Source organism: Tachypleus tridentatus, chromosome 13 (assembly GCF_004210375.1).
Source record: "Tachypleus tridentatus isolate NWPU-2018 chromosome 13, ASM421037v1, whole genome shotgun sequence".
NCBI classification, from domain to species: domain Eukaryota; kingdom Metazoa; phylum Arthropoda; class Merostomata; order Xiphosura; family Limulidae; genus Tachypleus; species Tachypleus tridentatus.
Window position 1 is genome coordinate 266275300 of NC_134837.1, and position 72089 is coordinate 266347388.

The 72089-nt window shown below is 33.4% G+C and overlaps 1 protein-coding gene across 1 annotated transcript; it reads left to right on the forward strand.

Moving 5' to 3' along the window:
• The first annotated feature begins 25752 nt into the window (after positions 1–25752).
• LOC143239661 (FMRFamide-activated amiloride-sensitive sodium channel-like) lies at positions 25753–48458 on the forward strand. Its single transcript, XM_076480992.1, has 7 exons — positions 25753–26141; positions 32951–33098; positions 33252–33439; positions 36213–36322; positions 36877–37040; positions 45321–45404; positions 48238–48458. The coding sequence occupies exons 1-7, from the start codon at positions 25912–25914 to the stop codon at positions 48394–48396; spliced, it is 1083 nt and encodes a 360-aa protein (XP_076337107.1). The 5' UTR covers positions 25753–25911; the 3' UTR covers positions 48397–48458.
• The last annotated feature ends 23631 nt before the right edge of the window (positions 48459–72089 follow it).

Below are 72089 nucleotides of genomic sequence, written 5' to 3' on the forward strand. Positions count from 1 at the left end.
GCATCAGGCTATTATTTTACCTTTCTCTAAGCCTGGGAAGGATCCCAAGATTCCTTCATACTACCGTCCAATTGCTTTGACGAGCTGTCTCTATAAGACCTTAGAGAGGATGGTTAATGCTCATCTTGTTTGGTTCCTTGAATCAAACAACCTCCTCTCGCCCACCCAGTGTGGGTTCCGATGACAGCGCTCCACCTTGGACCACCTGATTGATTCGACTTAACGTCAGTCAGAGAAGCCTTTTTCAAACAACATCTTGTATGAATATTCTTTGACATTGAGAAGGCTTATGACATGACATGGAGGTATGGCATTTTGTGAGACCTCCATATATATATATATATATATAGGTTGCGTGACCATTTGCCCATTTTTATTAAAAAAAATAATGCACAGGAGATTCCAAGTTTGTGTGGGATCGACACTTTCCTGTTCTTTTCTACAGGAACTTGGAATCCTTCAGGGCTGTGTTTTGAGTGTCACACTTTTCAGTATAAAGATTAATACCATCACTGAACAACTTGCTCTCACTGTTGCAAATGGACTCCATGTTGACAACTTTCACATCTCATGTCAGTTGTCGAACATGAGATATATTGCATGGCAGCTACAAACTGCCCTTAATCATGTACTGAAGTACACCATAGGCAAATGGCTTTAATTTCTCTCTCTAAAATCCTTTGCCACCAACAGGGTATTCACCCTGATCCTGAACTCCGTATTGATGAAGTTGAGTTGCCTGTGGTCCCTGAGAACAAGTTCTTGGGGCTTGTCTTTGACCATAAGCTGACCTTTATACCACACATTAAGCAGCTATAGGTCAAATATACAAGAGCACTGAACATCCTCTATGTTCTCTCTACCACCACTTGGGGAGCAGATTGATGTTCTGTGCTAAAGGTATATCGTGCTCTTATTCGATCGAAACTCAACAATGGATTACTGGTCTATGGCTTTGCAGACCCTCGGCCTTAAAGATGCTGGACCCCATTCAACATCAAGGATTTTGGCTCTGCACTGGGGCTTTCCGCACCTTCCCAGTTGAAAGCTTATACATAGTCTCATGAACCTTCTTTGTACCTTTGCAGTTTGCAGCTGTTTTTACTATATGCTTCAATACTTCGTTCCTTATCAAAGCATTCCACCTGGAGTTGTGTTTTCTTCCTCAGTGGGCTATACTTTTTCAGAACAGATGATCTGCCATTGCTCCTTTTGGCTTTTGTATCCAGGTACAGTTGAATGAATTGGGTCTGTCCTTGGATAACATTGCAGTATCCACTGGTCAGCCCATCCCACCATGGTAGATTACAGCCCCCAAATGTGACCTTTCTCTAAGTCATCTGAGAAGAGCAGATATTCCCAATTGGAAGTACCATCTTTTATTTACTGAACATCTTTCAAACAATCTTTCCATTCCTATTTATATGGATGGTTGAAAATCAGGTGACACTGTGGGCTCTGCTACGATTTGGTAGTTGCTCACAGAATCCCCTCTACAGCTTCTGTGTTCACTGCTGAACTGTATGCCATTTATCTTGCCCTAGATCACATAGAAGTTAAGCAGTACTCCAACTGCACTATTTATACTGATTCGTTTAGTTCTATACTGGCCTTGGAATCGCTACACGTTGGTTCACACCCTGTTCTCGCTGATATTCAAAACCGACTGGCCCATTTCTCATTAACTGCTACTTCTCTCCAGTTTTTCTGGATACCAGGCCATATTGGTATTCGTGGGAACGAGCTTGCAGACATGGCAGCTAAATCTATCTGCTCTGGCACTATCACCACTGTGCCTATTCCGTAAATGGACTATGGTCTTGTATTCAAGGCTCGGCTTCGTGCCAGCTCCACTTGGAGTGAGCAACGAGACAACAAGCTTTTTCAGATAAAACCCTATATTGGGCTTTGGCCGTCTAGCTTCCGTAAAGTTCGGAAGGAGGAAGTTGTTCTAACTAGACTACACATTGGTCACAGTTTTTTAACTCATCGTTTTCTTTTATCTGGAACTGATGCACCAGTGTGTAGTTTGTGTAACACTCAAATCACTATCAGCAACATTTTACTTTCTTGTCATCGTTACGATTCTCAACGACGGCAATATTTTAAACATGTTTTTCCCCAGGGTTTATCTGTAACATTGGACAGTGTTATTGGTGATAGTGACACTGTCCACCTTGATAAAGTTTTTAGTTTTTTAATGGCCATTAATCTTTTTAATATCATTTAAGTGTTTGATATTTATTCATTACACCTTTTTAATTGTGACTCCCTTTTCACTGAATGTTTGGCACAGATAACCCAGCTGCTTTGTGGTATAAAACACTAAATCAACCAACTAACTAAACCAATTTATTTTATCAAATAGTGCACCCTAGAAAAATCTGTGTTTGCTCTCATAATTATTTGATGAATTGAGGTTTTAGTTGTGATTTGTGTAAAGGATGTGTATTTCAATTTTGCTTTGTGTCTTGAGTGTTTTATTTTGATTTTAGTTTATATAAATACATTTATCAGATTTATCCAACTTGAATTATTTTTGTTTACTGTCCTGAGAGTGATGGCTTCTGCAGTTTTTTTTTATATGAAGCATGTGTTGATGATGTGAATGCTTACATATTCTTTATGCATAATTATTTAATTTCCCTGGAAAATTTATAAATTTTTGCTGATGCACTATATCAGTAAAGAAGATTAAATAGTATATGTGGATTAAAAATCCAAGATTTTCAGTGATGAGTTTAAAGAGTTAACTCTACATAAACAGTCTTTACTTAAATGTATGTTATTTAGATCTCGCTGCTTTATAGATATGTGCATCAAAAGTCAACTTGTAATAATCAATAAAGTGAAAACTGAGACTTGAGACATTCAATAGATCCAATGAACTAAGTACCTGACCACAACTGATTACTGAGTTTTTGTGCAGCCAGTGGAAGTCTTGCTCCATGTTGTTCCAACAATAAGACAAGTGTATGAAATAGTTTCAAACTTCGTAACACTTTCATAAATGCACATAATTTAAGAGACATAAAGGTTGTCACATTTGATAAGTTTAGTTTTTCTCGCATTCTGATCTTTAATATCTTTGAAAACACCATTAGGAAATGGTATTTATAAGTTATGATTATGATATTTATTTTTGTTCCAGATGTGATCTTTAATTTTTATGTTTTAGTATATTATTTTAAAACCTCTAAATGTTTTATCATCCATAAAATACAAATTTTTGCCAGTTTGTTCTTTCTTTTAATAATCATACTCCATGTAGTTCCAAGTAATGTGCAAAACTTAAAATCATATTTCTAAGTAAACCTAAACAATAAAGGAGTATTTTTATTTTTATCTTTGATTTCATACTTATATATGTACATAAAAGACAGTTTTGTTTTATAACTGTTTTTGTTTCAAGTTTATTCTTCATTGCAACTGTATATTTGTTTATAGTGAGAAAAAACAAATTAGGCTAGCAGCATGAAATTTGTACATTTGCTGTAAATTGTCATACCTGTTGGGGATCACTATTGTTCATTCCATACCAGGCACATTTGAACATTACTGTAGATATGTTCATTCCATACCAGGCACATTTGAACATTACTGTAGATATGATAGTAAGAAAGCTTTTGAGTACTTGAATATCATTTCTTTGAACTTTCAAACAAGTTCATTTCAATACATGTCCTGATATGTTGTTTCTCTATACAGACAAAACTATTTACCACAATTAGTGAATGTATGTAAAAGTTTACCATACAGGTGGTTTGAATAACACTGCATGACCCAAGTTATATATCCTGTTAGAAGATATTACCAAAGGATACAGACATCATAAATTACAAAGAAAACAACTTCACCATATCACGTGATATTTCACAGACAAGGCCACTGTTGGATAGGCTGTTTACATTAGGTCTTATCAGTTTAAGTAACTGTATGAATAAGTGAAGGAAATTACCAAAACGAACCATCAAATATTATATGTAAATTGATGAAAAAAATGTTTTAAAAGTTATTGCCTATATTAAGTGAAGCCTTTTAACACTAAAATAAAGTTAATTTGCACATAGTTTTAATAGAGTAAAATTTCTATCTTGCAACAGTGTGCGAGATGAGTTTTGAATTGATACAAAAAACATATTTCATTTACATTTGGTCTTTGTTTCTGGCTTATCTCTCTCTAATGATGAAATGGCACTTTTTGTGTTTGCTATGCTCATGAATCAGTTATGTGATATTCTGTCATTTTTTAACTATATATTATAAATTCTCTTTGGTCATTCTACCTCTCCCTGTTCTAACTCTGTACTGTCCCACATCTGTATTGTCATACTCATCTTTTTGACACAAAATGGCTGAAGCCATTTTATATTTCATGCAACATTTTTTTTTTTTCTGCTTAGGGTCTCCTCTTTCTCTGTCTATTCTTTCCCACTATTTGTTAATTTTTCTCTGTCTTTTCTCTCTCCTTACTGATGTTTGTCATCTTGACTCCAATACTTTTGATGAAGACCTCTATTCTTCTTTGTTTGTTACTTTAGTTTTAATTTTTCCCTTCTGTCTTTGTTCTGATTTTTTTATTTTTGGTATTTCCTTAGTTTTGTGTTCATATCCCTTCATCTTATGTCTTGGTGCTTTGTCTTGCTACTTCTTGTCTGTAGTATTTTATTATTATTTCCAGGTTTTTCCAAATCGCTGGTTAGTAGGTATTTGTGTCTGACATCCATACTCAGAAGTGACATTAAGTTACAATTTTTTGTTCTTATTCACTTGCTTATGTTCGTTGTTTCCCTCTTGCAAGGCTAGTTGTCACAGTTTTCAGAAGTTATTCTTCTTCAGAACCAGTTCTAGGCTATGGTCCTGTCAGTGTCTACCTCTCTCACTTCATCTCCCAGTCTTCTTTCTTTTCTAGCAATCCTGGGGCTTTGTATGACCTATCTCATCATTCATTTTCCTTTTTACATACGTTACCTTTTCTATTGTTCTCTTTTCTATCCACTTCTTACTGATCCTCTGTATCTTCATTATTAACAGGGAGAATTATAGAATCTGTCTCCCACTCTACTCTGGATTTTTATTCTAGTCTTTTTGTTGTCAATATAAAGTTGGGGGTTTCTTTCATTTCTTTATCATCTCTGAATCACTTTTTTCATTATTCCTCAGTTCTATGTGTTGAGCTTTCTTGGTCTGCATTGTACCCTCTCTTGGTTTAACCAAGCTACATATTTCAGTTGTCTTTCCCCACATTACTATTATTCTGTAGTTGTATGGCTTTTTATGGAACCTGTCTTGACAGGAACTGGCATGTGCTACCTTTATTGTTCTTTTGGAACTTTCTTGTTAACTGATATAATATTTCAAATATATTTTTTTGTTTATCTGGGTATTTAACTCAACTACAGCACATGTTGGGCTCAATCCTCTCCCTTGTGTATATGTGCTATAGAAATGTTTCTATACAATTCACATATATTTTTGTATTTGGGTACTCTTGCTTCTCTGGAATTCCTGATTCCTAGTCATTTACACAAGCATCCCCTTTAATAGACTCTAGAGGACCACTGGAACATGCCCTGCGTTCTCTTATCTACACCATATTCCTGAATATACTGATCCCTCTTTGGGGTGACTTTTATCTTTCCACTGATGCTTCTATTTTTGTATGGAAGGGGGGGTAGTGTATGTCTTCATATTCTCATCCTTTCATTTGGTTGTGGTTGCTTGGGGATCTTATGATGATCTACTCTAACAATTATATGGTCATTACTCCAACCAATCACCACACAAGCATCTGATTCTGGCACCTGTGGTTTATAACTCTGAATTTCCTTTCTTGGGCCTACAATTATTATATTCACCTCACATGTTTTGTTCTTGACATTTGTATCTGGTGATCATTCACTTTTCTTGTTTTGACAGGATCCATCCCACAGAATAACATGGCCAGGTAGTTAGGGGTGCTTGACTCATGGTCTGAGGGTTTGAATTTCTATTCCATCAAATGTGTTTGCCTTTTCAGCCATGAAGACATCATAAACTGATAGTCAATCTCACTATTCATTGGTAAAAGAGTAACCCAAGAGTTGGCAGTAGGTAGTTACGATTAGCTACATTCCCTCTATTCTTTTACTGCTAAATTAGGGAAGGCTAACACAGATAGCTCTCCTATAGCTTTATGCAAATTTCAAAATAAACCTTTGGAGTAGTCCTTACATCCTTTAATTATCTGTTGGATTTTTTAAATTTTGGACCCCTCTTCAATACTTTTGCAACAACACCCAATTTTATGGTTTCTCTCAGTTGACCTCAATCATCCATTTTCATTACAGGGTGTTGCACCTTCATATGGTAATACTTGTCTGGTTCCTTGTCTGACATATGAGATTGACCTGGTTTTCATCCAAGACCTGTCTGTTCTGCCCGATTCAGGTTATCATGGAGTATTGTTCATAAACTTCTGCTTCTTTTCAGGCAGTAATCCCTTTCTTTTCACCAACTCCTTGTGTATCCCCTGTCCCCTACAAGAACATTCTTTGTATGGTTGTTTGGTTATTATATGTCACTATGTGAGCTGTCACTCTCCTTTTATTTGTATTATTTGACTCTCAAGACATAATTTCTTGTTTATGGTCATCATTGTTCAGACATTTATACCTAAGATGTCTCCCTACTCTTTATCATAAGGACTTGTTGATGTTTCCAGTCCACATTTTTCTGTCATATTTAGCTCTTCAAGAGAAAGATCAGATGTTCTCTTCTTTCTCTCCACTTCTATTTCATTTTCATCACTGTACAAACATTTTAGTGTATTATATTTTGCATTCTGTACGGTGTCCATTGCTACCCAATTTTGTGGAAACTTCTGTTATCTATGTTTATTTTTACAGAATCTCCACCACTCTAGATTTCTCCTTTTCTACTTTAACTGTTTAGGATCACCAACTGATCCATCTTGCATATTCTTCTTTGGGTAAGTCTGACCATAGGAATTTTTGCATCTCCTGCCAGTTTCAACAAAGCACAGCCTCTTTCATCTTTTTGTTGTTTGTCTTTGGAGATCTCACAGACTGGTATGTGAAGTAACACATTTGTCTACCATAACTTATATCATTATGCAGTTTCCTTTTCCTCTGGTTTTTGCCTCCTACCAATATCTCAACTTGCAATGATGAAGTTACGATGCCAACCAATGTTCTCATTCTGACATTTACATCACCACATCTACCTGCCACTATCAAGGCAGAGTATGGCCAAACATTCCAAACCCTCTCCCATGTTCCCAGAGTTAGCAGTTTGGTCACTCAAAGATGTCAAGTTGTGGTTACTTGATGTGTGCTTGTTGCAGTGGCAAGGACCATGATACCTATGAAATGGACCCACATTGTGTTAATTGCAATGGCTCTCACCCATCCTACTTTCATTCTTGTCCTATTTAGGGAAGAAAACGAGGTGCAGCATTTGAAAAGGTTTCATAGCATTACTTATCCTGAGGCTCTAAAATTGCTGTCTACCACTTCATCTCGGACATATGCTGTGGCACATTGTTACACAACTACAATGGGAGTGCAGACAGATATCTATGTGCCTGCAAAAGAATCTTTCTCCAAACAAATGAAAAGTATTTTGACCTCCATGGTTAAAATAGTTGATGAATTAACTTCAACACCCATCTCTATCCCTAACTTGCATTTCAGCAAATCCCAAGATCCACTTCTTCTGGTCCAAGGTAGGTGGATTTCCTCTAACTTAGAGTTATACAATCAGCATCTGCATTAAGTAAAAATGAAGTAAATCACAAAACTGAACATGTGCTATAATCTTAATGCATTCCATGTGTATTTGTGAATAAATTTGACAATTTCTTTAGTGGAACAAGGACAACACAGTCGTAAAAATATATTTACACTGTGCTGTAAGATTTAACATAATTATAATGAATATAATATCTTAAAATTAATGCATGTGCATTCCAGATAGTGAAGAGCAAACAAAATGTTAGAAAGTAGTATTGCCAAAATTCACTGGTGTTTCTGTACATATATTAGAAGTTGTTAATCTGATTTATACCAATAATTATTCTGTGAATAGGCCACCTTTATTACTAATGGTTTTTAAATAATATCATGGTATATCCTTACTTGTTACTAATTTCCTCACTAATTCAAAACCAAACACTTCTTTCCTAAGCTTTTATATTATGGATCTATCTTGGGATATATAATATTCTGTACTTAAAGATGTGATTTATGAATTATGTCATGACACGATATAGAATGGGTAGTTTACTACTTGTAAGTATCTGTCAATCACAGTTTCAAATTTTCAACTAATATCATTAAAATACCCCTTTACTTTCATAAGTGTACAGACAAGTTCCTACTACATTTCTAATACTTGGTTGTTGATAATGTTCACTTCATTTATCCATATAATATGTACGAGATGGGCATTGATCAGTTTTCCTACATTTTATCTTGCCTTGACATAGGTGTCATGCAGCACCACTTTACCAGGTAAAATTATAAATCACTTGTATTCTGTTAACATAGTTCCAGTGAAAAGATCACTATTCAATAATTATTTTTAATTGTTTTCATTAATTATGAACTAACTAATTGAACTTGTAATGTAACTCTACTAATCTGTGTCTGTGAAATCCAATGGTGTGTGTGAAATTCTGTCATTTTGATTATTTTCAAATTTATCAACCCCCCCCCCTAATTTTAGGTTTATGGCTCATATTCCAGTTGTACTTTAAAAATTAATCACTACAACCAGAAAACCTAAAGATTTATCAAGCTTACTAATTTGATTTTTTTTTTAAATTGTGATTTTAACTGGATAACTTAAAGCAATTGTAATTTTTCTAATTTCAACATAACAAACATTTATAATTATGTCTAAAACAACTCGGACCACTCCAGAATAAAAATATCACACAAACTCTGGTGACACATAATGCACATCAAGCACGTATATATGTGAACCTATCTTATTCTTTTCAATTACCTAATATGAACAGATAAATGAAAACTCATTCAACTGAAATACGTTTGTTTATGTCAAAAACTGAGAAATCCATGATGTTGTTGATACTGTATAAATAATTTGTTGTTTCTAACAAATTATGCACAGTGTTAAATTCCAATATTATTACTCTGAAAATTAGATGAAAACAGCTTAATATTTTAAAGAAAAACATTTAGTCATCAAAAACTAACAAGAAAAATTATAGGATATAAAATTAGAATGTATTAATTCATATGATTATGTAAAGCCTTGTATCTTTCATAAAGACAAGTCTGTTTTGATATATCAGGTTGTAATTGAGCAAATCATTTCGTATAATTAAATAACATATTTATATTTAGAAAATTAACAACATCACATTAACATTATAAGAAAGGTTTAACAAAAATAACAGTAGTGACAAAACAAACCACTGTTTCTATAAATCATTTACCTGAACCTTTTTATATGAAGTGTTTACATTCTCATCATCAAATAACAAATATCCACATAGCAAGGCAAACAGCAGAACTCCCAGGCTCCAGCCTGTAAAATTTGAAGGTATTTGTTAATTGAAATTTCTAATTAACTAATTACTGTTTAAACTACAGTTATTTAAATTTTCAAATCATACTCTTATAACTCCTGTCTTCTTGATACTTTCTTAAACATGGTCCATTATTCACATTTTATTAAACATCAGTTTCTTATAATTAGTTTTCTCATGTCATAACTAATTTAACTTTTAACTTACTAATTTTCTCACTTTCTTAAGCAATAATTCCTTTATCACAAGTGATTCAGTAAATCTTTTTCTATAATGATATAAACTCATTAATCAGGATTCCTTATTTTCACAACCTCTACAACGTATAAGTCAACATGATTTATTTAAAAAGTTTTCTAAGCACTGATGACAAGAACAATTAAAATATTTTAATAAAGCTAAACAAAGACTGCATTATTTCAAATGTACAACAAATTAAAAGATGAGAAGAATGTCATTTTAATTTTTCATTAAAACAAATTCATTCTAGTATTCTTTGGTAAAAGAGTAGCTGAAGAGTTGGTGGGTGGTGATAACTAGCTGCCTTCTCTTAAATCTTACATTGCTAAATTAAGAACGGCTAACGCAAATAGCCCTCGTGTAGCTTTGCGCAAAATTTAAAAAAAAAATCACGTCAAGTTAATGTTTTTTGTTAAACCTGCTTCCATAACTTCCTAATGAGTCAGAATAATGTAATAGACCAATAAATCCTACAGCACTGCCATTGTAGTTGCTGAATATCTTCAGATGCACCACCATGTATAACAAATAATTTGTCCAAGTTTCCATCAATGTCTGTGCTTTTTTTAATTAATTAGTAAATAACTTGGATTGAAAAATATTTAAGTTGCTCTTAAATTTTTGGACAAATCATCAAACATATAGTTCAGGTTTCTTGTAATTAGGCGACTTACTGATATGTGCGTTAAGGTATCTGCTTACATTAGTTGGCATAAAGTTGGCAGGACGATATTTCATGAACCTCTCAGAAGCTAACGTTGACTTTACTCCTTTATTACAGGAACAACACTGAAACCCTATGAGTGAATTACTTCTTTATAAGGGTGGCTATTTGGTGATGTTGATCATTCTGCCTGTCATACTTCTTAGAAGTTCCCGGATGCCCTAAGCGTTGGTATTGGACAAGAATTTAGTTTATAAATGTTTGAAACTAGAGTCTGAAAGGGTGATTTATTAAATGTTTACTTTTGGTGGACACTTACACATGAACTGCTACACCAAAACTCTCAGCCTGGTATAGCCAAGTGGTTAGGGCGCTCGGTTCGCTGCTTTGAATCTTTGTTCCACCACACATGTTCGCCTATTCACCGTGAGGGAGCTATAATGTCACGGTCAATCCCACTAGTTGTCAGTAAAAGAGAAGCCCAAGAGTTGAAGGTGTACGGTGATGACTAGCTGCCTTCTCTAGTATTTCACTGAAGGTGTACGGTGATGACCAGCTGCCTTCTCTAGTATTTCACTGAAGGTGTACGGTGATGACCAGCTGCCTTCTCTAGTATTTCACTGAAGGTGTACGGTGATGACCAGCTGCCTTCTCTAGTATTTCTCTGAAGGTGTACGGTGATGACCAGCTGCCTTCTCTAGTATTTCACTGAAGGTGTACGGTGATGACCAGCTGCCTTCTCTAGTATTTCACTGAAGGTGTACGGTGATGACTAGCTGCCTTCTCTAGTATTTCACTGAAGGTGTACGGTGATGACCAGCTGCCTTCTCTAGTATTTCACTGAAGGTGTACGGTGATGACTAGCTGCCTTCTCTAGTATTTCACTGAAGGTGTACGGTGATGACCAGCTGCCTTCTCTAGTATTTCACTGAAGGTGTACGGTGATGACCAGCTGCCTTCTCTAGTATTTCACTGAAGGTGTACGGTGATGACCAGCTGCCTTCTCTAGTATTTCACAGCTAAATCAGGAACGGCTAGCCCTGATACCCCTGTGTTGCTTTTCGTGAAATTCAAACAAAACTATGTATTAATGGTGAATTTTTCCTGTAATAGAAAATTTCCATGCAAAATATTTTGTAGGACGGAATAAAATTTATCTTGACCCAGTTATTCCTGAACAGAACAATTCTATAATTTCCATTCAGTCGATCACATTCTACCCTTATTCTTGAGCCGCAGTGCAACATCTCTGTGTAACGATCGTGGGTTCTAATTTGTCATTTTGTTATCAGTGGACTTATGTTTAAAATTTGTTTTTATATTGTCTTCCTTAAGTAATACTTTACTTTAATCATATTATATGATTTCTTCGTTAAAACGATAATCTACTGCTGCTGTTGCATCCTTAAAAGCCACATTAAGCTACTATTTATGGATGTCAACGGCAAATAACAATATATCTCAACCTGATGAAAATAGACAGAAATGGAACCAAACGTCGTTCAAAGTACTAGTCTCCAGGAAGGTAAACCATTTCTATAACTTTCTACTTACTGTAATTATCTCTACATGTTTCGTGAAAAAATATGAATTTTTATTTCATTAATATTTTAAGCGATTCTGAATACCAGTGTTTTCTTATAATCCATAGATGTACGGGTGAAGTCCGTATTGGCTTCTTAAAGTAATATATCCACCAACGTACTTCTGAATCCATAACTTCGCTGATTATAGGATCCTTAATAACACACAAGTCACAAGAAGTAATATATATATGTAAGTGTTGAAACTAAACCCACTCATTATTACTTCAAGTTTCCAAGTATTTGACACTAGACAATCAGTCATTTTATCCTACATTTGGGCCTGGCATGGCCTAGCGCGTTAAGACGTGCGCTTCGTAATCTGAGGGTCGCGGGTTCGCGCCCGAGTCGCGCCAAACATGCTCGCCCTCCCAGCCGTGGGGGCGTTATAATGTGACGGTCAATCCTACTTTTCGTTGGTAAAAGAGTAGCCCAAGAGTTGGCGGTGGGTGGTGATGACTAGCTGCCTTCTCTCTAGTCTTACACTGCTAAATTAGGGACGGCTAGCACACAAAGCTACTCGAGGGCTATCTCGAGTATGGTGTAACAGACAAAAACAGGAAAAATTTAATGTGTTGAAATATATAGGTCTCCATATAATAACCTTGATTGTTCTTCCTGGACGATGCGTTGTCTGTGAAGTAACCATTGGGTAGTGAGATTTTCAGTTGATTTATTGCGCCACTCAGAAGATCACGTGACGGTGTATCCTAGTTTTGACACAGATTGAAACAGAATGCAAGTATATATTGTCTTTACACACTTACAATACTTTTTGAAATACATGGACACCTTCCATCCAAGATTTTTAAATTGTTTTAAATACTCTTTCATTATTGTTACGTAATACATTGTTTTATCAATAAACGACAACAGCCAATAATACTAAAGCATTTACAAATATTATTGTCGAGTGAAACAAGAACTATCATTGAATAACTTTTCCTTCCACGTTTCTTCATTTCGTGACCAATCAGCAAAAACTTGACAGTGACGTACGATGACTTGAGGGGTGAGTTGGAACCTTCATCTTCTATTTATATAAACGTCACTATATGTGTGCATCTGTTAATTAAACGTGTCCACATTTTTTGACAAATGAACACCAAACTTGACATAGTGATTCAGTAAGATTTGTTAGACCTCCGACATGAAGTAAGAACATCATAATTCATGGTTTAATTACAAGTTCTAAACTAACAAAATTCAAATCATAAAACTATAGAAAAATGACCCTGTAAATATTATAAGCAATATATGTTGGGTTTGGAAGGGATATTATTCCACAAATTGTTTTTGATGAATCTAAGATTAACTAATTATTTGTGAGACACTATTATCAGTGCTATACAGTTAAACTACTTTGCTTGAAACTTAAAGCTATTAGGTTACCAAACAATTCTACAACATTAAATGGGTGTTATGATGAAAGATTTTGTTACTTGACTTTGCACAATTCCCTTTTATAAGTTTGGAACTTCTGAGTCAAGAGTATGAAACTACTATTTTGATAAAGTATTCAATTAATTGTATTTGTATCTATCACACTTCACAGCACGTCAAATCAGCATATCACTGTATTACTATTAATATTACGTATTAACGTTATTCATTTACTTAAATTATTGTTAATATAGTATCAATATCACTGGGATTCTTCACCAACCTAATTCATTATCATTACCTAATTCTAATTATCTTAAGTCTTACTCTTACTTGGTGGCCTGGCATGGCCAGGTCGGTTAAGGCGTTCGACTCGTAATCTGAGGGTCGCGGTATCGAATCCCCGTTGCACCACACATGCTCGCCCTGTCAGCCGTGGGGCGTAATAAGGTGACGGTCAATCTCACTATTCGTAACATAAAGTAACTCAAAACCAGGACTGGAAAGGCCAACTTCAGGTGACAAACGCTGCTGTTTGAACTATCCGTTAGCCATCTTGATGAGTTATTAAATTTTTGCTACAAGTCTTTTAAAACGTTGATTACTTTCCTTTTTGAAAATGGCCATAACGTCAAATAATTCAGAACCGGGACTGGAAAGGCTAACTTCAGGTGACTAACGGTGGTTTTTATACTGACCTGTTAGTCTTCCTAGTGAGTTATAATAATTACAGGTATGCTACAGAAAGTCCTTTACAACTTCAATTACTGTAGTTTTTCTCTTAACGTTGTGGACTAGATGTAAACTTTGGTTTTATGCTATTTATGTGTGTTTTTTTAACTTGGTTTTGTTTTACCTTAATTTACTTTCATGAATTTTACTAAATTTACTTTTAACTTTTTATTGGATGTTTGGCATAGATAGCCTAGCTGCTTTGTGCTATAAAACACTAACTCAACCAACCAATCTGTCACAAGTACTGACAAAACTCCCTTGCTACTTCTGATAGATTGTCTGTATCAACAAACATATTACCACTGTGGATATTTTCTTGTGTAATATTTCTTTCCTTTGGTATGGTACTTTCAAAAGTATACAAACGTCCAGATTTTCTCTTAGAAGCACCTTGCACCATGGAATCGTGCTTAGATGTTAGCCTCAAAACTGGTACTTACACTATGAGTATCATTAGCCTGTGACTACCAAGTGATTCTCTTGTACTGTTATTAAGCTTATTAGTCTTGGTTTCACTCAACTGCTTGTTTCCTGTGAAACTATTGCCATGAAAGTTCCTGGTCTCTGATTAGTGATGACCATGCTTTATGTCCATCTTAAAATATTCAGGAATTACAATGGTAATAAACATTTAGACTACATCAATTAGTAAAAGTACTTTCTTTGTTTAACACATAGAATTTAACACTCATGATTGACTCATCAATGAAAGGTTATTGGTACAGTTCATTCAAAGGAAGTAGCAATAAGAAAATCTGTATTTTGATAATAAGGAGGAATTACAGACAAACTGGGTAAAGGTATTACCAAAAAATGATAAAAACAATTGTGGATTACACTTCCATGGAAATGGAATGTAAATTGGGCATTTAAATAGAAAATCTTTTAGTTTTCATACATTTTAAGGGTTTATAGTTTCTGTAACTTTTTTATTAGACATTGAAAATATATTTCTATGCAGTGGACAGACATCCATATTCACAAATAATGTTATCCTACTAATAAAATGTGTGAAAATTTGATGAAATATATAGAGTTGACATTTCAAGTCACAGCCTTAAACTTATAACATTTGAATTCATGTTTGGATACATGTTTGCAAAACTTCCTCGTAAACAAAATTCTTAACATTTGTGTATAGTAACAGAGATACAATATTAACTTGGTGTATAACTACCACTTGTATAGAGCTTTATAAAGCTCACTGTGATAGAAAACTGGCTAAACTGAGTGCAAACCTAACTGACAGCTGTCTGTTTTTTTTCAAATTATGTTATTGTAAGGTTTATAGTGTTGTAACATTTAATAAATAACTGTATTCTCCCAGTATTGTACATACTTATTGTTAGTTTTCTTTATTGTAGTGCTCAGTAACATCCTTTGTTCTGTGTTGTTCAGTTAGGCTCCACAAATGTTTATTTTCACTTTACCTGTGGTTCTGTTTATACTTTACTCAACAATAAGGCTAAATAGGTTTTCTGCAACACATACATATAACTGTTTCACTTTACAATTTCTTTACTTTACATTCTGTTGACGATTTCAATTTCATCTGTCTTTGTAACAATATGTAATTTTACTGTTGATTTTGTTTAATTTATAATTTATATTTCTTTACCATTAATTTTGTTTGTGAGGGATTATGGGTAATGGTATCATATTACCTGCTCTCAGTATTGCTCACCTTCCTTCTGTAGTGCTCCTTGGTGTGGATTCCTGTACGTGGTGAGGGGACCTCCCAGAGAACATTTTGTTCTTTCAGTTTACCTCTGGGATCTAAACATCCACCCACGTGTTTGCCGAGCGTGGCGACCCATGAAGGGGAGGAGAGAATCCTGGTGGTTGAGAGGTCCAACCCTAACACACCGCGTTGGCCTTGAATTCCTGTAGACGGGCAGCCTTGGGGTGACTCCCTTTGGTCAATCATCTGGTCCACTTGGGCTAGGGTCAACCAAGTTCTAGTGTTGGAAGTTCTCAACAGGTGTTGTGGACATTGTATCTGATGCTGGTGTTTGGGTATTGTGCTCACAAGAAACTGGTGTTGCTACAGTGTCCTTGATTGACATTGTAGTGCATCCACTCATTCAGCTCCATTGTGTGTGGGGTCAGTGGCCACTGAAATTTTCTTTTTTCTTTTGGATCCTCTAAATAAAATAGTGAAAAAACAGTCAATAGATAAACAACCTCGTCTTGAAGTTTCTGATCAGCAATTTTAAACATCTGTAGCACTAGTTGTTCCTCATTTTCTCATCCTACACTATTTTTCAGAGAAACTTTTAGAGCAAATATTCCCCTTTCTTATTCAGAAGGGACTGGAGGGACTTGTTGACTCTCCAAAGTGAGTGAAGAAGCTTCGATCTGGAGACATATTGGTGGAAAGATCCACATCTCAACACAGTGAACTTCTCTTGAATTCAAAGGTAATTGGGGATATACCTATTGAGGTTACACCTCATGCTACTTTGAATTCGTCACGAGGAGGTATTATTGAGAGGAATTTGAAGAACACCCCTGAGTCAGAGATTCTCGCTGGTTTCTCCACTCAAGGAGGCTCCTGCAGTGAGGCGCATCTCCACTTGCAAAGATGGAGTTACACTGCCGATAGATATCCTCGTTTTGACATTTACATCACCATGTGCACCTGCCACCATCAAGGCAGGTAATATTAATTGCAGTGTACGGCCGTATATTCCAAACCCTCTCCGATGTTTCCAATGTCACACGTTCGGTCACTCAAAGGCATCATGTCGTGGTTCCCTGACATGTGCTCCTTGTGGTGGCAAGGACCACGATGCTTATGGGTGTGAAACGGACCCATACTTGTAAACTTGAGAGAAAATATTAAGTGACTTACTTTTTCACCATAATTCTCACATTTAAGCTCTTATTCGACCAATACAACAACGCCACAGTTGAGGTAGTGGTTATTCCAACACTGAAAATTCTCTTTACATATTCTGTTTTCCGTGGACCATTAATTAACAGTTTCTCGTTTCTACGTCACTATTTCTGGTTGGAAATTTAAATAAATGTGTATGAACAAAAACCTATGAGGCGTGAAATAAAAACAATTCAACTGGTGCAACATTAAGTGATTTAACAAAAACCTATGAGGCGTGAAATAAAAACAATTCAACTAGTGCAACATTAAGTGATTTAAAAGTTTTTCTTATGTACATCATGATAAAAGAATGTACATTACAATCAAATGTTCAGATGTTTCCTAATGTTCTATCTAAGATTGAAGAATTTGTAACTTAGGAAGGACACTGAGTTTTCGGATAGGGTTCAGAGGATGGACATGAAAATGAATGGGTTTTCGTACAAAGATAAGGTAAAGAAGAGCTTACGGGGTCTGACTGATGGGTTTAAGAATGTTAACGGGATTCATATTGTTGATGTGTCATACTTAATGGTGAGAATGGTAAGATAAAAATCTTAGTATTTAGTTTGATTTAGGCCCATCTGATCTATCAGGTATCGTATCATATTTTATTTTTTTATCATAGCATTGTTATGAATAACAGTTATACAAGCCAATGATTTCACAGAAGACAACCTTCTGCAGTGTGAAAAGCCTAATACTGTATTCTCCAGTAACGTATATATAACGCTAAAAATTCTTTGTATGTTGTAATATGATAGGTTAGATCCAATTATGATCATGTGTTACATTCAGTGAACTGTCTGTTCCAGGAATATCTAGTTGTTGTTTTTCTTTTTCTCGTTAACGGGATGTGAACCATGAACCTACAGTTCAACAAGTTAACTACTGGCTAACTACTCTATCTCTCCTTTAAAAGTAAAATTAGGTGAATCAAAGAAGTTGTAATATTCATACTTTATATTATATTCCTATATTATATTATATACTATATTCTATAATTTATATATTATATTCATGTCTGGTAGTTTCTGATTTAAGATCCCCATTCGGTCTTTCTCATTTATCACTTTATAAATTACACATCTAAACTTGAACTTACTACAGAGTTGCTACAAAGTCTCATGTATGATAAAATACTTTTGTTCTTCATGTTTAATGAGATACTGACTCATCTGCAAAACTTGCATTCCCTTCAGAGTCATCATTCTGCCAGATTTGATAGTTGTCATCTTGTTCATCAAGAAAACGATATCGGTGCACGTGGTGTCTTCCATAAACCTGATTCAGTAAAGAATAGTGATTTAATTGTAAGGTCATGAAACATCTGTAGTATGAAATACACACTATCTGTACTACGAAATATACTTATCAAGGTCATGAAACATCTGTAGTATGAAATACACACTATCTGTACTATGAAATATACTTATCACGGTCATGAAACATCTGTAGTATGAAATACACACTATCTGTACTATGAAATATACTTATCACGGTCATGAAACATCTGTAGTATGAAATACACACTATCTGTACAACGAAATATACTTATCAACACGTTCGCTCTGTGTATACATAAATAACACATCGATAACTCTAACAACCTTATCAACACGTTCACTCTGTGTATACATAAAGAACACATCAACAACTCTGACAACTTATAACACGTTCACTCTGTGTATACATAAAGAACACATCAACAACTCTGACAACCTTATCAACAGGTTCACTCTGTGTATACATAAAGAACACATCAACAACTCTAACAACCTTATCAACAGGTTTTCTCTGTGTATATATAAAGAACACTAATAATGAGTTTTCTAATTCTCTAATTTTATTCAATGTACTACTTAAGCCAAACCACACTTATTTTGATTCTGAGAAAACATGATGTTTTCCAGGTATCTTTACAGAGACTAGATCAACTTGGTGATTGCTACAGGTCTGCAGCTCTGGAGCTGATGATGGAGGTATCAGTGAATGTTTCTCAGACCTTATTGTTAAAATAAGACCAAAAGTCTTTGTGTTGCATATTGTTTTATAATCAAGGTGTAGTGTATGTGTGAAGATGTACCCTTGTTGTAAAAAACGTATTTCTTGTTTTCGAAAATAATTATTATTCCAGTGAAAATTTTGTGTGAGTACATGTGGTACAACAAGTGTATGAGATTTTGTCAACAAAATAAGACCCATATTCATTTGTCTAACTTTTGTGTGTGAAAGGCTTACTATATAGGGTAATTATACATTTGTACCTAACTGAATATATCTCATAGTCCTAGGTAGATAAAAGTTTTAAAAATAATTCATAAATCCTTAAACCCAAACTTTGGTGCACATTCTGCCACAATTATTTTTATAATGTCCTAAAAATTATCACCATATCTTATAAGATTTTCAGTCTATATATAGAATATGGATAATAATATAGTGTGGATTAGTTTTCAGCCAAAGAGACACAAATGTTATTGGTTGCTGTTAACATCTAATGAGTAATTTGGAATTTTTAGCTAGATGCTGGTTGTGTAAGCTTGGGTTTAATGAGTTAATTTATAGAACAAAAATGTATTTTCTTGAGTCAACTGAGTTTAACTGTAAAGATAGGTATTATGTGTGGATAGAAAAGCATATTAATTTAAGTATGTTAAAACTGTGGGATAGTTACCTTGACTTGAGTCCAGCTCCATCAGTGACATCATCTTTAACTAATAACTTCAGTGGAGTACTGACAGAATCTTCTCGAATGCTAACAACTACGTCAACAAGTACATCAACTTCTCGAGCTCCACCAAAGCAAACATGTCCTCCAACATCTTCCTCTTCATCCAAAAAGAGGGTTAGGCCAGATAAGGATTCATCAAGTTCAAAGAAAGTACCAGTAGCTTTGTCATCATCATCACTGGAACAAACCTCAACCATGAAGAAAGCTGGGAACCCACTTACTTTAAGTGGACCTGAACTGAAGACATCAAACAGTTTGGCAGGAACATTTACTTCTGTGAAAAACGCAAGGTTTGATTGTTTAGATTTTTTTACAATTTTAAAATCAGAGTGCATGAAATTTTTGCTGTTTAATGTCTTCCAATATGCTGAGTAATAATAGAATTTCCAGTTCTGGTTCCCAGTCAGATGGATTTATGTTTGATGTGAAACCTAGGATTAATTATGAATAAAATTATTATTAACAACAGTGCAAATAAAGAAAATATATTAGCACGTTGGTAGACATGTTTAGTTGCTGAGAGACGGTGCAAATGAAAAATTATATAAAAGATGAACATTACTCATATTTAATGAGTACCTACTTTTTACAGACCTCTTGATCTGGTGAACCAGTTTGTGCTGTGTCTATTTACTCAGTGTCAACTTTTATAGACCCCTTGATCTGGTGAACCAGTTGGTGTTGTGTCTGTTTACACAATACCTACTTTTACAGACCCCTTGATCGAGTGAACCAGTTTGTGCTGAATCTGTTGACACAGTACCTACTTTTACAGACCCTTTGATCTGGTGAACCAGTTGGTGCTGAATCTGTTGACAGAGTACCTACTTTTACAGACCCCTTGATCTGGAGAACCAGTTGGTGCTGAATCTGTTGACACAGTACCTACTTTTACAGACCCCTTGATCTGGTGAACCAGTTGGTGTTGTGTCTGTTGACACAGTACCTACTTTTACAGACCCTGTGATCTGGTGAATCAGTTGGTGTTGTGTCTGTCGAAACAGTACCTACTTTTACAGACCCCTTGATCTGGTGAACCAGTTGGTGCTGAATCTATTGACACAGTACCTACTTTTACAGACTCTGTGATCTGGTGAACCAGTTTATGCTGTGTCTATTTACTCAGTAGCAACTTTTACAGACCCCTTAATTTAGTGAACCAGTTTGTGCTGTCTGCTCACACACTAAAATATTACATGAGACATGTGGTGCTTTTTCCTCTCATAAGTATACTAATAAAATACAACTGATACACTTTGTGGTGTTTACATATGCTACATTAAGCACAAACAGGAGAATTTTCTAGGTAGTTAGTACTGTGTTTGTTTATAATGCTAGTACTATCAAAACTGTTTTCATTGGGCATGTATTTTTAGTATTATGTAATCTAATACAATGTTTGTTAATAATTGTACTCTGTTTTTTTTACACATACTATTACAACCAAAATAATGTTCATGGCATAGTTGGTGCTTAGACGTTTATGGACACATGCATGTATGACTGACATAAGACACTTTTAAAGTGTTCATTTGTCAGCCTAATACAAACAAATAATTAATATTAGACTTAATATTAGTTTTATTTTCTTTTGGTTTTAATTTTATGTGAAATCTACAGTTGTTAATAGAAAGTTTATCTTGGTGAAATGACTGAATACATCTGATCTTGGTATAGTTTTAATACATTTTTAGGAATATACATCTGGACTAAAGTTTGATGTTGTTTATTTTAATATGTAGGAAGTAGTGAGTTCTCCTGAGTCTATTAGATGTGTGAGTCATCTTGGGTGTTGACATTGCTGTAGAAAACCACGACTACACTTCAGAACACAAAGTTCTTTAAGTTTATTATTGTTCTTACGTGATGTTTAGAAAATACCTGACTTTTACTTTTATAAAGTCTTATCTGTACAGCTATTTTTATGTAACAAGTGTCGTAGTGTGTACATGTATATTGATTTCTGTGTCAGATTTCTATTTTTTAAGTTCTCTGTTGATGCAAATTTATGAAAAGAAAGTATCTTCATACTATAAAATAGACATTTTTTACTTGAATGTTTTGAATTACAAAAACAAGATGTGTGGAAATTCATAAATTATAGATAAATAATCATTTTTGTTTGAAGGAAAAATCTCATTTTTTAACTTATTTAAAATGTGAGAAGTATTAGATGTACTAATAATGTATTAGACATTTATAATGTTCAACTTAGAACATGTTTCAATGTTTTGAGACCCAAACAAAGAATCATGTGTATGTATATATATTTTTAAGAATAAAAGTTTCAAAATGTTGGTTTAGAATTAGTTAACTTTTCCATTATCAGCTTATAAAGTGAGTTTTTTGTAACTAGAAGTTTTTGGTTTTATATCCAGTGAATTAGAAAACAAAATATGTTCTTTAATTAACATTAGTTGTTAGTAGTCAAAGGTGAGGTTCGAAATGATGCAAATAACCCATGTGTAACAGATGAAACACGAACAGGTATTGTTGGTCTTGTATTTTAGAAATAAATCGAGTTCAGTGTTACTACAATAATCATTGTGGTACTAACCTGATGTATAATATCCTGTAGGTAATTGGTTTTGTGTTAAAACATACCTTGTTTGGGAGTCTTATATAAAGATAATTAAAATACTCAGTGTGCTGTTATCACTTGGCCAAGAGACCTGTTTCATTGTGTAGTGTTACTGTTTGTCTGAGAGGCATGTTTCATTGTGTAGTGTTACTGTTTGTCTGAGAGACATGTTTCATTGTGTAGTGTTACTGTTTGTCTGAGAGACATGTTTTATTGTGTAGTGTTACTGTTTGTCTGAGAGACCTGTTTCATTGTGTAGTGTTACTGTTTGTCTGAGAGACATGTTTTATTGTGTAGTGTTACTGTTTGTCTGAGAGACATGTTTCATTGTGTAGTGTTACTGTTTGTCTGAGAGACATGTTTTATTGTGTAGTGTTACGAAGAGTGACATACTGACTGAATTACATACTGAATGCCTTTAAGTTTCATCAGGCTGACTAAAATGGAAATGTTTATAACAAATGAACTGTATATTGTTGATCCATGTAATTAAAAAGAAGGAACAATGTCTTGGTTGAAAAGTAAGTTGCTTTATGTTTGTCAACAAGTGGTCACTACATATTTCATTAGGCTAGTGAATACATACTCATAGATGAACACGTACTCACAACGGATGTGATAAACCCTAGCCTCCTTGTTTTTAACATTATTTCGAGAAGCTAGTTTCAGAGATTAAGTTTTATATACTGCAGTGTTTGTGAATATCAAAATATGAAGTTAATGGTATTTTTATGAAACTTAGCTGAAAAACTTACAATCTTACATTATTACATTAATTATTACATTACATTAATGGATAATAAGTGTACTTAGGCAAATTATATTTCTGAGGTAACTGTGAAAAAAAAAATTGTTTGCTCTCGTTCTGGTACCAACTGCATGCTTCTCACTGCAGTGACAACAGTGTGACGTAATCTAATGTTACGTCAACAAAAAAAGTTTTTGGATACTATTGGTCAAATACTAGTTCCAAAGTAACGGAAGAGATCCCTGCGGTTCTATCAGAGCTGACGTTTGTAGATACGTGCAAGTATGCAAATATAGAATTGATTTATGTGTATTAACTTATTATTTTCATCTCTTGAAGAAGTAGACTGTTTGATGAAGTTAATTACTATATAAATATTCTGTTTGCAAACATGTAATCATTTCTAAGAGAAAGAACGTTTAAAGTCGATAAATGTATACGTTCCTGAATTTAAAGATAGAAAGTGTTCAACGTTTTGTTTGTTTTGGAATTTCGCACAAAGCTGCTCGCGGGCTATCTGTGCTAGCCGTCCCTAATTTAGCAGTGTAAGACTAGAGGGAAGGCAGCTAGTCATCACCGTCCACCGCCAACTCTTGGGCTACTCTTTTACCAACGAATAGTGGGATTGACCGTCACATTATAACGCCCCCACGGCTGGGAGGGCGAGCATGTTTAGCGCGACGCGGGCGCGAACCCGCGACACTCGGATTACGAGTCGCACGCCTTACGCGCTAGGCTATGCCGGGCCAGAAAGTTTTCAAATGGTCACTAAATTACAGCATGTGAGACTCGAAGAATTTCAGAAAATGTGATAAAATTTGTTTTTACTTTTATTTCGGATTTCCTATTACAAATAGGCCTGGCATGGCCAACTCGTAATCCGAGAGTCGCGGTTTCGTGCCCGCGTCGCGCTAAACAGAGTGCGAAGGTAGAAGCAAAGCATGGCCAAGTTGTTAGAGCGCTTGACTCGTAACCTTCGGGCTGCGGGTTTGAACCCTTGTCCTACTAAACATGCTCGTCCTTTCAGCCGTGGAGATGTCATAATGTTATAGTCAGTCCAATTATTTGTTATTAAAGGAGGAGTCTAAATCTTCTCGTTGAGGGGTGATCACTAGTTTCCTTCACTGATAAATTAGGGACTGCTAACACAGGTAGTTCTCGTGTGGCTTTAGACGAAATTCAAACTAAACCAAGTGAATGTGATGTGGAATGTTTAATATTTTTTGTAGATTGCGAAAGAGGTTTTCTATCACCTTTTAAAATGAGAAATTTCAATAGCGCTAATAATTCATTTATTACATCACGGTGATTGGTTGTTAGTGTCAATCTAACATGACACGATGAATGGTTCTAAATATTAGCGTCAATTTCACACAACACGATGATTGGTGGTAAATATCACAGTTGATGTGTCAGTTGGCTTGATTGGGTGTGAATGTTAGTTCTTCCGGCTGAAGATCATGAGAAGCCGTGTGTATTTTTGGACTGGCTGGACTCTTTGATGATGAGTATGTTGGTAGATTCCCAGTTGGACTCGGATATATTAAGTTGAGTTGAATTATCTCATCGTCTCCTCTTCTGCAGAAGATCTCACTTTTATAAGTGTTCGTTTTCAAGTTTTATGTTTCTGTTTCAATGATTATTTTATTATACAGCTAGTGAATATCAAACAATGGTTCATCTTTGGTGTGTTTGAAAAACTACTCCATGGTTACCTGAGCAAGCTATCCCTAATTTAGACGTAATATACTATTACTAATTTATATGCAACAGACTAGAGCATTGGTTCCCAAACGACAAGTCGCAGACAGGTACTGGTCGTTGAATTAATTTACACCAGTTCGCAGCGTGTCTTGGCTCTTGATTGTTTGTATTGAATTTCGCGCAAAGCTACACGAGGGCTATCCGAACTAGCCATCCCTACTTTAACAGTGAAAGAGTAGAAAGTAAGCACAGTCAACTCTTGGGCTACGTTACGAATAGTGGTATTGATTGTACATTATAACCTCCAAACGGATGAAGAGACAATCATATTGAGGGCATTCGCAGTTTGGTTGGGAACTCGGGACTCCTCTGTTTCCGGTAGCACGACGAAGATTTTTTTATCAGTATATTATGTGAAATTTAAAAAACCGAATCACTTTTAGTCTATCTCCTTATTACTTTAATTACTTTTGAACCCTAGAATAACCACTGGTATTTAGGTTTAACGAAAGCTGTGGGGTATTTCGTGCTGTTATTATTGTAATCTTTATTATGTTAAATTAAAAAATAAAAACTGAATCACTTTTTGCCTATATCCTTATTACTTTAATTATTTTTTGAACCAGTAGAATCACCATAGTATTTAGGCTTAGCGAAGCTGTCGTTTATTTCGTTCTTTTATCAATGTGATCTTTATTATGTTAAACAAATCGAAACATTTAAATATAAGTGAATAGTCAGTGTCTTTGTCATAATTCCAATTTACATTTATTGTGTAACAGTGAAGTGTGTGGAACGAAAAGTACCCTGACACAGCTATTCCCATGAAATTTGCAAATAAGATTTCTGTATACAGTCATTTAAAAAGATATATAAACGTTGAACATCAGTATTTACATAATAATAGTATGAGTTTCTGTTTGTCCATTTAATAACTCGAAAAACTTCTCAACTTTTAGTTCAGCCTCATTACGGCTTCGTGCAAAGCATCATGGGAAGTCCAGAACGAGGCTTGTCATACCGTGGAATTGAAGCTTATATATAACAGTGTTTAGAGATCGTTTGTAAAGAAGTGTTCTTAGTTTCAGATCAAGAAGTTATCATGGTTGAGAAGAACCAGACTACAAAAGAGGACAAACACTTTGATAGTCATGGGCTCTTTGCTCAACGATTACTTTTGGTAGTAATGAGTCTGGCTTCTTTGTCGTGCTGTGTTTACTACTATGGAGCTTTCCTACAGGAGTACTTTTCTTATCCTGTGGTCCTGAATGTTAAGGTAAACGACAGTGGAATTATGTTGTTTCCAGGGGTAACGATATGTAACAGACATAGGTAAGTTTGGTTTATTTATTGTGTGTATGTGACAGAGGATTAATAACGGGGTTTCTCATACACTTGCCTGCTACAGGTTATTTCTGAGACGATTTTTTGTTTTATACAAGTTACGATTAAGCAGTGTTTATTCTAACAGCTATTGTTTATTGAAAATGACATTTATAGTTGGCACTATTTACTTCTTATGGAAGCAGATCAGGTTTAAATATTAACACTGTAATGAATACACACTTCTTGGTCTAAATGAACACATTAATTTAATAGTTCGATCAAGATTATTATTCGAGGTGTTTTCAGACGTAATCCCGTTAATATCTCAGATGGCTCAGACGGCTTAGGAGATTTATGTTAGTCCTAACTCCATATATGCATGAATAAATATATATTAACCTAATAACGCAAAATAATATGATAAATTACTGTAATAAATATAATAAATGTATGTATATATATATATATATATACTAAATTTCATAAGCAATACTGTTAATAAAAGTAATAGTAGGAAAATAATATTGTGTACTTTACATTCCTGAAAATATAAAACTAGATGCTAGCTTCATTAAATTCCTATTTCACACTTTTACTAATTAACTTTTTAGTACTGGCCATATTGACTCATAACCCGGAACCAGGACTGGAAAGACCAACTTCAGGTGACTGACGGTGGTTTTTATACTTACCTGTTAGTCTTCCTGGCGGGTTACGATCATTACCATTCTGCTACAGGTAGTTCTTTACAACCTTGTTGACTGGATGTCAACATTGGTTTTTTACGCCATTTTCTGTCTTAATTGCCGTTTTGCTTCTATCTTCAATTACTTCTACAAATTTTACTCCATTTACTTGACTTTATCCTTTTACTGGACATTTGGCTACTCATTATTACGATTTTGCGGAGTGTCTTTTAAAACTTTTACTTTCTTTTACATTTTGATAATAGCTGCTATGACACATAACCCAGAACCAGGACTGGAAAGGCCAACTTCAGGTGATTGACGGTGGTTCTTGAACTTACCTGTTAATCTTCCTGGCGGGTTATGATCATTACCTTTTTGCTAGAGTAAATACCTTACAACTTCTTATACTCTACCTTTTATCTTAACATTGTAGACTAGGTGTCAACATTGGTTTTATACTTTTTTGTTTTACCTTCAGTTCCATTTATATCTATTACTACATTTATTTATTTATTTATTTTTTTTACATTTTTACCGAATGTCTGGCGCAGATAGCCTCGCTGCTTTGTGCCATAAAACACTAAATCAATCAATCAATCAATCATTAAATTCCAACACAACCAAAACTGTACACAATCCTGCTTAACCTCCAGTGACTAATGAAGCAATTACAGCTACGTGGCTTTAGAGCAGGGGTGTGCAACATTTTTTCGTCGGTGGGCCATATAACCAACTTCATCAATCAAGCGGGGCCACTTAAAAAACAAGCTTATTCGTGTACATGCACAATAAATTAAAAAAAATTCTCAAAATGCAAGCAATAATATTTTATATTTTTGCATGAGTGATCATTTTAGTGCGACACTTGAAATTTAGAGTCCTTGCAGAGCTTGTCAATATCAGCTTTGACAGAAGTGGTTGCCACTCTTAACTGACTGGTCAAATGTTCATCAGTCAGCTGACTTCTACATTTGATTTTGATGAGCTTCATTTTGGAGAAAAATTGCTCACAGCAGTAGGTGCTACCAAAAAGGGAGGCAATTCTTTGTGCATGACGGGACAAATTGGGAAACTTTTCACGTACACAGAGTTTGTAAAAGCCTAGTAAACTGTTTTCAGAGAATTTCCTTTTAGTGTCCATGTCAGCCTGCAGTTCAATGAGTTCCATTTGGCAATCATCAGGACTGTCTTCCACTGCCAAATCAAAAGGTTGAGCGAACAATTTCAATCTAATTTCAGTTTGTCTGAAATCTGGAAATCTGTTTGCAAACTCATCACGCAGCTTTTGTACACTGGTTCCATATTTGGTGCAATCCAGATTAGGAAATTCCAGTTTCCTGGTTGCAAGACATGTAAAATGGGTAAATATGGCTCTTCTCAACTGAACCTGGAAAAGTTCCAATTTCTTCTCAAAAGCACAAATATGCTCAAACAACTTATTCACAAGTTGACTTTTCCCTTGTAGTTTTAAGTTTAAATCAGACAGATGCTGTGTAATGTCTGTGAGGAATGCTAAGTCATTCAGCCAGTTCTCATTTCTCAAGAAGTCCACATTCTGACGTTTGCTCTCCATGAAGAACTTAATCTCCTCTCGCAGATTCCAGAATCTCTTCAAAGTAGCAGCTCTACTAAGCCAACGTACAGCAGAGAAGTACAAAACATCTGAATACTCACTGTCCAGCTCATCTACAAAAAGTTTTAAATTGTCGATGATTTAATCCTCGTGTTCGAATATAATTTACGCATTGGACGACATTTTTCATGACTTCTGCAAAATCCAGAACTTTGGTGCACAAGCTCTCTTGGTGAATAATGCAATGGCTTACAACTACGTCTTGTGCTCCAATTGCAGTTAGAAATTTCTTGATGAATCCATTTGTCCTACCTGTCATGGAAGGAGCACCATCTGTTGTAACACCACATAATTTATAAGGATTCAGTTCAAATTTTTCTACAACCTTAAGCACTTGTTCACAAATATCCTGTCCTGTGGTTGTGGAGGAAAGGCTTGCCATATCTAAAACTCTTCGAAAACATCAAAGCCTGCAGTAACAGCTCTGATGAAAATGACAAGTTGGGATGTGTCATTGATATCAGTGCTTTCATCCAAAGCCAGACTGAAAGCTTCACACGAATTCAATCTCTCTTTCAAAGTTTCTTTGATGTCCTCTGAAAGATCTTTTGTCCTGCGTGAGACAGTAAAGCGGGAAAGGCTAGTTTGCTCCACCAAATATTTTTTCTCTGGACATGCATGTTCTGTGAATATTGTTAAACAATTTTAATAAATTCTCCATCACTGAAAGGCTTTCCCTTTTCTGCCATACATTCACAAAGCTTAAAACTCAGTTTTGTCACCAGTTCTGAATTTTTCTTGAAAGTGGTAAAAACACCTTGTTGCTTTTCAATAGATGTTTTTAAATGTTCAATTTTGTCCTTTCGTGCCTGACCAACAATTTCATCAAGCTGGGAGGAGTGCTTAGTTGCGTAATGTCGCTTAATATTGTACTCTTTCATGACTGCAATTGTAGTTTGACAGACGAGGCAGACAACACCTTGATTATGTGGGACAACAAAATATTTTGTGCACCATTCACTGTTGAATAACCTTCCCTCATCATCAATTTTCGTTTCTTAACTGCTGACATTTTACTAGCCCTGAAATCAAAACAAAAATTATTCTCACGAAAATAGCAAAGTAGAAAAAACATAGAATTTATTTACACATGGAACCTCTTATGGACAGAAACACATGTTTCTAAATTGGCATCCCGATCATAGCCTTCCGGTACTTAAATTAATTGAGAATAGCAAAATACAGTGTGACCTCGCCTATTCGCGGTTCGCCATTCGCGGCCCCGCATATTCGCGGGTTATGCGCGAACTGCGTTTTTGTAGGTCACAGAGACTGAAAGGGCTTTTCGAGGAGATTTCTGTTGTATTTACTCAATCAAGCCGTTTTTATCAATTGTCGTCTTCACCAAACAAGATTGGACTGCTATTGGCTGACTGCCTCAGCTTCCCCAACAACGCAAACGGCAAAGCACAGCCCGGTAACGCACGGTACAATTTAGTGAAATACATAACAGTATGCAATATTGCTACATTATTACTGCATCAATGAGTATAAGTATCATTAGTGTTTGGGAAGCATTTCATATAGTATATAATCGCATACATATACGTTTTAAAACTGCATTCAATATTCGCGGTTTTTCGCTATTCGCGGGAAGGTAAAGAACGTAACCCCCGCGAATAACGAGGTCACACTGTACATAGAATCAGATGCATCTGAAAGCAAAAAATTTAATAAATTCAGTAAAGTCACAACAATATGCTAAATAATAATCAATTTACCTTCAATCTCTTGTAGTAACTGTAAAAGGTAATAAAATTTTCACCAATAATGAATGACGGACAGCAGAGGTTAGGGAAAATTGTCGCCAGCGGGCGAAGGCGAGGTTCAGGACATGACGTTGAGTCGTAGACAATAGTGCTAGTGCACGTCACCTATTCATGCCCTAAGGAGGCCGACCAATCGAATTCGGCCTGCTCCTCTCTAGCAAAGATAATTTTAGAAGTTTGTCGAGTCGAAGCCTGGGAATCCCGTAGGATCGATGCTTTTAAAAATATTCCATTTGCGTTGGATTACAGATCAGGCCACATGGTTAGATTACAACAACTAGGGCCACACTAAATGGCTTGGCGGGCCGGGTTGTGGCCCGCGGGCCGCCTGTTGCACACCCCTGCTTTAGAGTATCTAAATATATGAGATAAATTAGTGCAGGTCTGGCATGGCCAGGTCTTTATGGGCGCCTGACTCGCAGTATTAGAGTCACAGGTTCGAATCCTTATCACACCAAACATAATCGCCTTTTCAGCCATGAGAGTGTTATAATGTACGGTCAATCCCACTATTCGTTGGTAAAAGAGTAACCCAAAAGTTGGCGGTAGTTGGTGATGTCTAACTGCTATATTAGGAAAGGTTAACGCAGATAGCCCTCGTGTAGCTTTGCGCGAAATTCAAAATAAACAAAGAAATTGGTGCCAGACGTGTTGCTAGCAGGGTGGTTTACAAAGTTCCAGTGAAGAAGTCAATGTTTGTAAAGTAATGATAAATAACAAATTATATGAAGTAAATACCAAATCGTAAAATAAATAGCAAATCATATTAACAGTGTAATTAGAATAATCAAGTAAGAAGTAAAAAATTAAACTTACTCTAGGGTATGTATAACGTAACAGTTGTATCTTTGTCAATCCCATGATCATGTACAGAGCAGTTAGCTGGAAGTAATCGGTGAAGTTAAACCTTAAAAAAAGATGAAATATCGATAAACTAAATTAATAAAGTCACGTGGGTAAAACTAATGGTGACTAAAGCGGCCGATTATCAATATAAAATAGTGTGTAAATACAACAGTTTGGAAGATGTAGTGATAGTTTTGTACGCCCGCCATCCTTTAATCTGGACATTAGGAAATTACATATCGCCATCACTTGGACTACAAGTTACCAACAAAAAAGTAGAATTGACTGACACCTTTTAACACAAAGGAAGAATATGTTCAGTGAAGAGATTCGAAACCGTGAAAAATATATTGAGAATCGATTGTCATAACTACTAGGTCATGTTAGGCCTAAATTTCGAAGAAGAAACTTCATTTATGACGAACGGGAGTGAGTTTGAGCTCTGCATTACATCATGCAATTTCAGATAAATATTTAATATAATAACAAATAATCAGTAACCAATAAATAACGTAAGATGAATGATTTAGAACAGAACTGTTTAAATGGGAAGTTCATAATTTCAAAATAAAAGTGCTTTTTTTAACGTTTTGTACTTTAACGGTTTTGTTTTTAGAATTTCGCGCAAAGCTACAAGAGGGCTATCTGCGCTAGATATTCATAATTTAGCAGTGTAAGACTAGAGAGAAGGCAGCTAGTCATCGCCACCCATCGCCAATTCTTGGGCTACTCTGTACCAACGAATAATGGGATTGATCGTTACATTAACACGTTTCCACGGCTGAAAGGGCGAGCACGTTTGATGTGACGAGGATTTGAATCCGCAACCCTCGGATTACAAGTCGAGCGTCCTAACCAACTGGCCATGCTGGGCTTGTTTGTAGAGATAAATGAGTTTGTTTTATTTCTTGTTTACCAGAATGAAACCTGATTGTTAAGTAACCAAAGTTTCGTGTAAAAACCTTTAACAATTTGGAACAATAATAACTACCATTTCATCCACCACCGGATTAATGTTTCTAAGATTTTTGAATAAAAATGAGCGGATTCTAATAAATATTAATTTACAACCCAATGTTTACCGAATTATATGAATGTGTGGTCAAGTAAATATATATAACTTTTTTGGGAAACAGTTACATCATCTTAGAAACCCGTGTTTTTACTGACACAAAGCACTAATTTCTGAGAATGAACAAAAAATCTCAAATTGCTGATGAAAGAGTCGCTTTTTTCTTTTAATTTTATTACTACGTGGTCTGGTTTTGTTTCTTTGAACTTAAGCACAAACTGCACAACGGGCTATCTCTTCTCTGCCCACCACGAGAATCTAAATCCGGATTTTAGTGTTAGAAGCATTCAGACTCTGTGAAGCATATGAAAAGCGAATATGCTGACGTCTGTATATTCCGACAGCAGATTTGAATATGTTGTTAATATGTTATACCTTTTACTAGATAACATAAAAATATGAAAGACTGTATGTTTTAGAACGCACTCGACAAGATCTGTTCAAATATGATCTCAAATCATAATTTTAACACCTGAACACTTCTTGATTTTAGGTAGATTTTATCATGAAATGTGTGGTGCACCTGCTGTAGTTTCTGATGTCTTCTTATTACAATTAGCCAACAGAATGATCAAACAAGTTTATCTGTAATAATTTAAAGTAAAAGTGAAACTCGTGATAATATAAACCACTTGGTTTTGTCCATCTTTTATATACACATATGTATATATAACACAGTATTCTTATTAGGGTTGTTTGTTATTCTAACTATAACATACGTTATTTTAATATATATATATATATATATATATATATAGTATAGTAAAAGATGTTCATACAGAGATTGTTTCTTGTTTTTGGGTTAGAATAAACAAACACAAATTACGAAATCTGTGCTACTCTGAAGGTGCTGCAAGAGATAAGTCACTGTTGAGAGCCTGTGATACCATACTGGATGATTTTGACTTGAACAACTTGCACTACACTAACTCAGATTATCAAGGATTTGTTTCGGTAAGCTACACATTTTTGATTGGGATTATTGAATTAAACAGATTAAAATTGTACAATTACGACGAAAGGCACAACCAAGTTTCTGTCATATTATAGATAGAGTGGCGAATATTGAACATTATAGACAATGTATATATGTGGTTGTTTGGTCAGCCCCGCTCCTTGTTCATCACGTGCCCCCGAAACAACGACGACAATACAACAGTCCAGAAGAACCAGGACATTGTTAACAAGGTAGATGCTTACCTATCACTGACCGAGAACCAACGAATGGAAATCAGCACAAATCTTCAAGAAATTCTTGCGAAATGTTCATACGAAGTCTCTAACTGTTATAGCACGTAAGTAGAATTTTATTACCCAAGTTTGGTTTCTTGTATTTACCTTAACCTCACTGAAAAGTTTACTTTCTAGATTTTTTCAGCTCTTTGGAGTCGTAAGTGTAATAAATTATTAATCGTTAGCCGGGGCCCGGCCCGGCTCGGCATCGCGAGGTGATTAAGGCACTCGATTCGTAATCCGAGGGTCGCAGGTTCGAATCCCCGTCACTCTAAACATGCTAGCCCTTTCAACCGTGATGGCGTTATAAGTGATGGTCAATACCACTAGTCTTTAATAAAAGAGTAGTCCAAGAGTTAGCGGTGGGTGGTGATGACTAGTTGCCTTCCCTCTGGTCTTACACTACTAAATTAGGGACAGTTAGCGCAGATAGCCGTTGTGTGGCTTTACACGAAATTTAAAACAAACAAATAAACAAACTAGCTGTCTTCTCTCTATTTTTTAGAAGCCCAAGAGTTGACGATAGCTATTGTTGACTAGATGTATACTCTGTAGTTTCTAAGTAGACCAATAGTTGAAGATGACTGTTGTTGACTTGCTATATTCTCTCTAGTTTCTAAGTAGAGCAAGAGTTGACGGTGACTGTTTCTGACCAGTTGCCTTTTCTCTAGTTTCTAAGTAGCCCAAGAGTAGACGATGGTTGTTGTTAACTAGTTTTTTCAGCTCAATACTAGTGACAACTATACTTAGGTGACCTTTCTATACTTTTATGCAAAACTTCTGAAGGAAATAAAGATGGTACCCTGACATATTTGTGAAGTAGTCTTTGTCCAGGTCTACTGCTGAGAGGTAGAATTCGACAAAACATTTCTAACTAATGAGATAAAAGGTTAATCGAATGTAAAGTTATGTTGTATAATATTAAATCAACTACATCAACACCTGACTTAGTTCTTTACGTTTCATTATTTCTACTGCTGGTTGAATGTTCTTTGATCTGTAGAGGCTATCACAGTTCTTTCTGTTTCAATGTTTGCACTGCTGGTTGAGTGTTCTATGGTCTATACAGGCTGTCAGAGTTCTTTGTGTTTCATTATTTCCACTGCTGGTTGAATGTTCTATTATCTGTACAGGTTGTCACAGATCTTTGTGTTTTATTGTTTTCACTGCTGGTTGAATGTTCTATGATCTGTTGAGGCAGTCACAGATCTTTGGGTTTAAATGTTTCCACTAATGGTTCAATGTTCTATAATCTGTTGAGGTAGTTACAGATCTTCGTGTTTCATTGTTTCCACTGATGGTTCAATGTTCTATGATCTGTATAGGCTGTCACATTGTCACAGGTCTTTATTTTATTAATGACGACAACGCAGTGTAGAAATAGCAAGTTTATCAAATTTGCCAGTTTGCTATTTTTGGTTTTACTCTACAGTTTAGTAGCACCAACTCTTTCTTAGTCGTTCACTTACTTTGTAATTAATGAAAGAAAATATTATTTTCATTGTAGATCAATTTAGTATTTTAATATCTCTATCACTAATTTAAATCGTTGTTTGAGATTTTACTTGGTTTATTTCGTGATGACCTGACGATGACCGAAGAAGGTCGAAACGTTGTTCGCTCTTCTACATAGAATTTTCTCTGTCCATGCCATCCATTTTTACACATACACTTGGTTTATTTGTTTGTCTTTATCACTTTAGTCCCTACCCTGGAATATTCGTATCTTTTACATGCGCAATGTGTTACGTAATTAACAGGTAGTTGGGTAAGTGCTCTTCGATAATTGAATAATATAAGTATCCTGTATAAATTATACGACACTTTTATACTGAGAAAACAAATAAGTTAAAAAATTTTGACAAAGTGGAAGTGACCGTTTATTACCAACTGTATGGACCTCTTTGGGACTACCGAAGCCCTCTACTGTATGATGTACTATATAAAAACAGCAATAATTCATTTATATTAGGCCTGACATGGTCAGGTGGTGAGGGTGCTCGACTCGTAATGTGAGGTTCCGGGTTCAAATCCCCTTCACATGTTTGATCTTTCTGCTGTGGGGTGTGTTATTATGTGACGGTGAATCCCAATATTAGTTTTTAAAAGAGTAGCCCAAGAATTGACGGTGGGTGGCGATGACTCGCTACCTTCCATTTAGTCTTACACTGCTAAATTAGGGACGACTAGCCCAGATAGCCCTTTTGTAGCTTTGCGCGAAAATTCAAAACAAAGAAACAATCAAATATATCCTGTGAAATTCTTATTAGTTGGCTTCTTATAATGGCCGTTAGATGGTGTTAAAAACATCAATAACTATAGTATTAGAATATTTTTTTGGTTTGCTTTTTGTTTTGAATTTCACGCAAAGCTATACGAGAACTACCTGCGCTAGTCGTTCCTAATTTAGCAGTGTAAGACTAGAGAGAAGGGAGCTAGTCATCACCACCCACCGCCAACTGTTGGGCTACTCTTTTGCCAAATAATAGTGGGATTGACCGTTACTTTACAAAGCCCCCACGGCTGAAAGAGCGAGCGAGTTTTGTGTGCGGAATTAGATCTCGTTACCCTCGGATTACGGGTCGAGTGCCTTAACCACCTGGCCATGTCAAGCCTAGAATATTTCGAACTCATTCACTGCCTTCATTTCAAGTTTGATACTGTTTAATCACTTTGTTTGTCCCAGATATTTGGTAACTGTGACTTTTCTGTTGTGTAGTTCATTTATTTATCAGTAATTCTTATTATGTAATTCAAGATATATTTATATATACTGATGTAAAATAATACGTTTTCTAACTATATATATATGTGTGTGTATATTATAAATGGCAGAAGTTTCACAACGTTTTGGAGTTTTCTGTACGGAAACTGTTTTACCTTTAACCCTAAACGTGGAATGAAAGGTCGTGATACTCTGATACAAACTACAGGAGCTATGGCTGGTGGGTAGAAGTTTTCTACTTATTTATTTTGGCTGCTATGTTCTAATACATGTTTTTTTCTTTATCTGGTAAACAGGTGTCAACTTTTGACATTAAAGTAGAAATATGAATTATTGTCAAAAATCAAAAATATTCACAGATACGTTGATGATTATAAGTTTAATACTAACTTCTGAAAAAAATGTTTAATAATTTATTACTATTTTTGTTTTTCTATAACTTCAACGAATCAGCAAGTCTCTAAACCAAACCTAACAATTATTGAAAGTAAGACCGAAACTGTTCAAGCATTTAAATTCAGCCCCATATAAGTCGAAATTTAAACATGGTTTTCTCTGGTTTTTTTATTTCATTTCTTCGTATTGTGCAGCTAATGAAGTAATTCATATCAAGGTATTTACAATGAAAAATGATGGAACATTATACACATGAACTCAGTTTTGGTAACACTAAAAACCGTAACGTTTATCAGGTTAAAACTTCAAATCATAAGTTGTGCTTTTACAATAACTCACGGAAATATAATAAAGCAAAGTGTGATTGTGTTATTATAGGTCTAGCTCTTACGTTCGCTGTACAAACTATAGAGGTAAGTACAATGGATGGAGAAGACTTACGATTGAGGCTTGTAATACACTCTCCGCATGCCATGCCTGATATTGAGAATGATGGTATAGACATCGCACTAGGCACATCACTTTCTGTGGGGATTGAACAGGTAATCTCTCATGTAGTACTTTCATGTTACTTTATAGAAACAAATTTTTTAGTCTCGTACTTTAAATTTAACAATTAAGTGATTATTTTTTAATTTCGCGCAAAGCTACACAAAGGCTATTTACGCTAGCTGTCTCTAATTTAGCAGTGTATGACAAGAGAGAGGGCAGCTAGTCATCACCACCCACCGCCAACTCTTAAGCTACTCCTTTACTAACGAATAGTGATATTGATCGTCACATTATAACACCCCTACGACTGAGAGGGCGAACATGTTTGGTGTGACGGGGATTCGAACCCGTGACCCTCTGATTACGAGTCGAGTAACCGATCATGCCGAGCCATTAAGTGATTTAGATAATCGCCGGTCTTATGTTCGTCAGAATTAACGTTGAACTAGTTAGGCCTGAGAATAAGCGAACTGGAACAAGCCTTTGTACTGGGAGTCAATTTGAAAAACAAAACAAAACAGTATCAGATGTGGCAGTTAACAACTTTACGTAGAACTAATAAAACTAATTGTTTGAAATGTCACGGCCGTCTTAGTTATTTGGCCCAAGAGTAAAGGCCCTCATAACAAAGTAATAACTTAGTTTAGGGTAGTCGCTGTTGTCGAGACCTGCAGCGTCCCTCTGCTGAGCGTCTCACGTCCAGTGTTCGATAATAACAGCACTAGATGATCTAAACGTATAGTCACCAGAGCTTTTGTCCAAACATTTCAAACTTCACGCCTAATAAAACTGATAAAATCTTCAATGGTGAGCAGACATATTTTTTGTCTAACACTCTCCTCGCGCCAACCACTTTGCAACCTGCGAGTTGTGAGTTCGAATACAATCACTTTTTAGCTCGCCCTTTCAGCAGTGAGGGCGTTATAACGTGATAGTCAGTCACACTATTTGATTAAAGTAGCCCACGTAGCAGGAGGTGTAATGTTGACTGGCCCTCCTCCCTCTAGTGTAGGCCAAAAAACTTTTCCGTTTAATTATTACCCATGCTTATCGACTCTTGTTTACCATAACCTTCTTAGCTGACCATGGCTACGTAGTTAAGACACTCGACTCGTAATCATTACTAGTAAGTAGTACGAAAACTTCTATTTAGCACAAAGCTACACAACAGACGATCTACATTCTGTCCGGGCCCGGAGCTTGACTCGTAATATGAGGGTCGCAAGTTCAAATCTCCGTCACACCAAACATACTCTCCCTTTCAGCTGTGGGGGCGTCTTAAGGGGAATACAAAAGGCGGAAGACTTTCGAAACATCGTCCTCTACACTTGTGTCTCCACAACATGTATTTGCTGTGCATTCTACGAAGTTTCATCATGAATACGCTGCCTAAACAAACTATAAAAAACAGTATGTGAACCTGACGATGACCGAAGAAGGTCGAAACGTTGTTCGCTCTTCTATGTAAAATATTTTCTCAACCCAAACGAGCCGTTTTTGCATATAAATTTCTCAACAAGTGGGTTTCTCGACATCACTGATTAGTATTAATAAGTTATGTTGTTGTAATAATAGTATTAAAAGGTAAAGTTATTGTAACAATAGTATTAAAAGGTAAAGTTATTGTAACAATAGGATTAAAAGGTAAAGTTATAGTAACAATAGTATTTATAGGTAGTCTTATTGTAACAACAGTATTAAAATGTAGACTATTGTAACAATAATGTGAATAGGTAGTTATATTTTAACAACAGTGTGAGTTGGTAGTTTTATTGTAATAACTGCACCAACAAGTAGTATCGTTGTAACCAAGGGCGTAGATTTTTTACACCCGATGAGGGGATGATTTTTGTAACCACTTATGTGGACTGTTCAATTTGCAAATTGGTAATCTCTGATTACGTGAACCTGAAAGCTGCAAACATGCAGTCACAGAGTAATCTTGTTGCCACGATACTTCAAGGTTTCCATGTAGGTTTGTATAAGTGAGGTGTTGTGAACAGTTTTCAAAATGTTAATATGATAAAACAAATGTGTCATAAATTAACTGTCACATGAATTTGTTCCTGCACACTGCACAGTATAAAAGATGGCCATTATATTTGACAAGGTTACTGATAACTTTCATTGCATGAATTACGTTTTCAAATATTAATAAAATTAGTAATAACCCTTGATAAGTTTATATCTACTGAAAAACTGTTCATGTTGTTTGATAAAAATAATTAAAATGTCTTTGCGAATTCTTAAATTACACATCAATACAATGTAGCAAATAATTATTCATACTTTTCATTGAAGTAAGATTCATTTAGTTTTCTAGTCTACATATTCCTAAACGTAGACCTCCTTTGTGATGATCTGTTTATGAATTCTTTCATAAGCTTTTCTATATTTATCTTGTCGACCTTTGTGAGTGTGACAAACTGCCACATGGTTGAGGCGGCACTGAGACATAGTTGACCTTAACCACGTCTTCAACCGTCTCAATGCAGAAAAGCTGCTTTCACATTCGCAGCTGGTTACTGGACATACAAGCAAAATTTTCATGAGAAGAAACACTTCACTAAACATCTGCTGGCTTGTTTCATGCCTTTTACAGTAAGCATCCTTCGCACCTTTCAGAGATACTGCTTTTGTTGTTCCTTTGAACATGGGCAACTGAAACTTGAACCGTTGTGCAGATATTTCTGGATATAAGTTTATAACCGAGCTGTAAATCTTGCCAGATGTGATCATGTTCTCAAGTGCTAGACATTGCCTCAAGTAATTGTTGTCTGCATTAAATCTAGTGGTCAGATGTTCTATGACGGTGTCCACAAATTCAAAATATTGTCTTCTGTAGTAATCTCTAGCTTTTGCAGAATGGTGTGCTGAGCCATCACCTGTGATCCTGCTGGGGGGGAGGGGTCTGCGGATGCGTGGTAGTTCAATAGGTACCAGATCTAGAGAAGTTACCTTATTGTCAGCTTCATCAAATATCTTGTTGTAATTTTCCTCTGTTCACAATACCCGCAACTGCTCAACTGTCATTGCAGATGCTTCAATCTTGCCAGATACTGTCACTGATTTTGCTTGGAATGCACGGTTTAGTTCCTCTCATGCAGCTAATGGATGCTGAGCCATCAACAATCCTAAAAATGTCTTTCCTTTGCCAAATCTGTCCGGCATACCTCGTGCTTTCAATGCTACATCTGATTTTTCATTTGCTAATTCAGACAAAGAATAAAAAATGTCACTGTAGATCATTAGCACATGTAATTGGAGATAGGCGGCACAACCAGCGTGTTGGACACAGTGGGCGGATGTATTTAACTGGACCATTGTGCCTGTCTGACGATACAATATTTTCAAATATTGTCTTGTATTTGCTTTACCTCTGAAGCAAGACACCAAGTTCATGTTCCCGCTGGATAGAATCTCGAACACATTCACAAGCTTCAACTGCATGTTGCATTATTAAATTAGCTTTGTGTGCTCCGCAGTGAAAAAACAAAGCTGACGGTTGCTTCTCTTTTATTTTTGCCTGACATCCACTGTACGCACCACTCATGTTAGTGGCTCCATCATAAGTTTGTACTCTGAATCCTGACAGTGGTAAATTGAGTCAAGTCAGTAGATCAATTATAGTCGAGGATATTGTTTCACGAGTTGTTTTGGAAACACTGTATAAACCAAGAAATGTCTCATGGACGTCAAGGTTCTCATCTACGTATCATACACATATTGTTTCCTGTTTGGCACCTGTAACATCTTGAGTTCCATCAACCACTAATGCAAAGATTTTACTTTGCTGCACTTCGTGTGCTATGTTCCTTTCCTCAGTATTTGATGACTGAACATCTCCATTATTTCATTCAGACCTGATGTGATGTGAATGTGGTTTTCTTTTATAAGTAGGCCGTCAACTCAGGATCTTCCTCTTCCAGGAGCTTCATTAACTGCAGGAAGTTCCTCTCCGTATCGGTATGTCCACGTAATGCTGAACCTTGACGCAGTAAGAAACGTAAACTTTTGAATATTTTAGCTAGACTTTTTTTGCATTCTTCCTGCTGCTTCTTTTTTCCATCATGTAGCTGGACAGTCACTGGAGTTACATCAAGTGAACCTTCTGGAGATATAGCGAATCTGTGCTGAGAGGAGGATTGGTGTTCGTTGAATTTCTGTTTTGCCTTTCTCCAGTTGCAAAAACCGGTGGATATGAAGGTATACTCCACTGGCCTCTCCAATTTCCTGTAAAAAGGCCTCTATTTTCTGCCTTGGCACAATGAAAGAATATGACTTTTTGAGTCTGATTGTCGAAGTGTAGCCATGGGAACTCATCAACCCACTTGCCCTGGAAGTTGATATTTTGAGATTTTGCTTTCTGTCCTTGTATTAGTTGTGCATCTGGATGATATGGCTTTCCACACTGTATCTGTGGTGTGTCAGATTTTTCATTACTGCACAAACTTGTTTCACAACTATCTGGTGGTTCATGATGTGCAATAGTTGCACAAGTATTTTCAGACTCGTCCTCTGATGAACATGGTATTTCCTCTGTATGGCAAGTTTCTATTCCTTTGCTTGAGGTTGTTGGATTATCTGCATCTACATTGTCACTTGTAGTAATAGTAACTGACTTGCAGAACTGTCTAATATCGGAAAGTTCCAGACGTTGCTTGTCATAATTGGAGTCTGTTTCCCAGATGACTCAACAGGCTAAAATACATTCTTTATTGAAAAACTCTAACGTACAACGAACGAAGATAGAACAGAATGGAAGTAGGACTGAACTGTACAATGTATTTAAGTCGAACGCGCGAACCTCACAGTGACTACCGAGCCGACTGACCGCCTGGGCATCGCTGGGACAATAATGTGTGCTAGTTACAACACAAGTAATTGTAAGTTTATCATAAATACTTAAACAATCACAAATATATTATATTCCTGTTAAAGTTCATCAAACACGTTGTGATATAATATCTATAAGCATGTCTATTAAATAAAAACACCTAAACAATAACTAGCAATACAATTAGAGTAGAGACTTCAGGCTGTGGAAATCGCTCCATTTGTGTTCTAATTATACAAGAAAATGCAATATTTTAACTATCTATGATAAGAGAATATATTGTTCTTTTACCATAAAGCACCAGCACTTTATTAGAGGGCGGTGATAATGTGAAATTTCATGGATTAATGAGGGCCACAAACACAGGTCTAATGAGCACTGTTGTAAAATCGAGGCTCAGACTAAAGGGAGCGATGGGGAGTGATGTAGGGCACGTCTGGATCCGAGCGGCCCGAACCTGTCGTTAACTGTACACTAAACGTACACTACGGTCAGCGACTTCGGCAGCTAAAGAGAGTAAGGCGTTCGACAATAAAACCGGCTAGACATGCATAAGAACAAATGGCGTAGGAAAGCCGCACAATATACACATAAGATTGATGCAGCCACAAGCTACAAATGACCTTCCAGATCTAGATCACAGGAGTTTACGCTTGGAAGTAATATTTTCCAATTTCATGCTCTGTTCAATCTGTTGTGATGAAAAGTTTACTTAATCTTACACTACGTACAAGACGTAGGTAGATTCTGTGATAGTGCTTGCAAGCCTTGCATGTATACTTAGGTCTACTGACTGATACTTACGAACTATCGCTTCAATCGAAAAGCTTAGAAGCACGCCTATGTTAAAGATGTACATTTCGGCTACTGAAAAAGCCAACATCTTGGCCTAATTATGTAATTCGATTGGTAAGAACACGAGAATCACAAGAACAAACACACAATTTGCAGGCCTGTGATGCAATAAAAACATTCAACAGACTAAACTGTAGGGGGGATGATTGTATGCACCATAATCCCTACCTAAAATGAAGGGGGAATGTATACCCTCTATCCCCCCAGGATCTACGCTCCGGGTTGTAACAATAGTATTAAAAAGTAGAGTTATTGTAACAATAGTATCAATATTTAATCTTATTTTAACAATAGTGTTAGTAGGTAGTCTTATTGTAACAACAGTATCAAAAAGTAATATTGTTGTAACAACAGTGTCAGTTGGCAGTCTTATTGTAACAATAGTGTCAATAGGTAGTTGTATTGTAGGAATAGTATTAAAAGGTAGACTTACTGTAAAAACAGTATCAGTAGGTAGCATTGTTGTAACAATAGTATTAAAAGGTAGGTTTATTGTAACAATAGTGTCGATAGGTTGTCTTATTTTAACACCAGTGTCAGAAGGTACTCTTATTTTAACAACAGTGTTAGTAGGTAGTGTTATTGTAACAAAAGTGTTTGTGAGTAATATTGTTGTAACAATAGTAATAAAAGTAGACTTATTGTAAGAATAGAGCCAATAGGTAGTCTTATTTTAACAACAGTGCCAGTAGGTAGTCTTGTTGTGACAAAAAGTGTTAATTTGAAAATTTATTGAATGGGCGATAACTGCCTGTTGGGAGACACGAGTGTAGTGGACGAAAAGAGTTACGCCTTTTGTATTCCGCTGAAGACAAAAGGCGGAAGACTTTCGAAACATCGTCCTCTACACTTGTGTCTCCACAACATGTATTTGCTGTACATTCTACGAAGTGTCATCATGAATACGCTGCCTAAACAAACTATAAAAAACAGTATTAATAATTTATGTTGTTGTAATAATAGTATTAAAATGAAGAGTTATTGTAACAATGGTATTAATAGGTAGTTTTATTGTGACAACAGTGTAAGTAGGTAGTCTTATTTTAACCACAATGTCAGTAGGTAGTGTTATTGTAACAAGTGTCAATAAAGATATTGTTGTGACAATAGGATTAAAAGGTAGACTTATTATAAGAATAGTGTCAATATGTAGTCTTACTTGAACAATAGTGTCAGTAGGTAGACTTATTGTAAGAACAGTGTCAAAAAGTAGTATTCTTACAACAATAGTGTTAAAAGTTACAAGAATAATTCCTGTAGGTTGTCTTATTTTAACACCAGTGTTAGTAGGTAGTCTTATTATGAGAACAGTGTTAGTAGGTTGGCATACTGTAGCAATAGTGTCAATAAGTAGTATTGTTGTAACAATAGTTTTAAAAGGTAGACTTATTGTAACAATAGTGTGAATAGGTAGTCCTACTGTAACAATAGCATTAATAAGTAGTCTTAATGTAACAACAGTGTTAATAAGTAGTATTCTTGTAGCAATAGTATTAAAAGTTAGGTTTATTGTCACATTGGTGTCAATAGGTAATCTTATTATAACAATAGTGTGAATAGGTAGTCTAATTGTAACAATAGTATTGATAGGTAGTCTTCCTGTAATAATAATGTCAATAGATAACCTTATTGCAAGAAGAGTCTTAATAGGTTATCTTATTTTAACAACAGTGTTAATAGGTTGTCTTATTTTAACAACAGTGTTAATAGGTTGTCTTATTTTAACAACTGTTAATAGGTTGTCTTATTTTAACAACAGTGTTAATAGGTGATCTTATTTTAACAACAGTGTTAATAGGTTGTCTTATTTTAACAACAGTGTTAATAGGTGGTCTTATTTTAACAACTGTTAATAGGTTGTCTTCTTTTAACAACAGTGTTAATAGGTGGTCTTATTTTAACAACAGTGTTAATAGGTGGTCTTATTTTAACAACAGTGTTAATAGGTTGTCTTATTTTAACAACAGTGTTAATAGGTTGTCTTATTGTAGTAAGAGATGTAACAGATATTCTTATTGTAAAAATAGTGTTAACAGTTATTGTAAAAATAATGTTAATAGCTAACCTAAATGTAACAATTTTGTTAATATTGTTTTTCCTTTTAATAGTTGGTACTGTTGTAACAAGAATATTAACAGCTGGTACTATTGTAATAACAAGAATGTTTATAGCTGGCATTATTTGAAGAAAGATGTTAATAGCTGGTATTATTGCAATAAGAATAGTGTTGGGAGCTGGTACTATTGTAACAAGTGTTAATAGCATGTACTACTGTAATAACCAGAATGGTAATAGCTGGCATTATTGTAACAAGAGTGTTGATATCTGGTACCATTGTAACAAGAATGTTAATACCTGTAATTATTGTAATAAGAATGTTAATAATATATAGATGGCGTTATTGTAATAATAATAGTATTGATAGCTGCTACTATTCTTAGAAGAATGTTAATAGTTGGTACTATTGTAATTACAAGAACGTTAATAGCTGGTATTATTCTAACAAGAATGCTAATAGTTGATACTACAGTAACAACAATAGTGTTTATAGCTGGTACTGTTGTAACAATAGTGCTAATAGCTGTTTTCGTTCTTACAACAATTGTGTTAATAGCTTCTCTTTTTCTTATTGAATTAGGTGGACTATCATCGTTTACCAGAGCCATACAGTGATGGATGTTACAAAGATGACAAAAACGAATCAGATGCTTACAACAAGAAGGTTAGTGACGTAACGGAATAGTGCGTCACAAGGAAGATATGACACGTGATAAAGACACGTGGTTTTAATAATAGGAGTTTTTGTTTTGTTCAATTGTCAATCAGAACTTAATGTGTTTTAATTCAACCTTAACCTTTGCATTTTAACATGTTTCATTTCAACCTTGACCTTCGTATATTAACATGTTTTAATTCAACCTTTACCTGTGTATTTGTAGTCTTAATTCAATCTTAACCTCTGTATTTGTAGTCTTAATTCAATCTTAACCTCTGTATTTGTAGTCTTAATTCAACCTTAACCTGTGTATTTATAGTCTTAATTCAATCTTAACCTGTGTATTTATAGTCTTAATTCAATCTTAACCTCTGTATTTTAACATGTTTTAATTCAACCTTATCCAATGTATTTTGACTGATTATATATTACTGTTCCTAGATGCATTGTTGTAAACCTATACAACATAGACACCACAGGCATAGCTTTGTACTTAACTACAAACACACTCACACACACGATCATTTTCCTAAATATTTTAAATAAAATAATTATAAATATCTATCCTGTTTATTTTTCCATCATTAGCGATGATAGTAAATGAATTCCATTTGAAAAGACTGAAAAAAAAAATGTTAACACTGAGAAGTTTCTAACCTGGAATATCCAGTGTTGAAGAGTTTCGTTTGTTTGTTTGACCCTCGGGCTACCTTGTCATTATTAATACTGAGTCAATCGATTAATAGTGTTGTTTTTGAATTTTGTACAAAGCTACACGAGTGCTATCTGCGCTAGCAGTCCCTACTTTAGCACTGTATTACTAGAGGGAAGGCAGCTAGGCATTATCACCAACCACCAACCCTTGGGTTACTCTTTTACTAACGAATAGTGGGATTGATCATCACATTATAAGGCTCCCACGGCTGAACGGGCGAGCATGTTTAGTGTGACGGGGGATTCGAACCCGCGACCCTTGGATTACGACTCGAACGCCTTAACCCACCTGGTCATGCCAGACCTGATAGGTTAAAGGGAAGGCAGTTAGTGAGTAGAATCAACTGCCAATTTTTTGGCTACACCAATTTAAACGTGGGATTTAAATTTTACTTCTAAACATAACCTAATTCAGAAAATTTAAAGCTCAATTTTGCATGAGCAGGGCCCAAGTGTTTGGTTTTCGGATCAACACTATACTAGTCACTTAGGCGTATTGTTAATGTCCTGATACAGTATTGATTAATGTATCTATTATATGCATTTTTAGTGAATTATGTAAATTAAAGTTTCTTAAGATTATTTATATATTATATACAACTTGATTTCTGTCATAATTACAAGTTACTGATTTAATAACTTTCATCCATTAAAGTATTTCGACACAAATTTTATTGTGACAAATCTGAAATTTCTGTGTTCCTTAAATAATTTAATGTACTTTCCTTAATTTGTTATTAGTGATAGTCATCTGTTTCTTATACTTACTTATTTACAGGTTAGGGGAGTTTAATAGTCGTGGAGCCTTTTTGTATACCATATATCATCTATTACCTCTAATGGTGCAGTGCTGCATCTATATACAGACCGACCTCTAACCACTTTCATTTATAGCCAAGAAATTTGACCTTAGCACCTGATCTCATCCCAACAATAATCTACTCAAGGTACTTCGTGGTACCTGAACTCCTCCAAACAATAATCTACTCAAGGTACTTCGTGGTACCTGAACTCCTCCAAACAATAATCTACACAAGGTACTTCTTGGTACCTGAACTCCTCCAAACAAGAATCTACTCAAGGTAGATTTATTCAAAAATCAGGCACAAAACTGAGGTCTATACTATGTAAAAACTACACTGACAAACACCACACCAACATTATTTATAAATAACTGTGATAACTGCCACGACTTCTATATTGGAGAAACAAGTAGAAAAATGGAAACCAGATTCAAAGAACATAAAAAGTCACCTTCACACGTTTTCGAACACTGCAAGTCAAATAAACACAACATAACCGTAGAAAACACTCAAATACTAAATAAAGAAACAAACATAAACAAACGCAAAATTAAAGAAGCCTTACTTATACAACAACTTAAACCCAAAATAAACCAATATAAAGGAACGCCTTTATACCTATATTAATAAAATAAAATAAATAAAATTATATATTCAAACATCTAATACCGCCCTCTACATTTCGACACACAGTTACACAACCCCTTTCAAACATGTGGTCAGCTTTCGGTCAGTTACCTCTTTCTTTGTGAACCTGACGATGACTGAAGAAGGTCGAAACGTTGTTCGCTCTTCTATGTAAAATATTTTCTCAACCCAAACGAGCCGTTTTTGCATACATATTAATCTACTCAAGGTACTTCGTGGTACCTGAACTTCTCCAAACAATAATCTACTAAAGGTACTTCGTGGTACTACTACAATAATCTGCTAAACCTTGTTCCTCACATCTCACCTTCCACCATCTACGTGATACTTTGTTCATGACACGATTTGAAGATCTTGAAATTCTTTACAATAACTATCTTGACCAGCTGGGATCAATCACTTTCCAGTTAAATACGAGGACTGTTTATTATCACACGAGCCGCCAAAACTCTCAAAGGCTTTCTATATATGTATAATAAAACTTGTTTTATTTCATAAATTCAACAACGTTGCTCAATGAGCTTTTACGTCTTTGTTCTCTCTAGGGATCAAACCTTAAATTATCACTATAAACAATAGATCTTAGTGCTGAGCTGTATAAACACAATGTAACTGTATGATTGTATGAACTATTTTATCTTTTATTATAATGTATTTTATCTTTTCTTAACCAGCAATGCTTCCAGAAATGTTTACAACTTTTAAATAATGAAACATGTGGATGCGGGGACCCAACAATTAATTTACCTGATGGCGTACCACCCTGCCACCTTAAAGAAGCTAATGATGGTAAGAAAAGAACAGTATTTATGCGTACAACCCTGCTACCTTAAGGAAGGTACTGATAATAAGGAAAGAACAGTATTTATCTAGTACCACCCTGCTAACTTAAAGAAGGTACTGATGGTAAGTAAAGAACAGTATTTATCTGGTACCACCCTGCTAACTTAAAGAAGGTACTGATGGTAAGTAAAGAACAGTTATAATGTAGCACAACCATGTTACTTTAGGGAAGGTACTGGTGGTGAGAAAAGAAAGGTATTTATTTAGTAGTACCATGCTTCCTTCAGGAAAGTACTGATTGTATGTATAGAACACTATTACTGTAGTACCATTGTGCTAACATAAGGAAGGAACTGAAGGTAAGTAAATACTAGTATTTATGAACATCCTTAATAAATCTATGTCCCAAATGAAATGAATAGTATATGGAAAAAGATAGACCTAGGAATTGTATAATTAATAGTTTCTGTGAGTATAACCATAACTCATATTGACGGAGAGTGTTCGTTTTATTATAACTAAACCACATTGTGCTATTTGTTATGTCTGTCAAAGAGCATTGTACCACTGATTTTAATATTATAAATCCAAACACTTACTGCTGTCTTAACAGTGGATGGTTTACACTATTAACCGTAAGTAGTTTAAAAAATTACATAAATATCAAAAGTGTGCAAGCTCCATTCTACTATAAAAGTACATTCTTTGCAAATGTTGTGTGAAATGACATTTCTTACTAAGTATTAGCCTTAGCCTTAGTAACTGCATGATTCGCCTTAGTATCTGTGTGATTAACCTTAGTAACTGTGTGAGTAACCTCAATAACTGTATGATTGGCCTTAGTACCTGTATGATTAGCCTTATTAACTGAGTGATTAGCTTTAGTAACTTTATGATTTACCTTAGTACCTGTGTGATTACCCTTAGTAACTGTATGTGAAGTAGAACAGTAAATAGTATTTTAAAATGAATGAAAGATGAAGCTGATAACAACTTAATAGGATTAATACATACAAAGTTTTCATGTGATTTGTTGATATTTTCTAAACAATGTAACTTCTGAATAAAACTACATACATGTATATGTATGTATGTGGATATATGTTTGCCACAATGTCATACAGAAGTAAAATGTATTTACTGTAACATTCATTTTGGTGTTTCTTTCTACTTTGTACTTATCATATTTTGTGAAATGGATCATGTTCTGTTTCATGATTTATATTTCTTGTGTAAACAACTGATGTTTTCATAATGCAGTACACTCCAACTTATCACTGGTTTATTTTACTTTCATTATCTTCCATTCTGTCAGGTGACTCTGGATTGTAAATTGTGAACAAAACCATTCTCGAGTTTACTACTAACATTTACTGGTGTACAATTTACTAAAAATCTTCATATATAAGAATATTTTGTAAAATGAATCTTTTTAATCTGTATAATAAGTGTATAACCTAATATTTTTATGGTACTTATGTAGAACACTAAGTATGCATGTTAAAGGTGTTAAAAGGTACTCTCTATGTTTTGGTGCTAACTGTTATATATAGCTCTGAATGTAAACACAAGCATTGATTAAAGAAACAGATACTGATATAATATATAAATGGTAATGTATATGTTTTGGTGTTAACTGTTATATACAGCTCTGAATATAAATACTAGTACTGGTTAAAGAAAGAGATGTTGATAGTATATATAAAAGGTAATGCCTATGTGTTGGTGTTAACTGTTATACATAGCTCTGAATGTAAACACTAGCACTGGTTAAAGAAACACAGATGCTGATATTATGTAAAAATATTCTCAATTTTTTGGTGTTAAGTGTTATGTACAGCTGTGAATGTAAACACTAGCTAGAGTTAAAGAAACACAGATGCTTAAAATATATATAAAAGGTAATGCCTCTGTTTTGGTGTTAACTGTTATATATGGCTCTGAATGTAAACACTAGCACGGGTTAAAGAAACAGATGCTGATATTAAATGTAAAAGGTAATGCCTATTTTTTGGTGTTAACTGTTATATATAGCTCTGAATGTAAACACTAACACTGGTTAAAAAACACAGATGCTGATATTATATAAAGAAGTTAATGCGTATGTTTTGGTGTTAACTGTTATATATAGCTCTGAATGTAAACGCTTGCACTGGTTAAAGAAACACAAATGCTGATATTATATATAAATGTTATTCTCAATTTTTTGTTGTTAAGTGTTATATATAGCTCTGAACGGAAACACTAGCACTGGTTAAAGAAACAGATGCTCATATTATATATAAAAGGTAATGCCTATTTTTTGGTGTTAACTGTTATATATAGCTCTGAATGTAAACACTAGCACTGGTTAAAGAAACAGATGCTGATATTATATATAAAAGGTAATGCCTATGTTTTGGTGTTAACTGTTATATATAGCTCTCAATGTAAACACTAACACTGGTTAAAAAACAGAGATCATGCTATGATATTAAGATAGGTAATGCCTATGTTTTGGTGCTAACTGTTATATATAGCTCTGAATGTAAATTCTAGCACTGGTTAAAGAAACACAGATGCATATATTTTGTATAAAATGTAATGTATATGTTTTGGTGTTAACTGTTATATATAGCTCTGAATGTAAACACTAGCACGGTTTAAAGAAACGCAGATGCTGATATTATATACAAAAGGTATTCTCAATTTTTTGGTGTTAAGTGTTATATACAGCTGTAAATGTAAACACTAGCTAGAGTTAAAGAAACACAGATGCTGAAAATATATATAAAAGGTAATTCCTATGTTTTGGTGTTAACTGTTATATATAGCTCTGAATGTAAACACTAGCACTGGTTAAAGAAACAGATGTTGATATGATATGAAATGGTATTCTCTATGTTTTGGTGTTAACTGTTATATATAGCTCTGAATCTAAACATTAGCACTGGTTAAAACACATATGCTGATATTATAAATAAAAGTTAATGCCTATGTTTTGGTTTTAACTGTTATATATAGCTCTGATTGTAAACAGTAGCACTGGGTAAAGAAACAGATGCTGATATTAGATATAAAAGTTAATGCCTATGTTTTGGTTTTAACTGTTATATATAGCTCTGATTGCAAACAGTAGCACTGGGTAAAGAAACAGATGCTGATATTAGATATAAAAGGTAATGCCTATTTTTTGGTGTTAAGTGTTATATATAGCTCTGAATGTAAACACTAATACTGGTTAAAAAACACAGATGCTGATATTATATAAAGAAGTTAATGTGTATGTTTTGGTGTTAACTGTTATATATAGCTCTGAATGTAAACACTAGCACTGGTTAAAGAAACACAGATTCTGATGTTATATATAAAAGGTATTGCCTATGTTTTTGTGTTAACTGTTATATATAGCTCTGAATGTAAACACTAGCACTGGTTAAAGAAACAGATGCTGATATTATATATAAAAGATAATGCCTTTGTTTTGGTGTTAAGTGTTATATATAGCTCTAAATGTAAACACTAGCACTGGTTAAAGAAACAGATGCTGATATTAAATATAAAAGGTAATGCCCATTTTTTGGTGTTAACTGTTATATATGGCTCTGAATGTAAACACTAGCATGGGTTAAAGAAACAGATGCTGATATTATATATAAAAGGTAATGCCTATTTTTTGGTGTTAACTGTTATATATAGCTCTGAATGTAAACACTAGCACTGGTTAAAGAAACACAGATGCTGATATTATATACAAAAGGTATTCTCAATTTTTTGGTTTTGACTGTTATATATAGCTCTGAATGTAAACACTAGCACTGGTTAAAGAAACAGATGCTGATATTATATATAAATGGTATTACCTATGTTTTGGTGTTAACTGTTATATATAGCTCTGAATGTAATCAATAGCACTGGTTAAAGAAACAGAGATGCTGATATTATATACAAAAGGTATTCTCAATGTTTTGGTGTTAAGTGTTATATATAGCTCTGAATGTAAACACTAGCAATGGTTAAAGAAACACAGATGCTGATGTTATATATAAAAGGTATTGCCTTTGTTTTGGAGTTAAGTGTTATATATACCTCTAAATGTAAACACTAACACTGGTTAAAGAAACACAGATGCTGATATTATATATAAAAGGTAATGTCTATGTTTTGGTTTTAACTGTTAGATATAGCTCTGAATGTAAATACTAGCACTGGTTAAAGAAACACAGATGCATAGTTTTTGTATAAAAGGTAATGTATATGTTTTGGTTTTAACTGTTATATATAGCTCTGAATGTAAACACTAGCACGGTTTAAAGAAACGCAGATGCTGATATTATATACAAAATGTATTCTCAATGTTTTGGTGTTAAGTGTTATATATAGCTCTGAATGTAAACACTAGCACTGGTTAAAGAAACACAGATGCTGATATTATATAAAAATATTCTCAATTTTTTCGTGTTAAGTGTTATATACAGCTGTGAATGTAAACACTAGCTAGAGTTAAAGAAACACAGATGCTGAAAATATATATAAAAGGTAATGCCTCTGTTTTGGTGTTAACTGTTATATATAGCTCTGAATGTAAACACTAGCACGGGTTAAAGAAACAGATGCTGATATTATATAAAGAAGTTAATGCGTATGTTTTGGTGTTAACTGTTATATATAGCTCATAATGTAAACACTAGCACTGGTTAAAGAAACAGATGTTGATATCATATGTAAATGGTATTCTCTATGTTTTGGTGTTAACTGTTATATATAGCTCTGATTGTAAACAGTAGCACTGGTTAAAGAAACAGATGCTGATATTAGATATAAAAGGTATTCTCTATGTTTTGGTGTTAACTGTTATATATAGCTCTGAATGTTAATACTAGCACTGGTTAAAGAAACACAGATGCATAGTTTTTGTATAAAAGGTAATGTATATGTTTTGGTGTTAACTGTTATATATAGCTCTGAATGTAAACAGTAACACTGGTTAAAAAACAGAGATGCTGATATTATATAAAGAAGTTAATGCTTATGTTTTGGTGTTAACTGTTATATATAGCTCTGAATCGAAACACTAGCACTGGTTAAAGAAACAGATGCTCATATTATATATAAAAGGTAATGCTTATGGTTTGGTGTTAACTGTTATATATAGCTCTGAATGTAAACACTAGCACTGGTTAAAGAAACAGATGCTGATATTATATATAAAAGGTAATGCCTATTTTTTGGTGTTAACTGTTATATATAGCTCTGAATGGAAACACTAGCACTGGTTAAAGAAACAGATCCTGAATATATATATAAAAGGTAATGCCTATGTTTTGGTGTTAACTGTAATATATAGCTCTCAATGTAAACACTAACACTGGTTAAAAAACAGAGATCATGCTATGATATTAAGATAGGTAATGCCTATGTTTTGGTGCTAACTGTTATATATAGCTCTGAATGTAAATTCTAGCACTGGTTAAAGAAACACAGATGCATATATTTTGTATAAAATGTAATGTATATGTTTTGGTGTTAACTGTTATATATAGCACTAAATGTAAACACTAGCACAGTTTAAACAAACGCAGATGCTGATATTATATATAAAAGGTAATGTCTATGTTTTGGTTTTAACTGTTAGATATAGCTCTGAATGTAAATACTAGCACTGGTTAAAGAAACACAGATGCTGATTTTATATAAAAAAGGTAATGTATATGTTTTGGTGTTAACTGTTATATATAGCTCTGAATGTAAACACTAGCACGGTTTAAAGAAACGCAGATGCTGATATTATATACAAAAGGTATTCTCAATGTTTTGGTGTTAAGTGTTATATATAGCTCTGAATGTAAACACTAACACTGGTTAAAAAACACAGATGCTGATATTATATAAAGAAGTTAATGCGTATGTTTTGGTGTTAACTGTTATATATAGCTCTGAATGTAAACACTTGCACTGGTTAAAGAAACACAGATGCTGATATTATATATAAATGTTATTCTTAATGTTTTGGTGTTAAGTGTTATATATAGCTCTGAACGGAAACACTAGTAGTGGTTAAAGAAAGAGATGCTCATATTATATATAAAAGGTAATGCTTATGTTTTTGTGTTCACTGTTATATATAGCTCTGAATGTAAACACTAGCACTCGTTAAAGAAACACAGATGCTGATATTATATACAAAAGGTATTCTCAATTTTTTGGTTTTGACTGTTATATATACCTCTAAATGTAAACACTAGCACTGGTTAAAGAAACAGATGCTGATATTATATATAAATGGTATTACCTATGTTTTGGTGTTAACTGTTATATATAGCTCTGAATGTAATCAATAGCACTGGTTAAAGAAACAGAGATGCTGAAATTATATACAAAAGGTATTCTCAATGTTTTGGTGGTAAGTGTTATATATAGCTCTGAATGTAAACACTAGCACTGGTTAAAAAACACAGATGCTGATATTATATAAAGAAGTTAATGCGTATGTTTTGGTGTTAACTGTTATATATAGCTCTCAATATAAACAGAAGCACTGGTTTAATAAACACAGATGCTGATATTATATATAAAAGGTAATGTCTATGTTTTGGTTTTAACTGTTAGATATAGCTCTGAATGTAAATACTAGCACTGGTTAAAGAAACACAGATGCATAGATTTTGTATCAAAGGTAATGTATATGTTTTGGTGTTAACTGTTATATATAGCTCTGAATATAAACAGTAGCACGGTTTAAAGAAACGCAGATGCTGATATTATATAAAAATATTCTCAATGTTTTGGTGTTAAGTGTTATATATAGCTCTGAATGTAAACACTAGCACTGGTTAAAGAAACACAGATGCTGATATTATATAAAAATATTCTCAATTTTTTGGTGTTAAGTGTTATATACAGCTGTGAATGTAAACACTAGCTAGAGTTAAAGAAACACAGATGCTTAGAATATATATAAAAGGTAATGCCTCTGTTTTGGTGTTAACTGTTATATATAGCTCTGAATGTAAACACTAGCACGGGTTAAAGAAACAGATGCTGATATTAAATGTAAAAGGTAATGCCTATTTTTTGGTGTTAACTGTTATATATAGCTCTGAATGTAAACAGTAACACTGGTTAAAAAACACAGATGCTGATATTATATAAAGAAGTTAATGCGTATGTTTTGGTGTTAACTGTTATATATAGCTCTGAATGTAAACGCTTGCACTGGTTAAAGAAACACAGATGCTGATATTATATATAAATGTTATTCTCAATTTTTTGGTGTTAAGTGTTATATATAGCTCTGAACGGAAACACTAGCACTGGTTAAAGAAACAGATGCTCATATTATATATAAAAGGTAATGCCTATGGTTTGGTGTTAACTGTTATATATAGCTCTGAATGTAAACACTAGCACTGGTTAAAAAACACAGATGCTGATATTATATAAAAAGTTAATGCCTATGTTTTGGTGTTAACTGTTATATATAGCTCTGAATGTAAACACTAGCACTGGTTAAAGAAACAGATGCTGATATTATATATAAAAGGTAATGCTTATGTTTTGGTGTTAACTGTTATATATAGCTCTGAATGTAAACACTAGCACTGGTTAAAGAAACAGATGCTGATATTATATATAAAAGGTAATGCCCATTTTTTGGTGTTAACTGTTATATATAGCTCTGAATGGAAACACTAGCACTGGTTAAAGAAACAGATCCTGAATATATATATAAAAGGTAATGCCTATGTTTTGGTGTTAACTGTTATATATAGCTCTGAATGTAAACACTAACACTGGTTAAAAAACACAGATGCTGATATTATATAAAGAAGTTAATGTGTATGTTTTGGTGTTAACTGTTATATATAGCTCTCAATGTAAACACTAGCACTGGTTAAAGAAACAGATGCTTATATTGTATATAAAAAATAATCTATGTTTTGCTGTTAACTGTTATATATAGCTCTGAATGTAAACACTAGCACTGGTTAAAGAAACAGATGCTCATATTATATGTAAAAGGTAATGTCTATGTTTTGGTGTTAACTGTTATATATAGCTCTAATGTAAACACTAGCACTGGTTAAAGAAACAGATGTTGATATCATATGTAAATGGTATTCTCTATGTTTTGGTGTTAACTGTTATATATAGCTCTGATTGTAAACAGTAGCACTGGTTAAAGAAACAGATGCTGATATTATATATAAAAGGTATTCTCTATGTTTTGGTGTTAACTGTTATATATAGCTCTGAATGTAAACACTAGTACGGATTAAAGAACCAGATATGCTGATATTATATACAAAAGGTATTCTCAATGTTTTGGTGTTAAGTGTTATATATAGCTCTGAATGTAAACACTAGCACTGTTTAAAGAAACACAGATTCTGATGTTATATATAAAAGGTATTGCCTATGTTTTTGTGTTAACTGTTATATATAGCTCTGAATGTAAACACTAGCACTGGTTAAAGAAACAGATGCTGATATTATATATAAAAGATAATGCCTTTGTTTTGGTGTTAAGTGTTATATATACCTCTAAATGTAAACACTAGCACTGGTTAAAGAAACAGATGCTGATATTAAATATAAAAGGTAATGCCCATTTTTTGGTGTTAACTGTTATATATGGCTCTGAATGTAAACACTAGCATGGGTTAAAGAAACAGATGCTGATATTAAATGTAAAAGGTAATGCCTATTTTTTGGTGTTAACTGTTATTTATAGCTCTGAATGTAAACAGTAACACTGGTTAAAAAACACAGATGCTGATATTATATAAAGAAGTTAATGCGTATGTTTTGGTGTTAACTGTTATATATAGCTCTGAATGTAAACGCTTGCACTGGTTAAAGAAACACAGATGCTGATATTATATATAAATGTTATTCTTAATGTTTTGGTGTTAAGTGTTATATATAGCTCTGAACGGAAACACTAGCAGTGGTTAAAGAAAGAGATGCTCATATTATATATAAAAGGTAATGCTTATGTTTTTGTGTTCACTGTTATATATAGCTCTGAATGTAAACACTAGCACTCGTTAAAGAAACACAGATGCTGATATTATATACAAAAGGTATTCTCAATTTTTTGGTTTTGACTGTTATATATACCTCTAAATGTAAACACTAGCACTGGTTAAAGAAACAGATGCTGATATTATATATAAATGGTATTACCTATGTTTTGGTGTTAACTGTTATATATAGCTCTGAATGTAATCAATAGCACTGGTTAAAGAAACAGAGATGCTGATATTATATACAAAAGGTATTCTCAATGTTTTGGTGGTAAGTGTTATATATAGCTCTGAATGTAAACACTTGCAATGGTTAAAGAAACAGATGCTTACATTATATATAATAGGTAATGCTTATGTTTTTGTGTTCACTGTTATATATAGCTCGGAAAGTAAACACTAGCACTCGTTAAAGAAACACAGATGCTGATATTATATACAAAAGGTATTCTCAATTTTTTGGTTTAGACTGTTATATATACCTCTAAATGTAAACACTAGCACTGGTTAAAGAAACAGATGCTGATATTAAATATAAAAGGTAAGCCTATTTTTTGGTGTTAACTGTTATATATAGCTCTGAATGTAAACACTAACACTGGTTAAAAAACACAGATGCTGATATTATATAAAGAAGTTAATGCGTATGTTTTGGTGTTAACTGTTATATATAGCTCTCAATATAAACAGAAGCACTGGTTTAATAAACACAGATGCTGATATTATATATAAAAGGTATTCTCAATGTTTTGGTGTTAAGTGTTATATATAGCTCTGAATGTAAACACTAGCACTGGTTAAAGAAACACAGATGCTGATATTATATATAAAAGGTATTCTCAATGTTTTGGTGTTAAGTGTTATATATAGCTCTGAATGTAAACACTAGCACTGTTTAAAGAAACACAGATTCTGATGTTATATATAAAAGGTATTGCCTTTGTTTTGGTGTTAAGTGTTATATATAGCTCTGAATGTAAACACTAGCACTGGTTAAAGAAACACAGATGCTGATATTATATATAAAAGGTAATGTCTATGTTTTGGTGTTAACTGTTATATATAGCTCTGAATGTAAACACTAGCACTGGTTAAAGAAACACAGATGCTGATTTTGTATATAAAAGGTAATGTATATGTTTTGGTGTTAACTGTTATATATAGCTCTGAATGTAAACACTAGCACGGTTTAAAGAAACGCAGATGCTGATATTATATACAAAAGGTATTCTCAATGTTTTGGTGTTAACTGTTATATATAGCTCTGAATGTAAACACTAGCACTGGTTAAAGAAACACAGATGCTGATATTATATAAAAATATTCTCAATTTTTTGGTGTTAAGTGTTATATACAGCTCTGAATGTAAACACTAGCTAGAGTTAAAGAAACACAGATGCTGATAATATATATAAAGGTAATGCCTATGTTTTGGTGTTAACTGTTATATATAGCTCTGAATGTAAACACTAGCACTGGTTAAAAAAACAGATGCTGATATTATATAAAGAAGTTAATGCGTATGTTTTGGTGTTAACTGTTATATATAGCTCTGAATGTAAACACTAGCACTGGTTAAAGAAACAGATGCTGATATTATATATAAAAGGTATTCTCTATGTTTTGGTGTTAACTGTTATATATAGCTCTGAATGTAAACACTAGCACTGGTTAAAGAAACAGATGCTGATATTATATATAAAAGGTATTCTCTATGTTTTGGTGTTAACTGTTATATATAGCTCTGAATGTAAACACTAGCACTGGTTAAAGAAACACAGATGCATATATTATATAAAAGGTAATGTATATGTTTTGGTGTTAACTGTTATATATAGCTCTGAATGTAAACACTAACACTGGTTAAAAAAACAGATGCTGATATTATATAAAAAGTTAATGCTTATGTTTTGGTGTTAACTGTTATATATAGCTCTGAATCGAAACACTAGCACTGGTTAAAGAAACAGATGCTGATATTATATATAAAAGGTAATGCTTATGTTTTGGTGTTAACTGTTATATATAGCTCTGAATGTAAACACTAGCACTGGTTAAAGAAACAGATGCTGATATTATATATAAAAGGTAATGCCTATTTTTTGGTGTTAACTGTTATATATAGCTCTGAATGTAAACACTAGCACTGGTTAAAGAAACAGATGCTGAATATATATATAAAAGGTAATGCCTATGTTTTGGTGTTAACTGTAATATATAGCTCTCAATGTAAACACTAACACTGGTTAAAAAACAGAGATCATGCTATGATATTAAGATAGGTAATGCCTATGTTTTGGTGCTAACTGTTATATATAGCTCTGAATGTAAATTCTAGCACTGGTTAAAGAAACACAGATGCATATATTTTGTATAAAATGTAATGTATATGTTTTGGTGTTAACTGTTATATATAGCACTAAATGTAAACACTAGCACGGTTTAAACAAACGCAGATGCTGATATTATATATAAAAGGTAATGTCTATGTTTTGGTGTTAACTGTTATATATAGCTCTGAATGTAAACACTAGCACTGGTTAAAGAAACACAGATGCTGATTTTATATAAAAAGGTAATGTATATGTTTTGGTGTTAACTGTTATATATAGCTCTGAATGTAAACACTAGCACGGTTTAAAGAAACGCAGATGCTGATATTATATACAAAAGGTATTCTCAATGTTTTGGTGTTAAGTGTTATATATAGCTCTGAATGTAAACACTAGCACTGTTTAAAGAAACACAGATGCTGATGTTATATATAAAAGGTATTGCCTTTGTTTTGGTGTTAAGTGTTATATATACCTCTAAATGTAAACACTAGCACTGGTTAAAGAAACAGATGCTGATATTAAATATAAAAGGTAATGCCTATTTTTTGGTGTTAACTGTTATATATAGCTCTGAATGTAAACACTAACACTGGTTAAAAAACACAGATGCTGATATTATATAAAGAAGTTAATGCGTATGTTTTGGTGTTAACTGTTATATATAGCTCTCAATGTAAACAGAAGCACTGGTTAAAGAAACACAGATGCTGATATTATATATAAAAGGTAATGTCTATGTTTTGGTTTTAACTGTTAGATATAGCTCTGAATGTAAACACTAGCACTGGTTAAAGAAACACAGATGCTATAGTTTTTGTATAAAAGGTAATGTATATGTTTTGGTTTTAACTGTTATATATAGCTCTGAATGTAAACACTAGCACTGGTTTAAAGAAACACAGATGCTGATATTATATAAAAATATTCTCAATGTTTTGGTGTTAACTGTTATATATAGCTCTGAATGTAAACACTAGCTAGGTTAAAGAAACACAGATGCTTGAAATATATATATAAAGGTAATGCCTATGTTTTGGTGTTAACTGTTATATATAGCTCTGAATGTAAACACTAGCACTGGTTAAAGAAACAGATGCTGATATTAAATATAAAAGGTAATGCCTATTTTTTGGTGTTAACTGTTATATATAGCTCTGAATGTAAACACTAGCACTGGTTAAAGAAACAGATGCGATATTATATATAAGAAGGTAATGCCTATGTTTTGGTGTTAACTGTTATATATAGCTCTGAATGTAAACACTAGCACTGGTTAAAGAAACACAGATGCTGATATTATATATAAATGTTATTCTCAATTTTTTGGTGTTAAGTGTTATATATAGCTCTGAATGTAAACACTAGCACTGGTTAAAGAAACAGATATGCTGATATTATATACAAAAGGTATTCTCAATGTTTTGTGTTAACTGTTATATATAGCTCTGAATGTAAACACTAGCACTGGTTAAAGAAACACAGATGCTGATGTTATATATAAAAGGTAATGCCTTTGTTTTGGTGTTAACTGTTATATATAGCTCTGAATGTAAACACTAACACTGGTTAAAAAACACAGATGCTGATATTATATAAAGAAGTTAATGCGTATGTTTTGGTGTTAACTGTTATATATAGCTCTCAATGTAAACAGAAGCACTGGTTAAAGAAACACAGATGCTGATATTATATATAAAAGGTAATGTCTATGTTTTGGTTTTAACTGTTATATATAGCTCTGAATGTAAATACTAGCACTGGTTAAAGAAACACAGATGCATATATTTTGTATAAAAGGTAATGTATATGTTTTGGTGTTAACTGTTATATATAGCTCTGAATGTAAACACTAGCACGGTTTAAAGAAACGCAGATGCTGATATTATATACAAAAGGTATTCTCAATGTTTTGGTGTTAAGTGTTATATACAGCTCTGAATGTAAACACTAGCACTGGTTAAAGAAACACAGATGCTGATATTATATAAAAAATATTCTCAATTTTTTGGTTTAAGTGTTATATATAGCTCTGAATGTAAACACTAGCTAGAGTTAAAGAAACACAGATGCTGAAAATATATATAAAAAGGTAATGCCTGTTTTGGTGTTAACTGTTATATATAGCTCTGAATGTAAACACTAGCACTGGTTAAAGAAACAGATGCTGATATTAAATATAAAAGGTAATGCCTATTTTTTGGTGTTAACTGTTATATATAGCTCTGAATGTAAACAGTAACACTGGTTAAAAAACACAGATGCTGATATTATATAAAGAAGTTAATGCGTATGTTTTGGTGTTAACTGTTATATATAGCTCTGAATGTAAACACTAGCACTGGTTAAAGAAACACAGATGCTGATATTATATATAAATGTTATTCTTAATGTTTTGGTGTTAAGTGTTATATATAGCTCTGAATGTAAACACTAGCACTGGTTAAAGAAACAGATGCTGATATTATATATAAAAGGTAATGCCTATGTTTTGGTGTTAACTGTTATATATAGCTCTGAATGTAAACACTAGCACTGGTTAAAGAAAAACAGATGCTGATATTATATATAAAAGGTAATGCCTATGTTTTCGTGTTAACTGTTATATATAGCTCTGAATGAAAACACTAGCACTGGTTAAAGAAACAGATGCTGATATTATAAATAAAAGGTAATGCCTGTGTTTTGGTGTTAACTGTTATATATAGCTCTGAATATAAACAGTAGCACGGGTTAAAGAAACACAGATGCTGATAATATATATAAAAGGTATTCTTAATATTTTGGTTTTGACTGTTATATATAGCTCTGAATGTAAACACTAGCACTGGTTAAAGAAACAGATGCTGATATCATATATAAAAGGTATTCTCTATGTTTTGGTGTTAAGTGTTATATATAGCTCTGAATATAAACACTAGCACTGTTTAAAGAAAGACAGATTCTGATGTTATATATAAAAGGTATTGCCTATGTTTTGGTGTTAACTGTTATATATAGCTCTGAATGTAAACACTAGCACTGGTTAAAGAAACAGATGCTGATATTATATATAAAAAGGTAATGCCTATGTTTTGGTGTTAACTGTTATATATAGCTCTGAATGTAAACACTAGCACTGGTTAAAGAAACAGATGCTGATATTATATATAAAAGGTAATGCCTATGTTTTGGTGTTAACTGTTATATATAGCTCTGAATGTAAACACTAGCACTGGTTAAAGAAACACAGATGCTGATATTATATAAAAAGGTAATGCCTATGTTTTGGTGTTAACTGTTATATATAGCTCTGAATGTAAACACTAGCACTGGTTAAAGAAACAGATGCTGATATTATATATAAAAAAATAATATATGTTTTGGTGTTAACTGTTATATATAGCTCTGAATGTAAACACTAGCACTGGTTAAAGAAACAGATGCTGATATTATATATAAAGGTAATGTCTATGTTTTGGTGTTAACTGTTATATATAGCTCTGAATGTAAACACTAGCACTGGTTAAAGAAACAGATGCTGATATTATATATAAAAGGTATTCTCTATGTTTTGGTGTTAACTGTTATATATAGCTCTGAATGTAAACACTAGCACTGGTTAAAGAAACAGATGCTGATATTATATATAAAAAGGTATTCTATGTTTTGGTGTTAACTGTTATATATAGCTCTGAATGTAAACACTAGCACTGGTTAAAGAAACACAGATGCTATTATTTATATAAAGGTAATGTATATGTTTTGGTGTTAACTGTTATATATAGCTCTGAATGTAAACACTAGCACTGGTTAAAGAAACACAGATGCTGATATTATATATAAAAAGGTATTCTCATGTTTTGGTGTTAACTGTTATATATAGCTCTGAATGTAAACACTAGCACTGGTTAAAGAAACACAGATGCTGATAATATATATAAAAGGTAATGCCTATGTTTTGGTGTTAACTGTTATATATAGCTCTGAATGTAAACACTAGCACTGGTTAAAGAAACAGATGCTGATATTATATATAAAAAGGTAATGCCTATTTTTTGGTGTTAACTGTTATATATAGCTCTGAATGTAAACACTAACACTGGTTAAAAAAAACACAGATGCTGATATTATATAAAAGAAGTAATGCTTATGTTTTGGTGTTAACTGTTATATATAGCTCTGAATGTAAACACTAGCACTGGTTAAAGAAACACAGATGCTGATATTATATATAAAAGGTAATTATTCTATGTTTTGGTGTTAACTGTTATATATAGCTCTGAATGTAAACACTAGCACTGGTTAAAGAAACAGATGCTGATATTATATATAAAAGGTAATGCCTATGTTTTGGTGTTAACTGTTATATATAGCTCTGAAATGTAAACACTAGCACTGGTTAAAAAACAGATGCTGATATTATATAAAAAGGTAATGCCACGCATGTTTTGGTGTTAACTGTTATATATAGCTCTGAATGTAAACACTAGCACTGGTTAAAGAAACAGATGCTCATATTATATATAAAAGGTAATGCTTATGGTTTGGTGTTAACTGTTATATATAGCTCTGAATGTAAACACTAGCACTGGTTAAAGAAACAGATGCTGAATATATATATAAAAGGTAATGCCTATGTTTTGGTGTTAACTGTTATATATAGCTCTGAATGTAAACACTAGCACTGGTTAAAACAGAGATCATGATATGATATTAAATAGGTAATGCCTATGTTTTGGTGTTAACTGTTATATATAGCTCTGAATGTAAACACTAGCACGGGTTAAAGAAACACAGATGCTGATATTATATATAAAAGGTATTCTCAATGTTTTGGTGTTAACTGTTATATATAGCTCTGAATGTAAACACTAGCACTGGTTAAAGAAACACAGATGCTGATATTATATAAAAAATATTCTCAATTTTTTGGTTTAAGTGTTATATATAGCTCTGAATGTAAACACTAGCTAGGTTAAAGAAACACAGATGCTGATATAATATATATAAAAGGTAATGCCTATGTTTTTGGTGTTAACTGTTATATATAGCTCTGAATGTAAACACTAACACTGGTTAAAAAAACAGATGCTGATATTATATAAAAAGTTAATGCGTATGTTTTGGTGTTAACTGTTATATATAGCTCTGAATGTAAACACTAGCACTGGTTAAAAAAACACAGATGCTGATATTATATAAAAAGTAATGCCTATGTTTTGGTGTTAACTGTTATATATAGCTCTGAATGTAAACACTAGCACTGGTTAAAAAAACAGATGCTGATATTATATATAAAAGGTAATGCTTATGTTTTGGTGTTAACTGTTATATATAGCTCTGAATGTAAACACTAGCACTGGTTAAAGAAAAAGAGATGCTGATATTATATATAAAAGGTAATGCTGCTATGTTTTGGTGTTAACTGTTATATATAGCTCTGAATGTAAACACTAGCACTGGTTAAAGAAACACAGATGCTGATATTATATATAAAATGTAATGTATATGTTTTGGTGTTAACTGTTATATATAGCTCTGAATGTAAACACTAGCACTGGTTAAAGAAACACAGATGCTGATATTATATATAAAAGGTAATGTCTATGTTTTGGTGTTAACTGTTATATATAGCTCTGAATGTAAACACTAGCACTGGTTAAAGAAACACAGATGCTGATATTATATATAAAAGGTAATGTATTTGTTTTGGTGTTAACTGTTATTTATAGCTCTGAATGTAAACAGTAACACTGGTTAAAGAAACAGATGCTGATATTATATATAAAAGGTAATGTTCTATGTTTTGGTGTTAACTGTTATATATAGCTCTCAATGTGAACACTAACACTGGTTAAAAAACACAGATGCTGATATTATATAAAGAAGGTAATGCCTATGTTTTGGTGTTAACTGTTATATATAGCTCTGAATGTAAACACTAGCACTGGTTAAAGAAACAGATGCTGATATTATATATAAAAAAGGTAATGCTTATGTTTTGGTGTTAACTGTTATATATAGCTCTGAATGTAAACACTAGCACTGGTTAAAGAAACAGATGCTGATATATATATAAAAAGGTAATGCCTATGTTTTGGTGTTAACTGTTATATATAGCTCTGAATGTAAACACTAGCACTGGTTAAAAAAACAGATGATGCTATTATATTAAAAAGGTAATGCCTATGTTTTTGTGTTAACTGTTATATATAGCTCTGAATGTAAACACTAGCACTGGTTAAAGAAACACAGATGCTGATATTATATATAAAAGGTAATGTATATGTTTTGGTGTTAACTGTTATATATAGCTCTGAATGTAAACACTAGCACGGTTTAAAGAAACACAGATGCTGATATTATATACAAAAGGTATTCTCAATGTTTTGGTGTTAAGTGTTATATATAGCTCTGAATGTAAACACTAGCACTGGTTAAAGAAACACAGATGCTGATATTATATATAAAAGGTAATGCCTATGTTTTGGTGTTAACTGTTATATATAGCTCTGAATGTAAACACTAGCACTGGTTAAAGAAACAGATGCTGATATTAAATATAAAAGGTAATGCCTATTTTTTGGTGTTAACTGTTATATATAGCTCTGAATGTAAACACTAACACTGGTTAAAGAAACACAGATGCTGATATTATATATAAAAGGTAATGTCTATGTTTTGGTTTTAACTGTTATATATAGCTCTGAATGTAAACACTAGCACTGGTTAAAGAAACACAGATGCTGATATTATATATAAAAGGTAATCTCTAATGTTTTGGTGTTAACTGTTATATATAGCTCTGAATGTAAACACTAGCACTGGTTAAAGAAACACAGATGCTGATATTATATAAAAATATTCTCAATTTTTTTGTGTTAACTGTTATATATAGCTCTGAATGTAAACACTAGCTAGGTTAAAGAAACACAGATGCTGATAATTATATATAAAAGGTAATGCCTATGTTTTGGTGTTAACTGTTATATATAGCTCTGAATGTAAACACTAGCACTGGTTAAAGAAACAGATGCTGATATTATATATAAAAAGGTAATGCCTATTTTTTTTGGTGTTAACTGTTATATATAGCTCTGAATGTAAACACTAGCACTGGTTAAAGAAACACAGATGCTGATATTATATATAAAAGTTATTCTTATGTTTTGGTGTTAACTGTTATATATAGCTCTGAATGTAAACACTAGCACTGGTTAAAGAAACAGATGCTGATATTATATATAAAAGGTAATGCCTATGTTTTGGTGTTAACTGTTATATATAGCTCTGAATGTAAACACTAGCACTGGTTAAAGAAAACAGATGCTGATATTATATAAAAGGTAATGCCTATGTTTTGGTGTTAACTGTTATATATAGCTCTGAATGTAAACACTAGCACTGGTTAAAGAAACAGATGCTGATATTATATATAAAAGGTAATGCCTATGTTTTGGTGTTAACTGTTATATATAGCTCTGAATGTAAACACTAGCACTGGTTAAAGAAACACAGATGCTGATATTATATATAAAAGGTAATTCTCAATGTTTTGGTGTTAACTGTTATATATAGCTCTGAATGTAAACACTAGCACTGGTTAAAGAAACACAGATGCTGATATTATATATAAAAGTATTGCCTATGTTTTTGGTGTTAACTGTTATATATAGCTCTGAATGTAAACACTAGCACTGGTTAAAGAAACAGATGCTGATATTATATATAAAAGGTAATGCCTATGTTTTGGTGTTAACTGTTATATATAGCTCTGAATGTAAACACTAGCACTGGTTAAAGAAACAGATGCTGATATTATATATAAAAGGTAATGCCTATTTTTTTGTGTTAACTGTTATATATAGCTCTGAATGTAAACACTAGCACGGTTAAAGAAACACAGATGCTGATATTATATATAAAAGGTATTCTCAATGTTTTGGTGTTAACTGTTATATATAGCTCTGAATGTAAACACTAGCACTGGTTAAAGAAACACAGATGCTGATATTATATAAAAAAAATATTCTCAATTTTTTTGGTGTTAACTGTTATATATAGCTCTGAATGTAAACACTAGCAGAGTTAAAGAAACACAGATGCTGATATTATATATAAAAGTAATGCCTATGTTTTGGTGTTAAGTGTTATATATAGCTCTGAATGTAAACACTAGCACTGGTTAAAGAAACAGATGCTGATATTATATATAAAAGGTAATGCCTATGTTTTGGTGTTAACTGTTATATATAGCTCTGAATGTAAACACTAACACTGGTTAAAAAAACACAGATGCTGATATTATATAAAAGAAGTTAATGCGTATGTTTTGGTGTTAACTGTTATATATAGCTCTGAATGTAAACACTAGCACTGGTTAAAGAAACACAGATGCTGATATTATATATAAAATGTTATTCTTAATGTTTTGGTGTTAACTGTTATATATAGCTGAATGTAAACACTAGCACTGGTTAAAGAAACACAGATGCTGATATTATATATAAATGGTAATGCCTATGTTTTGGTGTTAACTGTTATATAGCTCTGAATGTAAACACTAGCACTGGTTAAAGAAACAGAGATGCTGATATTATATATAAAAGGTAATGCCTATGTTTTGGTGTTAACTGTTATATATAGCTCTGAATGTAAACACTAACTGGTTAAAGAAACAGATGCTGATATTATATATAAAAGGTAATGTCTATGTTTTGGTGTTAACTGTTATATATAGCTCTGAATGTAAACACTAGCACTGGTTAAAGAAACAGATGTTGATATCATATGTAAATGGTATTCTCTATGTTTTGGTGTTAACTGTTATATATAGCTCTGAATGTAAACACTAGCACTGGTTAAAGAAACAGATGCTGATATTATATATAAGAAGTTATTCTCTATGTTTTGGTGTTAACTGTTATATATAGCTCTGAATGTAAACACTAGCACGGATTAAAGAAACAGAGCTGATATATATATACAAAAAGGTATTCTCAGTGTTTTGGTGTTAAGTGTTATATATAGCTCTGAATGTAAACACTAGCACTGGTTAAAGAAACAGATGCTGATATTATATATAAAAGGTAATGCCTATGTTTTGGTGTTAACTGTTATATATAGCTCTGAATGTAAACACTAGCACTGGTTAAAGAAACAGATGCTGATATTATATATAAAAGGTAATGCCTATTTTTTGGTGTTAACTGTTATATATAGCTCTGAATGTAAACACTAGCACTGGTTAAAGAAACAGATGCTGATATTATATATAAAAATGTATTCTCAATGTTTTGGTGTTAACTGTTATATATAGCTGAATGTAAACACTAACACTGGTTAAAAAAACACAGATGGTGATATTATATAAAGAAGATGCGTATGTTTTCGTGTTAAGTGTTATATATAGCTCTGAATGTAAACACTAGCACTGGTTAAAGAAACACAGATGCTGATATTATATATAAAAGTTAATGTCTATGTTTTGGTGTTAACTGTTATATATAGCTCTGAATGTAAACACTAGCACTGGTTAAAGAAACAGATGTTGATATCATATGTAAATGGTATTCTCTATGTTTTGGTGTTAAGTGTTATATATAGCTCTGAATGTAAACACTAGCACTGGTTAAAGAAACAGATGCTGATATTATATATAAAAGGTATTCTCTATGTTTTGGTATTAACTGTTATATATAGCTCTGAATGTAAACAGAGTACGGATTAAAGAACGAGAGATGGTGATATTATATACAAAAGGTATTCTCAGTGTTTTGGTGTTAACTGTTATATATAGCTCTGAATCTAAACACTAGCACTGGTAAAGACACATATGCTGATATTATAAATAAAAGTTAATGCCTATGTTTTGGTGTTAACTGTTATATATATAAAGGTAATGCTCTGAATGTAAACAGTAGCACTGGTTAAAGAAACAGATGCTGATATTATATATAAAAGGTAATGCCTATTTTTGGTGTTAACTGTTATATATAGCTCTGAATGTAAACACTAGCACTGGTTAAAGAAACACAGATGCTGATATTATATATAAAAAGGTAATGCCTATTTTTGGTGTTAACTGTTATATATAGCTCTGAATAAACACTAGCACTGGTTAAAGAAACAGATGCTGATATTATATATAAAAGGTAATGTCTATGTTTTGGTGTTAACTGTTATATATAGCTCTGAATGTAAACACTAGCACTGGTTAAAGTCAAAACAGATGCCTGATATTATATACAAATGGTACTTCCATGTGCCTATGTTTTGCCATAGTTAGCGTGGATATCTTGAATAAAAACTGCTAGCACTGGTGAAAAGCTAAACAGATGCTGATATTATATGTAAAAGTACTTCAATGCTTTTGTTTGTTAACTGTTATATATAGCTCTGAATGTAAACAGAAGCACAGCTTTAAAGAAAACAGATGCTGATATTATATAAAGAAATGCCTATGTTTTGGTGTTAACTGTTATAGATGCTGATGTATACTAGCATAAAAGAAACAGATATATTATATATAAAAAAGGTAATTCTATGTTTTGGTGTTAACTGTTATATATAGCTCTGAATGTAAAACACTAAGCACTGGTTAAAGAACAGATGCTGATATTATATAAAAAGGTATTCTCACATGTTTTGTGTTAACTGTTATATATAGCTCTGAATGTAAACACTAGCACAGTTTAAAGAAACACAGATGCTGATATTATATATAAAAGGTAATGCCTATGTTTTGGTGTTAACTGTTATATATAGCTCTGAATGTAAACACATAGCACTGGTTAAAGAAACAGATGCTGATATTATACAACATATAAAAAAGGTAATGTCTATGTTTTGTGTTAACTGTTATATATAGCTCTGAATGTAAACACTAGCACTGGTTAAAGAAACAGATGCTGATGATTATATATAAGCTGGTAATGCCCCGCGTATGTTTTGGTGTTAACTGTTATATATAGCCTCTGAATGTAAACACTCAAGCACTGGTTAAAGAAAAAAACAGAACTGATATTATATATAAAATATTGCTCTATGTTTGGTGTTAACTGTTATATATAGCTCTGAATGTAAACACTAGCACTGGTTAAAGAAAACACAGATGCTGATATTATAAGTAAAAGGTAATGCCTATGTTTTGGTGTTAACAAGTTATATATAGCTCTGAATGTAAACACTAACAGACTGGTTAAAGAACACAGATGCTGATATTATATACAATAAAGGTAATCTGTAATGTTTTGGTGTTAACTGTTATATATAGCTCTGAATGTAAACACTAGCACTGGTTAAAGAAACACAGATGCTGATATTATATATAAATGGTTATTCCTATGTTTTGGTGTTAACTGTTATATATATAGCTCTGAATGTAAACACTAGCACTGGTTAAAGAAAAACAGATGCTGATATTAAATATAAAAGGTAATGCCTATTTTTTTTGGTGTTAACTGTTATATATAGCTCTGAATGTAAACACTAAAGCAGAAAAGTAAAGTTGAACAGATGCTGATATTATATAAGTAAAAAAAGGTAATGTCTATGTTTTGAAGTGCTAACTAAGTTATATATAGCTCCTGAACGTAAACACTAGCACTGGTTAAGTTGAAACAGATGCTGAATATTATATATAAAAGGTAATGCCTATGGATTTGGTGTTAACTGTTACATATAGAACTCTGAATTAAACACTCAAAGAACTGGTTTAAGAAACAGATGCTGATGTATATATAAAGGTATAAAACAGATCTATGTTTTAGTGTGTGTAACTGTTATATATAGCCTGAATGTAAACACTAGCACTGGTTAAAAAAGAAAACACAGATGCTGATATTATATAAAAAATATTCTCAATTTTTTGTGTTATGTTATATACAGAAAGCTCTGAAATAAAAACACAGTGTAGGAAATGGTTAAAAAACAGATGCTGATAATATATATGCGCTGGTAATGCCTATGTTTTGGTGTTAACTGTTATATATATTCCTGAATGTAAACACATAGCACTGGTTAAAGAAACACAGATGCTGATATTATATTAAATAGGTAATGCCTATGTTTGGTTGTTAACTGTTATATATAGCTCTGAATGTAAACATTAGCACTGGTTAAAGAAACACATGATGCATGATTTTATATAAAAGGTAATGCTTATGTTTTGGTGTTAACTGTTATATATAGCTCTGAATGTAAACACTAGCACTGGTTAAAAGAAAACACAGATGCTGATATTATATATAAAAGGTAATCAAATGTTTTGGTGTTAACTGTTATATATAGCTCTGAATGTAAACAACTAGCACTGGTTAAAGAAACAGATGCTGATGCCGATATAAAAAGGTATTCCCTGGACTTTATATGTTATGCTGCATATACTAGCCGTAAATGTAAACATTTACACTAGGTTAA

Coding starts and splice junctions, on each gene's coding strand:
- LOC143239661 (XM_076480992.1), top strand. CDS start 25,912: ATGGTTGAGAAGAACCAGACTACAAAAGAGGACAAACACTTTGATAGT. Junction 26,142..32,950: donor ACGATATGTAACAGACATAG/GTAAGTTTGGTT, acceptor TTTTTGGGTTAG/AATAAACAAACACAAATTAC. Junction 33,440..36,212: donor GTCTCTAACTGTTATAGCAC/GTAAGTAGAATT, acceptor TATAAATGGCAG/AAGTTTCACAACGTTTTGGA.